This window comes from Schistocerca gregaria, chromosome 5, assembly GCF_023897955.1.
Source record: "Schistocerca gregaria isolate iqSchGreg1 chromosome 5, iqSchGreg1.2, whole genome shotgun sequence".
Classification (NCBI taxonomy): Eukaryota; Metazoa; Arthropoda; class Insecta; order Orthoptera; family Acrididae; genus Schistocerca; species Schistocerca gregaria.
The window spans coordinates 68523860-68595948 of record NC_064924.1 but is presented as its reverse complement, the minus strand read 5'-3'; the positions used below and the strand labels follow the sequence as shown (position 1 = coordinate 68595948).

Sequence of the window (72089 nt, the reverse complement as noted above, 5' to 3'; positions counted from 1 at the left end):
ACGACAGTAGCAACCGAACATTCGAGCAGCTTCATCGGTTTCGAAATACCCGTTCACAGACTCTGCATAATAATAATATCCCCTGTGTCAAATTCGCTAATCTCAATGGGTTTACAGCGCATATCTTCGCAAGAGTGATCACCCGTCCGTGTCTACTCTGCTTACATACACTACTGGCCATTAAAACTGCCACACCACGAAGATGACGTGCTATAGACGCGAAATTTAACCGACAGGAAGAAGATGATGTGATATGCAAATGATTAGCATCTCAGAGCATTCACAGAAGGTTGGCGCCGGTGCGGACACCTACAACGTTCTGACAAGAGGAAAGTTTCCAACCGACACCAACAGCAGTTGACCGGTGTTGCCTGGTGAAACGTTGTTGTGATGCCTCGTGTAAGGAGGAGAAATGCGTACCATCACGTTTACGGATTGTATCCTATAGCGATTGCCGTTTGTCGTATCGCGACATTGCTGCTCGCGTTGGTCGAGAACCAATGGCTGTTAGCAGAATATGGAATCGGTGGGTTCAGGAGGGTAAAACGGAACGCCGTGCTAGAGCCCAACGGCATCGTATCACTAGCAGTCGAGACGACAGCCATCTTATCCGCATGGCTGTAACGTATCGTCCAGCCACGTCTAGATCCCTGAGTCAACAGATGGGGACGTTCGCAAGACAACAACCATATGCACCAACAGTTCGAGGACGTTTGCAGCAGCACGGGCTATCAGCTCGGAGACCATGGCTGCGGTTACCCCTGACGCTGCATCACAGACAGGAGCGCCTGCGATGGTGTACTCAACGACGAACCTGGGTGCACGAATGGCAAAACCTCATTTTTTTCGGATGAATCCAGGTTCTGTTTACACCATCGTGATGGTCGCACATTGGCGATATCGCGGTGAACGCACATTGGAAGCGTGTATTCGTAATCGCCATAATGGCGTATCAGCCGGCGTGATGGTATGGTGTGCCATTGGTTACATGTCTCGGTCACCTCTTGCTCGCATTGACGGCACATTGAACAGTGGACGTTACATTTCAGATGTGTTACGAGCCGTGGCTCCACCCTTCATTCGATCCCTGCGAAACCATACATTTCGGCAGGATAATGCACGACCGCTTGTTGCAGGTCCTGCACGGACCTTTATGGATACAGAAAATGTTCGACTGTTTCCCTGGCCACCACATCCTCCAGATCTCTGAGCAATTGAAAACGTCAGGTCACTGGTGGCCGAGCAACTGGGTCGTCACAATACGTCAGTCACGAGCTCTTGATGAACTGTGGTATCGTGTTGAAGCTGCATGGGCAGCTGTACCTGTACACGCCATCCAAGCTCAGTTTGACTCAATGCCCAGGCGTATCAAGGCCGTTCTTACGGCGAGAGGTGGTTGTTTGGGGACTGATTTCTGAGCATCTATGCACCCAAACTGCGTGAAAATGTAATCACAAGTCAGTTCTAGTATAATATATTTGTCCAATGAATGCCCAGGCGTATCAAGGCCGTTCTTACGGCGAGAGGTGGTTGTTTGGGGACTGATTTCTGAGGATCTATGCACCCAAACTGCGTGAAAATGTAATCACAAGTCAGTTCTAGTATAATATATTTGTCCAATGAATGCCCGTTTATCACCTGGATTTCTTCATGGTGTAGCAATTTTGATGGTCAGTACTTCACTTTCGTTACCGCGTCACTTGCCCGCAACTCCATCAGGCGGCGTCCAACGTTGCAGTGGGCAGTGGTCTTAATATTTTGGCTCATCAGATACGTAAGAGAGAGGTACGTAGTAGTGACTGAATTGCTAGAGACGCCAGTGGCACTGTGAGGAATGTCGGCCTCGTGCGCGCCGAGGACTTGGGAGCGGGCCGGCGGCGACCCTCAGGGCGGTGGGCGGTGTCGCTGTGGCCGGCGGCCGTTGCCATGGCAACCGGGCAGCTGCCTGCGGAGTTGGCTGCGCCCCTCTGTGGCGACCCGCGGGTGGGCACTGACCCTCTCCGCTCCTGCGGTCCCATGGTTCTGGCTACAGTCAAAACCACACACGTGCGGCAGTAATAAGGCGACGAATCGTACTTTCAGAATACGTAATTAACGTTTGGATACTGCTTCATAGTTTCCATGTCTTGAAAGTAATATTATGTTCTTTAGTGTTTCTTTTCCAGGAGCCCCTTTTAGTTAAACGCTCTGAGGCGGAACTGCCCCACAAGATATATTTAAATATCCTCTAAAAAAGATCGACGCACCATGAAGAAATTATTCAACTGGGACAGATATCGGTAGCTGTAAGGACATGTACAGAAAAACACATGATTACAACTTTAGAAAAGTTGGATGACCTATTTAAGAGAAAAGGTTTAAAAAATGTAGCAAATCAATAATGCATTGGTCCACTTCTGGCCCATATGAAAGTAGTTATTCGGCTTGCGTTGATTGATCTAGTAGAGCCGGCCGCTGTGGCCGAGCGGTTCTAGGCGCTTCCGTCCGGAACCTCGTGACTGCTACGGTCGCAGTTTCGAATCCTGCCTCGGGCATGGATGTGTATGATGTCTTTAGGTTAGTTAGGTGTGAGAAGTTCTAAGTTCTAGGGGACTGATGACCTCAGATGTTAAGTTCCATGGTGCTCAGAGCCATTTGAACCCTTTGATTGATTGAGTCGTTGGAGTCCCGCTGAGGGATAGCACGCCAAATTCTGTGAAATTCACGCTTTAGATCGTTAAAAATTCCAGATTCCGGAGATGTTTGGAGGACCCTGTCCATAATGCTCCAAAGGTTCTTAGTTGTGGAGAGATATTGCCGGCTAATGTAGGGTTTGGCATACACAATAACAAGCAGTAGAAACTCTCGCTCAAATGTAAGACTAGGATGGGTTGGCACGAAGGGCAACAAAACGGGGTGTAGAATATCGTCGACGTACCGCTGCGCTGTAAGGGTGCCATAAATAACAACCAAAGGGCTGCTGTTGAGAAAATAAATGGCGCCCCAGACCATCTCTCCTGGCTGTCGGGCTATACGGCAGGCGACAATTAGGTTGGTGTACCACCGCTGTATGGGTGACTCGAGTCACGTCTTTGCTGGGCACCCCGGCATATATCAAAGCAGGACTCGCACTGAAGACAATCATACTTCAGTCAATGGCATTCCAGGCCGAAGACGTGTCTGGAGACGTTTTTACTACACCAATGTACAAAGGGTGGGCAAAAATAAGGGAAAAGAAGAGAAAAAAAAACAAAAAAAAAAACACAGTTCCATGCATAATATGGTGCACGAACCCCTTTGGCATTCAAAACAGCTCCAAATAGTCTAGTAATGATTAACTACAGGTCCTGCATGTATCTTAAACCCTTTTTCCTTCAAAATATTGTACAGGTAACGATGATGGCGATGTGTGGTGATCTTCAAAGTAGGCCACAAAGGCCCAATAATAATGAGATCTAGGGACCCTGATTGCCAGCGAAGGTGCGAAAATTCATCCTCGTACACACAAAAGCAGTACTACGTGATGAAAGCTATGTGAACAGGGACCCTGTTGTCTAGGGACACAGCATCACTTTTGAGGAACTAAAATTACACCGTCGAATGGACCTAATCAGCCAAAATGGTCACATAATCCTTGTCAATAATGCGATCTTGCAGAGTAACCAGGGCATATGGAATACTGCGATATGGCTGCCCAAATAATCATCGACCCCCTGCCGTATTTCGCTATTGGGGCGTAAACTCGGCCAGAAATTGGAAATAGAGTTAAACAAGGCTCATCCGATCAGAGGTAGCCGAGCGGTCTGAAGCGTCTTGTCACGGTCCGGGCGGCTCCCCCTGTCGGAGGTTCGAGTCCTCCCTCGGGCATGGGTGTGTGCTGCCTTAGTGTAAGTTATTTTAAGTTTGGTTAAGTAGTGCGTAGGATTATGGACCGATGACCTAAAGAATTCGCACACATCTCATCCAACCAAATTACCCTACTGGCCATTAAAATTGCTACACCAAAAATAAATGCAGATGATAAACGGGTATTCATTGGACAAATATATTACACTAGAACTGACATGTGATTACACTTTCACGCAATTTTGGTGCATAGATTCTGAAAAATCAGTGCCCAGAACAACCAACTCTGGTCGTAAAATCGCTCTTGATACGCCTAGGCATTCAGTCAAACAGAGCTTGGATGGCGTTTACAGGTACAGCTGTCCATGCAGCTTCAACACGGTACCACAGTTCATCAAGAGGTCGTGACTGGCGTATTGTGACGAGCTAGTTGCTCGGCCACCATTGACCAGATGTTTTTAGTTGGTGAGAGATCTGTAGAATGTGCTGGCAGCAGTCGAACATTTTCTGAATGCAGAAAAGCACGTACATGACAAACATGAATTAGTGCATTATCCTGCAGAAATTTAGGGTTTCGCAGGGATCGAAGGAGGGGTACAACCACGGGTCGTAACACATCCGCAGTGTAACGTCCACTGTTCAAAGTGCCGTCAATGCGAACAAGAGGTGACCGAGACGTGTAACCAGTGGCACCCCATACCATCACGCCGGGTGATACGCCAGTGTGACGATGACGAATACGCGCTTCCAATGTGCGTTCACCGCGATGTCGCCAAACACGGATGCGACCATCATGATGTAAACACAACCTGGATTCATCCGTAAAAATGACGTTTTGTCATTCGTGCACCCAGGCTCGTCGTTGAGTACACTTGCGCAGTCGCTCCTCTCTGTGATGCAGCGTCAAGGGTAGCCGCAGCCATGGTCGCAGAGGTGATAGTCCATGCTGCTGCAAAACGTCGTCGAACTGTTCGTGCACATGGTTGTTGTCTTGCAAACGTCTCTATCTGTCGACTCAGGCATCTAGATGTAGCTGCACGATCCGTTACAGCCATGCGGATGAGATGCCTGTCATCTCGACTCCTAGTGATACGAGGCCGTTGGGATCCCGCACGGCGTTCGGTATTACCCTCCTGAACCCACGGATTCCACATTCTGCTAACAGTTACTGTGTCTCGACCAACGCGAGCAGAAATGTCGTGATACGATAAACTGCAATCGCGGTAGGCTACAATCAGACCTTTATCAAAGTCGGAAACGTGATGGTACGCATTTCTCCTCCTTACACGAGGCATCACAGCATTTCACCAGGCAACGCCGGTCAACTGCTGTTTGTGTATGAGAAATCGGTTGGGAACTTTCCTCATGTCATCACGTTGTAGGTGTCGCCACCGGTGCCAACCTTGTGTGAATGCGATGAAAAGCTAATCATTTGCATATCACTTCATCTTCTTCCTGTCGGTTAAATTTCGCGTCTGCGGTACGTCATCTTCGTGGTGTAGCAATGTTAATGGCCAGTAGTGTACGTTCTTCCACACCTCTACATTAAACATGTATAGCTTCTGGACACTTGTTTCACTGATGGGTGGGTTTGGAATTACAGTTCGACCTGCAGTTCGCTGATTACTGAGCTCCCTTCGTGTTGTTTTGGCGGTGACAGGTTTCGTGAGTACGACGTTCAGTTCTGGAGAGACTGTTGCAGCTTTCGTCCCCCTATTTCTCGTCACGGTCCTCTTCAATCACCGTCTGACGTCACCACTCAACACCCACTTTCGTCGACGATGTGCCTTAGCGGAAGGTGTTTTTCGGCTTTCCCCATATCTGAAATAAATGTTCGGTAGCGTGCCTCTGAAAGCACCAGCTGGGGAACCGAGTGGAACGTCCGAAGTCCGTTGTGGAGAAGCAGTGCAGCCGGGACTGGAAACGTATACTTGCGGAGCTGAGTAGCGATCGGCGGGTGTCGCTACAAGCACGGGAAGAGCGGATCAAGGTGTGTTTGCTGGTACCTGGCAAGACAGTCCCCGGGATGCAGGGGCGTGGCTGTGACTAGTGCTGTGTGTCCTGTACACAGGACTGTCCGAGGAAGCTCTCAGGCACTTGCAGTGCGCAGTTATCAGTTGTTGATACTTGTTATGGATTTCATGCCTTGCCAATGTGGATTGCTTTAACTGTGTAATTGTTGTATTATGAAACTGTGCGGCTCATTGCAGATGGGGCGTGCTATGTGACATGTTCCCAAGCTGTGGTCACGAGAGTGTACGGGAAGAAAGTAACGGATCAGATTGGAAAGATTTTAAGTAAACATGCTATTAGACCTGTTTTAAGACCAACGAAAAAAAATTGTCATGTTCTCCGGTGTGTAAAAGATCAACGCGCCCTTCCATCAGCCAGTGGCGTATATAAAATTCCGTGTACATGTGGTAAAGTTTATATTGGAACAACGAAGAGAAGCGTAAATACACGGTTAAAAGAACACAGAAGTCTTTGCCGATTAGGAAAAACAGACAAATCGGCTGTAGCAGAACACGCTTTGCAGTCAGGAAATCATCAAGTGAAGTTTTCCGAAACAAAAATTTTATCTACGACGACGAACTATTACCCACGGCTTTGTAGAGAAGCAATTGATATATATAAACATAGTGATAATTTTAATCGGAAAGAAGAGGCCATGAAACTTAGTGATATTTGGACAGTAGCACTACAGAATTGCTAGACAGTTTTATCTGTGGCGAGATTACGATCGATAGTTAAGTTTTATCTCTGCCTATTACGTGTAACTCTGGCCACGCCCACTTTCTACCATATATAAGTCGCTCTCAGACCTCCGACCTGTCAGTCGACAAGACTCACCGAAGGAGAAACACCCCTCTGAAGATGTTCAGCGCAGCTCTGGACGAAACGTTAGGAGCTGAAGAGTTTCATGGACCACGACCTTATATCCCGGAAGGTTTACCAGAAGATATGTCATCCGGTCGTGAAAGCCTTCATACTATGAGTGTACGGATTCCAAGCATAAAAGGCACACACGATTACAGCAGTCAAGCAGATCTGCTATTGCCGAACATTGCTGGGCACCCCATGTTATATAATAACATCGAGATACTGGCATGCACGTCCAGCTATTTGGACAGAGTTATTAGGGAGGCAGCTGAGATTAAATTAGCGAGCAACATCGTTATCAGGGATGGAGGTTTCTGTTTAAACTCTGTTTTGAATCCGGCTCTGTCTTTTGAGTGACAATGCTACCTCACCTGCGAATTCATAGTCTCACTATCGACAGCTCTGACTTGGTCATCTTTGGTGGCGCTAGTGTTCAGTGCGTGTGTTATCTTTCCTGCTTCAATCCGAGAACCGAGGTTTTAAATTTGCATGTACGCCGCCTGTCCGTTGCAGTTTGCCTTGAAAATGGCGGGGTGTTCTCCCGCCGAAATATCGGCGGTCGCTGAAAGTGTTACCTGGCCGAATTTCCGGAAGTTATTTGAAAGTTGTATACAAAAGGAGAAACTCAGGTCTCACAGTGTACCCTTTCTAACACTAGTATTTGTCTGTTAAACATTTAATGTACGATGACACTTTTTACTGAGTAGTTTATGACAGCATCTTTCATTTTTAAATGCGCTCAATAATTATATGAAATACTGAAAATCAAAATGTGTTGCCCCTGAAAGCTGTTAGATATGCCAGCTTAAACTATGACCAGACGACCGCTTATCGATTTAGTAATATGAATTGGCTTACAATGATGTTCCGCTACTGTACCAAGTCTACGATTTCAACTGTTTCGTGACAGCCATGCGAACGTTGTCTAGAAACTTTTCAAACAACGCAGAAGCTGTCCAATAACGTTGCTGGAGCAAAACTCCCGGAAGAAAGCATAATTCGGAAATGTGGCTTTACTACAGCCAAGGGTATCCAGAATTAATCCATCTTCCTGCAGTAGAGTGTACGCGTACTTGAAATATCCTGACGGATTAAAACTGTTTGTCCCGAAGAATTTCCTGAATAGTTCGGTCCATAAGAGCTTTACCCACGAATGGCGAAGTTGTGGGGTCAATTTCTGGGACGGCAGATGTGTTTCATCCCCTACATTGTTTCACAACTGTGCACGCTGCAATGTAGGGTGTTACATTCACACTGGAACAATAAAAAAGCTTGCCAGATGAGCTGTCTTTGTCTCTGCATATGCTGGCCTTAGTGGCCGAGCGGTTCTAGGAACTTCAGTCTGGAACCGCGTGACTGCTACGGTCATAGGTTCGAATCCTGTCTCGGGCGTGGATGTGTGTGATGTCCTTAGGTTGGTTAGGTTTAAGTAGTTCTGAGTTCAAGGGGACCGATGACCTCAGATGTTAAGTCCAAAAGTGGTCAGAGCCATTTGAATAATTTTGAATCTCTCTGCATATCTTAACTCCAAGAGCGGTTCTTTAGACATTAGTGGTACAGCTGGAGGAAATAATAAAATCTGCCTACAGAGAAATATAAATGCGCATACAACGATGAAACGTTGTTAGTAAGAGAATAAGGACTTTAGCAAAATACCGAATGTACCTGTTAGCTTCTAATTACTCTGAAATTGGCAATTAAGGGAACTGTTTATGTTTCCCACGTAACTGAAACCAATTAATGTCTCATATACGTCATTTATACATGAAATGAACTGCAAAATGTTCTCCCAATGCTGCAGTCATATGGTTATTGTTGCTCTTATTTTGCAGAAGTGTTTAACTTTAGATTCTCGGTATGCTGGCGGACTATTTATTTTTATTTTTAAGTACTGTATCGTTTGAGAAGCAATCAAATCCAAAGCAGAAATACAGAAACAGATAATGACACACTGATTCCATTGCTTTTAATTGGCCGTCTGCCGTAATCACATTCCGAGTATCCGTGGGCTGAAATTGGAGAACGTTACGCTGACGACTTGCTGTTCCTTTAAGCATGCAGCTTTACTGACTATGCTTGGTAATGAGCAGACATATCGCAGCACTTTAATGACGCACTGTTTGAAAGCAGTTTAATGTAAGTAATGATAAATGACGAAAACCAAGGGAGTCAGCCATTACGAAATCTATCTTAGGACACGCCACGAGGCCATATACGAAATTAAATTGAAAAGCTATTCACGTCCATATGTGCGTAGACAGACAGCTGGAAGAAGGGAAGTGTAATATTTGACGATGGTCTGCACCGTAATGAAATTATGCCGTGCAAAAGGTACCACAGTCCTCTATACTTTTTTTTTTTCAGACGATAAAATATTTCGATCACCCACTTTGGGAATAAAAATATATATTAATATTCCGCAGAAGTACACAATACGTCATAACATTTTTGTCGGCGTTTCTGGGTTGATCAGTCACAGCTTTGAAGTGAAAATATTCTGATGCTGGCTTTGGAGCGTCTGTCGACGAGACTGGAATAATGGAGAGTGAAGAGTGGGTTCCGTGGAAATGCGAGCGAGGCAGTTAACGTAGGCTGAATAAAAAGACTGGACGTCAACATTCTCTACACACTGAACTACGTTATATGTACGATGACAGACTTTAAAGTTTTGACGAAAACAAAGAAAGGAAAAAAACTGTTGGTATGAAACAAACATTTTGTTGTTTCTCAAGACACTCACCTTTAAAATTTATGCACATTTGCTTGCATTCAAACCAATTCTGAAAATATTTTTTTTTCTACAGTGATGTAACTACAAAAACATGGTTATGGGAAGATTCAGCAGTTTCTTGAGGCGATGGAAATGGCTTTCCACACATTTATTTGTTTGGAACGAGGGAGAAAAAGAAGACGTTAGATGATAAATCAGGCGAAATATGCTCAGAATCGAAAATTATTATTATTATTATTATTGACATCTTGGATATTCGGGAATCCAGCCGGATGTTCGCGTCGTTCTCGCACGATATTTCAACAGCGTGCCTCGCTGTCTTCTTCAGGTGCTACCTGAGACTGGTCCTTGGGTCGATCGAGTCCAGTATTTATGCCTGGGAGGAGCTGGGCGTTCCCTAATCGGTCCGCGCCCAGTCGAGTGTTCCATCTGTGGTCCGCGCCCGCCAGACTCGGCTTCAACGGACCCCTCCAGTCGCGGATGTTCCGACTGCCGTCGGCGCCGGTTTTGGCCGTCCTCAACGGTTGTGGTTGTCATTTGAGGTGTGTCAGGCCCGATCTGAGATGTTAGGTACTCTATCTCATGACTGTTACTACGTTTTCCACTTCTGTTGCGTGCTGGGCGCTCCCTAATCGGTCCGCGCCGCGTCGTGTGTTCCATCTGAGGTCCGCGCCCGCCAGACGCGGCTACATTGTCCCTCTCTGGTGGCCGGTGTTCCCTCCGCCGTCCGCGCCCGGCCTGGCCGTCTTCTGAAGTCGAGTTCATGACCTGGGGTGTGTCAGATCTGGTCTCTAATGTCCAACACCTTGTCTCACAGCTGTTCCCTCGGTCTCCACTTATATTTCCTTCTGAATCCTGGAGTGTCCTGCGTTGAGTTTTCACAAGCTCAAGCGCAGGATTCCAGGCAGTGCTGATTTGGTATCCCGAGTCACGGTTGATTAGATTGTCTGTGACCTTAATCTCAATTGCTTCTTTAATGACACTGTCCCAATATCTTGAGGTCTGTGTCACAATCTTGGTGTCATTGTAATCCATTGAATGACCAAGTTCCAGACAATGCTCTGCTATGGCTGATTTAGTTGCCTGTCTGAGTCTGGTATGTCTCTGGTGTTCTTTACACCTGATGTCCACAGTTCTGGTGGTCTGGCCAATGTATGACATCCCACACTGGCATGGTATGTTGTAAATACCTGGCTTGCGTAGCCCCAGGTCATCTTTTACAGTCCCCAGCATAGCCCCAATTTTTGTGGGTGGGCAAAATATGCTCCTGATGTCATATTTCTGGAGAATTCTGCTGATCTTGGTAGAGATAGGTCCGGCATATGGCAAGTATGCCATCTTCTTTGCCTCTTCTGGTTCTTCTTCTGGATCCTTTGGCCGGTTGGCAGGTTGAAGTGCCTTCTGGATATCTCTAGAGGAGTACCCATTCCTGCTGAACACTGATTGTAAGTGTTCTATTTCTGTGGCCAGACTATCAGGATCTGACAGAGTTTGTGCTCTGTGGACCAGTGTTTTGAGCACTCCATTCTTCTGTGCCGGATGGTGGCAACTGCTGGCTTGAAGGTATAAGTCAGTGTGCGTAGGTTTGCGGTACACACTGTGTCCAAATGTGCCATCTCCCTTTCTCTTCACCAGAACATCCAAGAATGGAAGTATTCCATCCTTCTCCATTTCCATTGTGAACTTAATGTTCGGATGGCAAGAGTTCAGATGTAGCAGGAACTCATCTAACTTCCTTCTACCATGGGGCCAGATGACAAAGGTATCATCCACATACCTAAAAAAGCACTTGGGTTGATATCTGGCTGAAGAGAGTGCTTCCTCTTCAAACCTTTCCATAAATAGGTTGGCCACCACTGGTGATAGAGGGCTACCCATCGCCACCCCTTCTGTTTGTTCATAAAATTGACCCCCATATAGGAAGTACGTCGATGTCAGTACATGCCTGAACAGGTCAAGGAGAGCCCCATCGAACTTCTCTCCAATAAGCTCAAGTGACTCCTTCAGTGGTACACGTGTAAAGAGAGACACCACATCGAAACTAACCATGATGTCTGTGTCTGTGATGTGTTGCTGGCCCAGTCGATGTAGGAAATCCTCTGAGTTCCGGATGTGATGTGCACATTTACCCACATGTGGTGTCAACATCTTCTTCAGGTATTTCGCAGTAGGGTAAGTTGCTGCACCAATATTGCTGACAATAGGTCGCAGTGGAACCCCATCCTTGTGAATCTTGGGGAGTCCATAAAGTCTAGGGGGTGTTGGCGCTTTGGGACGCAGCTTCTTGATGACTTGTTCAGGCAGGCCTGTCTCCTTCAACAGAGCCCTGGTCTTTTTGTCCACTTTCTCTGTAGGGTCGCCGGCTATTGACCTGTATGCAGGATCCTCCAGAAGTTGTTGCACCTTTCTGTCATATTCTGTTTTTTGTAGGATGACTGTGGGGTTCCCCTTGTCTGCAGGCAACACCACAATGCTGTCATCCTCCCGGAGTCGCCTCAGTGCCACCCTTTCATCACCTGAGATGTTGGATTTGGGTGGCTTGGTCTTGGTGAGCGCCCTGCAGGTTTCTCTTCGGATCTCTTCGGCCACACTAGAAGGAAGCGTGATGGCCACTTGCTCAACTGCACTGACAAAGGCTGTGACAGGAACGTTTCTAGGGGTCACTGCGAAATTGAGGCCCTTGCTAAGTACTTTCAAGGTGGTCTCATCGAGCTTCTTGTCAGTTAGATTGACCACTGTGCGTGTGTCCACAGTCTGTTGCACCTTGTTGTTGAGGCGCTCAAACTTGGCTAGCTGGCGTGCCATTGACTTCTTGCTGGTGCATTCTGCTAGAGACCAGGAGGCACCATCAACCTTGTCCCAGTCTTGAGTGGTTAAGGAAGCTGCTATAGTTAGGTGAAGATACAGCAGTTCCCTGGATGTCAAATCCAATCGGTGGCGCAGGTCGCGCACTCTCTCTCTAACCAGAGCGAGACTAGCTCGGTGTTTGATCCTGTTTGCCGCTCTCGAGTTAATGTGATGCTTGATCCTGGCGAAAACTGGAACTACTTCACCCTCTCGGCATCTCAGCAGGAAACTGAGAGAACACAGCATCCTCCCTTTCCTTTGTCGAAGCTTGTCCAGCTTCTTGATGTTACGGTACATCTCCTCCCCGTAGAGTCTTCTGATGTAATTCTTCATGCTTTCCCGGCGATCTGTTGACATCTTGGATATTCGGGAATCCAGCCGGATGTTCGCGTCGTTCTCGCACGATATTTCAACAGCGTGCCTCGCTGTCTTCTTCAGGTGCTACCTGAGACTGGTCCTTGGGTCGATCGAGTCCAGTATTTATGCCTGGGAGGAGCTGGGCGTTCCCTAATCGGTCCGCGCCCAGTCGAGTGTTCCATCTGTGGTCCGCGCCCGCCAGACTCGGCTTCAACGGACCCCTCCAGTCGCGGATGTTCCGACTGCCGTCGGCGCCGGTTTTGGCCGTCCTCAACGGTTGTGGTTGTCATTTGAGGTGTGTCAGGCCCGATCTGAGATGTTAGGTACTCTATCTCATGACTGTTACTACGTTTTCCACTTCTGTTGCGTGCTGGGCGCTCCCTAATCGGTCCGCGCCGCGTCGTGTGTTCCATCTGAGGTCCGCGCCCGCCAGACGCGGCTACATTGTCCCTCTCTGGTGGCCGGTGTTCCCTCCGCCGTCCGCGCCCGGCCTGGCCGTCTTCTGAAGTCGAGTTCATGACCTGGGGTGTGTCAGATCTGGTCTCTAATGTCCAACACCTTGTCTCACAGCTGTTCCCTCGGTCTCCACTTATATTTCCTTCTGAATCCTGGAGTGTCCTGCGTTGAGTTTTCACAAGCTCAAGCGCAGGATTCCAGGCAGTGCTGATTTGGTATCCCGAGTCACGGTTGATTAGATTGTCTGTGACCTTAATCTCAATTGCTTCTTTAATGACACTGTCCCAATATCTTGAGGTCTGTGTCACAATCTTGGTGTCATTGTAATCCATTGAATGACCAAGTTCCAGACAATGCTCTGCTATGGCTGATTTAGTTGCCTGTCTGAGTCTGGTATGTCTCTGGTGTTCTTTACACCTGATGTCCACAGTTCTGGTGGTCTGGCCAATGTATGACATCCCACACTGGCATGGTATGTTGTAAATACCTGGCTTGCGTAGCCCCAGGTCATCTTTTACAGTCCCCAGCATAGCCCCAGAGGATTTCCTACATGGACTGGGCCAGCAACACATCACAGACACAGACATCATGGTTAGTTTCGATGTGGTGTCTCTCTTTACACGTGTACCACTGAAGGAGTCACTTGAGCTTATTGGAGAGAAGTTCGATGGGGCTCTCCTTGACCTGTTCAGGCATGTACTGACATCGACGTACTTCCTATATGGGGGTCAATTTTATGAACAAACAGAAGGGGTGGCGATGGGTAGCCCTCTATCACCAGTGGTGGCCAACCTATTTATGGAAAGGTTTGAAGAGGAAGCACTCTCTTCAGCCAGATATCAACCCAAGTGCTTTTTTAGGTATGTGGATGATACCTTTGTCATCTGGCCCCATGGTAGAAGGAAGTTAGATGAGTTCCTGCTACATCTGAACTCTTGCCATCCGAACATTAAGTTCACAATGGAAATGGAGAAGGATGGAATACTTCCATTCTTGGATGTTCTGGTGAAGAGAAAGGGAGATGGCACATTTGGACACAGTGTGTACCGCAAACCTACGCACACTGACTTATACCTTCAAGCCAGCAGTTGCCACCATCCGGCACAGAAGAATGGAGTGCTCAAAACACTGGTCCACAGAGCACAAACTCTGTCAGATCCTGATAGTCTGGCCACAGAAATAGAACACTTACAATCAGTGTTCAGCAGGAATGGGTACTCCTCTAGAGATATCCAGAAGGCACTTCAACCTGCCAACCGGCCAAAGGATCCAGAAGAAGAACCAGAAGAGGCAAAGAAGATGGCATACTTGCCATATGCCGGACCTATCTCTACCAAGATCAGCAGAATTCTCCAGAAATATGACATCAGGAGCATATTTTGCCCACCCACAAAAATTGGGGCTATGCTGGGGACTGTAAAAGATGACCTGGGGCTACGCAAGCCAGGTATTTACAACATACCATGCCAGTGTGGGATGTCATACATTGGCCAGACCACCAGAACTGTGGACATCAGGTGTAAAGAACACCAGAGACATACCAGACTCAGACAGGCAACTAAATCAGCCATAGCAGAGCATTGTCTGGAACTTGGTCATTCAATGGATTACAATGACACCAAGATTGTGACACAGACCTCAAGATATTGGGACAGTGTCATTAAAGAAGCAATTGAGATTAAGGTCACAGACAATCTAATCAACCGTGACTCGGGATACCAAATCAGCACTGCCTGGAATCCTGCGCTTGAGCTTGTGAAAACTCAACGCAGGACACTCCAGGATTCAGAAGGAAATATAAGTGGAGACCGAGGGAACAGCTGTGAGACAAGGTGTTGGACATTAGAGACCAGATCTGACACACCCCAGGTCATGAACTCGACTTCAGAAGACGGCCAGGCCGGGCGCGGACGGCGGAGGGAACACCGGCCACCAGAGAGGGACAATGTAGCCGCGTCTGGCGGGCGCGGACCTCAGATGGAACACACGACGCGGCGCGGACCGATTAGGGAGCGCCCAGCACGCAACAGAAGTGGAAAACGTAGTAACAGTCATGAGATAGAGTACCTAACATCTCAGATCGGGCCTGACACACCTCAAATGACAACCACAACCGTTGAGGACGGCCAAAACCGGCGCCGACGGCAGTCGGAACATCCGCGACTGGAGGGGTCCGTTGAAGCCGAGTCTGGCGGGCGCGGACCACAGATGGAACACTCGACTGGGCGCGGACCGATTAGGGAACGCCCAGCTCCTCCCAGGCATAAATACTGGACTCGATCGACCCAAGGACCAGTCTCAGGTAGCACCTGAAGAAGACAGCGAGGCACGCTGTTGAAATATCGTGCGAGAACGACGCGAACATCCGGCTGGATTCCCGAATATCCAAGATGTCAACAGATCGCCGGGAAAGCATGAAGAATTACATTATTATTATTATTATTATTATTATTATTAAACTGGCCTGTTGCAAGTCGGTATCGCGCACTGAGGGATCCATACAAACTTAATTATGTATACAGACAGTTTATCCATTCCGGGCATCGAAGATATTGACGATTTTTGCATGTTATCGACTTTCATACTGGCAAAATATCGGTCCCGGAGATTCGAAGATTTCCCAGAATTTTTAATTTTAAACTTGAAGTCGGATAACAAATGGCGAAATACATATTTTTTCGTATGATTTAATTCCAAATTAACAATTTCGGATTTCTCTCTTTACTTGCACTGCGAGAAGCTTCTTGCCAAATTTCATGATTCTAGGTCAACGGGAAGCACCCTACAGATTCTGATGAGCGAGGTTTCAAGTGCCAAAATATGTGTCATAAATGGCCATATCTTTTGAATGAACTGTCTTACAAGCTTAAAATTTTTACACCGTCAAGAGACTACAGACGTTAGAACGTAAAATTAATTTGAACTTGATACGCCACCCTGTTCCAGGGGGAAAAGTCTTACCAGACGGACAGACAAATAGACCGATGAAAATGACAAAAAATATTTTGAAGATGTATCTTCCCCCTTCTCCCCCGTTTTTTTTCTTTTTTTGGAAACTCATCAAATGGATTCAATTAGTGGAGATAGCGACATTTTGTCTTTGGAAGTGTAGCTGCCTAAATTATCAACACTTGATTTTAATGTACAGTCACAATATTCTTCCGGTATCGGCCTCCTGTGGCTGCCATCAGAAGTGTAAAATGAAAGCAGCGAAAGGTTGACGTAATTGTTTGTCATATTGACAGTTCAGTATTACAAAGCATTATATTTCACTGTTTACCTTTCGCTGGTTTCTTTTTAAGGTTCTGGAGTCTGATTATGGGTAACGTTTTGTTAGTGAAGCAACTGAGAATGAAGTGTTAACACTGTTCAGTTAGTGATGAGTGCGTTCAAAACAAACACGTATCGAAGTTGTCCCTTCCGTTCCTCAAAACGGCTGTGCAAGTGGTGGTTGCTGTTTGGCAGACCGTAAGAACACACCTCCATTGAGCTGCTTGTCTACTGCTAATGGGTTGTTCGATTTTGAGTGATCCTGCCGTACACCAAATCACTTAGTTCGAGCTTATACAACCACGTCAAACGGTATCGTAGTGTTGCTAAGAGTGTCGTTTCTTTTGTGCCGCTCTACCTAGGGAGAGACAGTTAGAAATATGGGAACTGGGTTTCATCTGACTCTGAAAACAGTGAGGTCTTGTTGTCCAAATATCATCATGGTTATCATAATGATCATCACCATCCTCGCCGTAGTTTGTCGTTGCCGTAGTCTCAACCTTCAGGAATTAGTCACGATGCCTGTTCCGTCTACGTGGATCAACCGTATTCACGCCATCTCTTCTTGGGTCTTCCAAGACTCCTTCAGCGTGTGGTACATATTGCATGGCTTTCAACAATATTTCTCGTCGTCGTTTTACTGCGCTGCAAGGGAAGGAGCGTTCCGCATCTCACTCTGGAGTGAACATATTAACAATTTTGGCAGAGGGACAGTCGAATTCCTCCCTTGACCACTGCCGTTTTGATCTTCTTAGAGAAATTCCGAACCGAGAGTGAGATGTAACGTGCAGAAAGAGAAATGGTCATCGGCTTGTACGCCATGACATCAGAGGTGTGGTAGGAGAAGCTTCCCTGGCAAGTATAGAATGTAAGAACACGTGGCATTGGACAGATTTTTTTTTCCGTTTTCTAATACTGGCTCTTTGTACTGTGCTCTGCCGTGTGATTGGAAGAGGTTTGCAAGAAATGATAGAAAGTGGCAGAGTGCGAAGCGCCTTAGTTTCCAGCACGACGGTAATTTTTCTTCCTTATTTCACTTTTCAGAATTATTCTGCTATTTTCTGAGTCTGGCGGACTGCTTTATGAGATTAAGAGCCATCTCTATTTCTGGTTGCTCTGGCAATGGACAGGAGGTACTTCTGCTAGATAATTAGCAAGTACAGGCTGAACATCTGCCTTAGCACGTAGTCAAGTAGACAATTTTCTGTTCGCCGTGTGGAGTGGCCGCGTGGTTTGAGGCGCCATGTCACCGATTGCGCGGTCCCTGCAGCCGGAGGTTCGAGTCGTCCCTCGTGTGTGTGTGTGTGTGTGTGTGTGTGTGTGTGTGTGTGTGTTCTTAGCATAAGTTAGTTTAAGTATTGTGTAAGTCTAGGGACCGATGACCTCAGCAGTTTGGTCCCTTAGGAATTCACACACATTTGAACATTTGTGTCTTCTGTTTAACCTTCAGTTATGACAGACTAAGCTCTCTTCATAACTGCAAGATAGGACAGTGTGCTGATTATGGTGACAGGAAATGGAAAGGACTTACTAAAATTTTCGTTTGCTGTTTATGTTAGAAGAGCTTCGGCTGTAAGTGTTTATTCAGGAGCTTTACTCAGTATCATATGCTGTGGTGTGCGTACTGTAAGACCTTCGGTACACACACCATCAGATTATTTGACTTGTCGCTCTAACGAAGTAGGCGAGTGTCAGCAATATGTCTCGTGGTCTTATCGTGGCGTGTTTATCTTCTGCCGTTAGGTCAGACGATAGAAATGCCACTTGCACGCTTAGAGTAACAGATTGACGGTTACCAACTTTAAACAGAACTTGATAAATTTTCACACACATTTATTAAAATAATAAAAAGCATAAAAATGACTTAACTTGGTTGTGGATGCTATTTATAATTGACAATCTGAAGTTCCTTAGGCCTCGGTACATTAATCTTATTCTCACGTATCTCTGATACTTGACAAAGTGTGTATTCATTTATCTTCCTGGCTATGTACAGGAATATGACAATCTTATTAGGCGCAGACTGAAACTTGACGACAGACTAATGCAGACTGACTAATCGGAGGTCTGTACACTTGTTACAATACCTCGTGCGTTCAGGTATCACTGCGCGAGTGTGATCCGCGAGGAGAAAAGGTTCTACGTTAGCAGCAATTTCATTGGCTGCGTGACATATTAATACGCGGATCGCCGGAAGCAGAATTTGGTCCGTATCTACGACAGCGCCATCTCGTAGTGCGGAGACGGGCGAGCGCTGCGCCTGCGCTGTTGTGCTTAGCCGGGCGCGCTCTAGTGGCAAAGTTGTATAAGCGCTGACTACGCGGAACTATGTACACAACATATGCTTTACTCTTTCGTTAGAAGTTTTTATTCAGTTTTATGTTGAACGTTGCACATGTTTAAAGGTAGGTTTTACATTTGATCGGGACACACACTATCGTCCTCTTTAACTTAAACTGGGATATGGTTTTTTCGGAAAATTATTTCAGCGTTTGGCAGGGTTACTCGCGTTTCACCCACCGCCAGATGAGTCTGTAAACACTGACCTGATATGCAGGACACACGCCGACCAGCACCAGGTGTCGTGGCCACGATGCTGCAGTACCGTCTCTCGCTATGGTGAAGTACTGCTCAGCTCCGACGTGGTAGGGAAGTCAGGAGGCAAGACTCAGGGTAACTTCTTTCGGTTCAATGATTTCGCCTTTTTCATCAAAGCATGCTCTGTTTCGTTAAAGCCTGTGTTGCACATTCATTGTCATTCAGGGAGGACAATTTGTCTCGTTACTGAGAATTAGAAAATCCACCTTTTCCGTATCCAGACACACGTCAACTAATTCAATTTAATTCATTTTTTATTTTCTAATGAAGCTTATGGTTCATGTTTAATGTGATGAACAGTTGTTGAATCATGTCAATGGCAATTTTTATTTGCTGAGAATAAATTGTATACATTGAACGTAAATTCTTGTTTGAAATAGTAGCACCATTCATCCCTGAAATTTGTACATTATGAATGCAGTTTAAAGGAAATACCAATTTCAAGTCACGTTAGTCAGATGCTTTATCAAGAGATACTAAATTTAAACTCTTGCAAGCCAGATGCATTACTTAGAAGTACCAAATTCTTGTGTGTCAAATGCGTTGTTACAAATAGTTACAAGCAGGAGTAATTTGTGCTAAATGCCTGAGCTTAAGCTGAATGTCACAATGTCAAATTCATTCTCTTAAATGCGGTTTTCAGATCCCTGAGCAGGTTATCAGACTTTCAACTTCAGGGTAGTGGTGTGGCATTTCGCATACGCAAACACAAGTCAGACGACAGTTAATAGAATAATGAACCGGTATTTCGCACTAGAGTGCTCGCCTCTCAAGTGGATGGTGTGGGTTTGATTCCTAGCTGTTAAAATGTTAAAAAACGGTGAATGTTGTACGAACATTTCTGTGAAACATAAAATACATTAACTCACAAAAAATTTGTAGATCTCGAGATGGATAATCGCTGGTCCGAGTTTCATTGAAGTCAATATTTTTCTAATTTCTTCCATTCAGTTCGAATACCTGTGTCATTTAAATATAAATTCATCAAATACATGCTAATCATCACATATATAATCGTCTATTTTACGACAAATGAAAGCACTTTTAGTTTTAATTACGTATCACACAGAAAAATCCAGTTTTTACTGCAAATGTAAATTCTTTCATGCTGATCTTTTACGAAAAATTGCCAATAAAGACCCTTGAAACACAGCTGATTATTTCTTCTCCACGGAAACGATAGTAGAACGTGCACCTTTCTTTTAAAAATTTAAATCGACCAGAAATCGAAAACATGCCACCCATGTGGCAACCAAGCATTCTACCGTGGAGCACCAATGGCTTTCGAAAAATATGCCTCATCTTACGGTATTAAAAGCACTCGTAAAGTTTCAGAGTCGATTTTCTCGAGAAATTTTGAGAGTTGCATCGAACTGTTTTGCGCGCCTCATATTTGGGTTCTGAACTTCACGTAACCCAATTATAAACGCATTTGGATAAGTGCGAGGAGGACTCGCGAACCAACGGTTCCATGCTAAGTTAATTATTTATGTACAGTTCATCCATCCAGGAAATCGAGAATCTCTACGATTTTTCCTTTTCTAGATATCGATACACGCAAGATATACATCTACGCATTCCTGAGGATTAAAGATTGACAACTTTTCGAATTTTGTCCACTGCTTGTAACGTGAAACCTAGTTTCTTGTCAAATATCACGAATTTAGATAAACGGGATGTACCATGAGTGACTTCGCGAGTATCAACATACGTGAAATAAATGACCGTGTGTTCTGGTTACATTGACTAAGATGCTTACACCACCAAGGAATTGTGGACCTTAGTATGTGACGTAAATCTGAACTAGAGATGACTACCCACTTGTGAGCAAAAAGGCTCTTAACAGACGGATGGAAAGACAGACAGTCAGATAAGAAATGAAGAAAAAAAATTGTCATGTGTATACTTAGAAATTAACTATATTAGGATTTTTACCTTTATCTGTACTGTGAAACCTTGCTTCTTGCCTAATTTCATGATTCTAGGTCAACGGGGAATGACCTGCACGTTTTAATGAGTGAGTCTGCGAGCATCAAAATACGTGACATAAGTGGGCGTACCATAGTGTCTTAGAAACTTCAATTTTTTTCACACCATCAAGGGATTGTAGAGCTTAGGTGACAAATCTCAACATCTTACATCTACCCGCTCCTGAGAAGAAAGGGTTTTAACCAGTCGGTCATAGAAACAGACTGACGGACAGCAAAGTGATCCCATAAAGGTTCCGTTTTACGGTTTGAGGTACGGAACATTGAAAATTACGAAAGGACGTCTGTCGTGTGGTTTCTTTGTTAAATACACAACCCTTATATTTCACGAAGAAGAGGTGCAATTACGCATGAAGGACAGGAAAAAAAAAAAAATCAAAATTAGGCGCATGAACTCACCGTTGACGATGACGCAACCAGCAATGCCCCACTACCGTACCTCACTTTTTACCACTTTGAAACCTTATCAAGCACTGACGGAGACGCCAGGGGATAGACAGAGGACACTGACACTCTTGACCTTTGGAGTGGGCCGCTGCAGAATTCATGCTGGCGTGAAGAAGTGGCGGTCAGCCGCGCTGCCGGCGCTGACTCGGCGGAGACAAAGGCAGAGGGCAGCAGCGTCGCCCCAGCCGCCTGCGCCTCCAGACCATTAATCATACGGCGGAGACGACGCGGCGCGCGACCCAATAAAAGTCGCTCCCCCCGCGGCAAAGTGTTTTCGGCCGTGATCGGGCGCCGTGATAAATGACGGCTTGATTTACTCCCTGTATGTGCCGCCAGCGCCGCACTCGGTTCCGCTTTTTGCGGCCTTCACCGTGACGTTTAGGAAAGCCGTAATTTACTGCCTCGCTGCCAATAACCACGTGCGGAAGCGGCGTCTTCCCAGCATCCTACAGCGGCGACTGCGGTATCGGTTTCTCGGTTGACGTCTTGTTTTAAGCAAAACTTTCTCTGCTTCTGTTAATGTTTACTGTTCCTCGTGCTGTCTTTCTTCGACTGTCAACTAACGTTTTGATTCACCAGAAGATTTTGAGGTGTGGTGCTGTAGAGGGACGTTAAAGCTATGTAGACTGATAAGACAAGAAATGAGGTTCTCTACAGACTCGTTGATGAAAGGAATATTTGGAAACTACTGACTAGAAGAGGTAACAGGGCGACAGGACATGGGATACACGATCCAAAATCAGGGAATAATCTCCATGGTATTAGAGGGAGCTGTAAATGGCAAAAACATTGGGGGAAGACAGCTAGTAGGATACAGGGAGATCCAACTAAGCCGTGCACTCCAACCATTTCCAGAACAGTTCAACACAGGACCGGCCACGGCGAGCCGGATGCGTGTTCTGCGTCCGGGCCGAGGCTCGGCTTTTCTCGGCTCTTTTCGGTCCTTCTCGGCAGTACCCGGCGCAGCGAGACATCCTACACTAACGGAAAATAAAATCACATCACGAAGGTGGAGTTGTACGACATAAACGAAAGTTGATAAGTAAGTTTCTACATCTGAAAGATAATTAATGTCTACTCAAATTTTCGTCTAGTAGCACCCCTCTGAGGACAAAGCGACAAAGACGCCATTACCAACAACTCCCTAAGTTTGAATGAGGTCGTGTAACAGGACTACGAGAAGCTGCTTTGTTCCTTCTCCGATGCTGCAGAAAGATTTGGCAGAAATATAGTCACTGCACGTGACTGCTGCCAGTGGTGGTCACGGGGATGTACGGTCGCAAGAAGACCGGGGTACAGAGGTCCATGTGCCACTACTCTGGCAGATGACCATCGCATCGTGTTCGGCATATGGCTTTGGTCCCTCGTACTGCACCTGGAGCACCAATCTGAGCAGCAGTTGGTACCACAGAGACACAAAGAACTATTGCAAATAGATTACTTCAAGGATAACTCCGAGCCAGACGCCCTGTACGGTGAATTCCGATGACACCAAACCACCGCAATTCAGTGGTGTTAAGCGGGCAGGGTGGAGGTCCGTTGTGTCTTCTGATGAAAGTTGTCCTGCTTCGGTGCCAGTGTTGGCGCGCGGTAGTTGAAGGCCTGCAGCCATCCTGTCTGCGTGCTGTACACACTGGACCTACACCTGGAGGTATAGTCTGGGGTGCGATTTCGTACGACAGCAGGAGCACTATCGTGCTTATTCCACGCACCCTGACTGCAAATCTGTGCATCAGTGTGGTCACTCGACCGGTTGTGGTGTCATTTATGAACACCACTCCAGGGAGTGTTTTCCAACAAGATAACGCTCGCCCACATACTGCTGTTGTAACCGACCATGCTCTACAGAGGGTCGATATGTTCCCTTGGTCTGCTCGATCACCAGATCTCTCTTCAGTCGATCACGCATGGGACATCGTCGGAGAACAACTCTAGCGCTGTCCACAAATAGCATTCACCGTCCCTGTATTGATCGACCAAGTGCAACAGGCACGGAAATCCATACCACAAAGTAACATCCGGCACCTGTACAACACAGTGCATTCACATTTTCATTCTTGATTCTGGCGGTTACACCGGTTATTAGTGTATGCGCATTTCATATTTGCAGTTGCTTATCTCGCGCTTATATTAACCTCTGATGTTGAATGTTAATCGCTTAAGAATGATACCTAGACAAATGTATTTCCAAAATTTCATTACTCTACACAAATCATTTATTGTTGTTGAGATTATTTTCTTTCAGTGTATTTGGTTTTGCCGTGCGGTATTTTTCGGTCAGCACGACTCTCTCCAGCTCAGGAGAATCGTTGTGTCAGTGCTGCTTACCCTTCAACATTTGCTCTTATTACAAAAGTTCACAGTTCCAGTGGCTGCATCCACAAAAACAGGCAGTCTAGAGATCTATCGTGACAAGCCTATAAAAATGAATGGGAATGAGAGAAGAGGAGGATGAAAAATCTCAATGCCTATTACGCAGTCATATAATCGATGGGTACAGCAAATTACTATGAAACGACGTTAGAACACCATACTGAAAGAATTTAAAGATTTAGTTGACAAAGAAAGAGCAAAAATTACAACGATCAATGGACGGGAATCATTGTTCTGTACCTCAAGAAGCGCTTTGTGCTAAATTTGCAGGCGTGGACCATATGAAGAAGCTGGTGGTATCAGTATTAAAATTTCTGAAGTTACATTGCTTCATTGTCAATTGCAGCAATTTTTGATGGAACTGAACGAAGTATATGGGCACTTTACATATTACTGCAAAGTACGTTGGTCAGATCAAGGAACTAGCCTGGAAAGATTTTTTGATTTAAAATCTGCTACAGCTGAATTTATGAAGGAGAAAGGAGTCCAGGAATGAATAATAGAACGTACGGAATTGATTGTAGGCGTCGCATTTTAAGTGGACTTCACTGCACGCTATCCACAGTAAGACAGTGCAAGATGAGGAGAAACTAATCTCTGATTTGATTGGGATGCATTTAAAAGGAAAATCGGAATGTAGAAGGGATAAATTCCCAGGAAAATCACAGTCCCGTTCCCTAAGGTCCTCTCTGCCTCGTAATGACTGGGTGTTGTGTGATGTTCTTAGGTTAGTTAGGTTTAAGTAGTTCTAAGTTCTATGGGACTGATGACCACAGATGTTAAGTCCCGTAGTGCTCAGAGCCAATTGAGCCATTTTGAACCCTAAGCTCCATGGTGTTAAAGAAAACGTAGGGTTTGAAGAATTCATTATGGCCTTGTACGAATTACAAGGATAATGTTTCAAACATTTTGAGTGCACTTCCAATCTTACACCTGTCTGCGAGCTGTTTTAGCGGTAGTTGGACATTCCAGTTGAAAGTGCCCCTGTGCTTGCGGAGACTGAACTGACTGATCTCAATGTAATTCCCGTTTCGAAGACAAATTGTTTTGCGTTAAACTGTGCAGAACATCTCAGCTGCTTTCCTCAGGAAGAGTTTAAACTTTTCTAAAATGCGTTTTCAAACGTGATAAAATATTTCGATATCGTGCGTGTGTGAAAGGTCCTTTTTCGATAATTAAGCTAGTTAAGTCACAATTACATGACAACCTGAATGCAAAGCTCCTTGAAATTAGAATGAAATTTTCACTCTACAGCGGAGTGTGAGCTGATATGAAACTTCCTGGCAGCCCCCAGGCTGTGGCTAACCCATGTCTCCGCAATATCCTTTCTTCCAGGAGTGCTAGTTCTGCAAGGTTCGCAGGAAGTTTGGAAGGTAGGAGACGAGGTACTGGCGGAATTAAAACTGCGAGGACGGGGCGTTAGTCGTGCTTGGGTAGCTCATCGGTACAGCACTTGCTCGCGAAAGGCAAAGGTCCCGAGTTCGAGTCTCGGTCCGGCACACAGTTTTAATCTGCCAGGAAGCTCCTTGAAATTGTCTGCATCTGTTCATATGCCGACAGTTAGTACCAGATAAAAATTAAAATTGTCTTTACACCACCAACATAATCAAATAACAGTGAAAATTTGTTTCGTTTGTGATTTATGCTGTTGAAAATTATGAAACATGAAACCAAGTGGTATGCAGTGCGAATGCGTTGCTACCTAAATACGGCGCGTTGAGTTTTCCGCTATTCCATCTCTTCACCCTCCGACAGCGTGGTGTGGCGGTGGGGGAAAGCGTGCAGCCCGGCTGAGCATGGCATGTGAGCGAAGGCATGGATCATGAGCCGAATGCTTGGCCGCCCCTGGTTTAAACGTCAAAGTGGGCGCGTGTAATGAGCGGATGGGCCAAAATCTATTAGGTGCATTACGTATGTAGATTGTGCACAGTTGGGAATGTGGGTCTCACGGGAAGTGTGGGAGGGATAAGTCCCTGCAGTCGCGCTATTCATCTGTGTCCTCGATGGCTCAGATGGATAGAGCGTCTGCCATGTAAGCAGGAGATCCCGGGTTAGAGTCCCGGTCGGGGTACCCTGTTTCAGCCATCCCGATCGAGGTATATCAACAACACCTGTCGGCAGCTGAGGGTTTCAATTAATCATTCATCACAATTCCGTTTCCAGCCAAATGAGTTGTGAAGGAGTCCTTACTAAATGCTGTATAGTCTTTTGTCGTAGCTATATTGTTCACAGAGAGATTAGTATCAATTCTGTTCTTCAGATTGAAATATAATAATTTCTACTGCTAGATCATAGTTCTAAGAGAGACGAATTCAACGTAGTGCCAATCTTAAAAATGCGTTTAGTAGCCTCAGAGTAATTTCAAAATTTACAACTTATGATTTATCGGTTTTGGATATGAAACCAGTAACTGTCTTAGTTGTTAGTTTGTGATTTCATACCCAAATAAGGAAACTCGTTATGTCGGATGAGAAGGAAACATTATATTGTACCACCCTGATAGCAGTATATAAGGGGCATAGAAGATATGTAGTTTCCATTCCCATGTGGAGTGCTGTCTAGCTTAAAATACTGAAGGCCATCCACAAATCAAGAGAAACTACACTGCGCTCACAATTAAAGGACTACTCTTTTTAAACACCATAATTGTCTCCCATTGTAAAAATTAAGTTTGAAACTCGGTCCAAAGTTGTCTATAATGTTCATCCATAATTGTGGAAGAGCGTGGCGCCCGTGACTCGATCTCGGTGATGTTTCTGACATCTACGTGTCGACACATGCGCAAGAAAGGTCAGAGTTCACGAGTTCATGTGAGCTGTAAGGAGCGTTAATGGTGTCAAATTGGCACCAGATTTCACCATAATTCTGTCCAGCCCCACCCCAGAACCTGTCGCACGATGGTAAGGTCGTCACACCCTCTCTTAACCCACATTCCGCCCCTTCCTCTGACGCCTCTGCAATGGAAGAACTGCGACACACAGCGTGCTGAGGAAATCGTTCAACACCTGCCGCTGCTCAAAATCGACGTGACGAGGCCTCAGTGGGCGACATAAAAGTGCTGATTCCCACTCATTTCGAGGTCGCAAACGAGAGTTGGCACAGCGATGAGTAACGGAATGACGTTCTTGATCATGTTCGACACCGCTGCCGCCCTATGTAGTACTATAATGGCACGACGGGCCTGTATCCCTTTGGAGTGTAGTGCGATCCCGCTCCAGTTTAGCGGTCATCCGAAGTAGCAAAAGGGTGTTTATACTCTTTCAGCCCTCGGCATGGTAATGGGTGGGTGGGAGTAGGTACAACTTTAACATGTGCGTCAACTAAATGGCAAAGAACCCTTCAAGAGATTGATGAAATGTATGATGAGATAAAAGAAATTATTCAGATAGTGAAGGGAGACGAAAATTTAATACTCATGGGGGACTGGAATTCGGTAGTAGGAAAAGGGAGACAAGGAAACGAAGTAGGTGAATTTGGATTGGTGGGAAGAAATGAAAGAGGAGGCCGCCTGGTAGAATTTTGCACAGAGCACAACTTAATCATAGCTAAGTTGGTTCAAGAATCGTAAAAGAAGGTTATATACATGGAAGAAGCCTGGAGATACTGACAGGTTTCAGATAGGTTATATAATGGTAAGACAGAGATTTAGGAACCAGGTTTCAAATTGTAAGACATTTCAGGGGCAGATGTGGACACTGACCACAATCTATTGGTTATGACCTGTAGATTAAAACTGAAGAAACTGCAAAAAGGTGGGAATTTAAGGAGATGGGACCTGGATAAACTGAAAGAGCCAGAGGTTGTACAGAGTTTCAGGGAGAGCATAAGGGAACAATTGTTAGGATTGGGGGAAACAAATACAGTAGAAGAAGAATGGGTAGCTTTGAGAGATGAAGTAGTGAAGGCAGCAGAGGATCAAGTAGGTAAAAAAACGAGGGCTAATAGAAATCCTTGGGTAAGAGAAGAGATAACGAATTTAAGTGATGAAAGGAGAAAGTACAAAAATGCAGTAAATGGAGCAGGCAAAAACGAATACAGATGTCTAAAAAATGAGATCGACAGGAAGTGCAAAATGGCTAAGCAGGGAGGGCTAGAGGACAAAAGTGAGGATGTTGAGGCTGATCTCACTAGGGGTAAGATAGATACTGCCTACAGGAAAATTAAAGAGACATTTCGAGAAAAGAGAACCATTTGCATGAATATCAAGAGCTCAGATGGAAACCCAGTTCTAAGCAAAGAGGGGAAAGCAGAAAGGTGGAAGGAGCATATAGAGGACCTATACAAAGGCGATGTTCTAGAGGAAAATACTATCGAAATGGAAGAGGATGTAGATGAAATGGGAGATATGATAGTGCGTAAAGAGTTTGACAGAACACTGAAAGACCTAAGTAGAAACAAGGCCACAGGAGTAGACAACATTCCATTAGAACTACTAACGCCCTTGGGCGAGCCAGCCCTGACAATACTCTACCATCTGGTGAGCAAGATGTATGAGACAGGCGAAATACCCTCACACTTCAAGAAGAATATAATAATTCCAATCCCAAAGAAAGCGGGGGTTGATAGATATGAAAATTACCGAACTATCAGTTTAATAAGCCACACCTGCAAAATACTAACGCGAATTCTTTAAAGACGAATGGAAAAACTGGCAGAAGCCGACCTCGGGGAAGATCAGTTTGGATTCCGTGGTAATGTTGGAACACGTGAGGCAATACTGACCCTCCGACTTCTCTTAGAAGAAAGATTAAGGAAAGGCAAAACTACGTTTCTAGCATTTGTAGACTTAGAGAAAGCTTTTGACAATGTTAACTGGAATACTCTCTTTCAAATACTAAAGGTGGCAGTGGTAAAATACAGGGAGCGAAAGGCTATTTACAATTTGTACAGAAACCAGATGGCAGTTATAAGAGTCGAGGGACATGAAAGGGAAGCAGTGGCAGGGAAGGGAGTGAGACAGGGTTGTAGCCTCTCCCCGATGTTATTCAATATGTATATTGAGCAAGCAGTAAAGGTAACAAAAGGAATATTCGGAGTAGGAATTAAAATCCATGGAGAAGAAATATAAACTTTGAGGTTCGCGGATGACATTGTAATTCAGAGACAGCAAAGGACTTGGAAGAGCAGTTGAACGGAATGGACACTACCTTCAAAGGAGGATATAATATTAACATCAACAAAGGCACGAGGATAATGGAATGTAGTCGAATTAAATCGGATGATGCTGAGGGCATTAGATTAGGAAATGAGACAAAGTAGTAAATGAGTTTTTCTATTTGGGGAGTAAAATAACTAATGATGGTCTAAGTAGAGATGATATAAATGTAGACTGGCAATGGTAAAGAAAGCGTTTCTGAAGAAGAAAAATTTGTTAACATTGAGTATATATTTAAGCGTCAGGAAGTCTTTTCTGAAAGTATTTGTATGGAGTGTAGCCATGTATGGAAGTGCAACGTGGACAATAAATAGTTTACACAAAAAGAGAATAGAAAATTTCGAAATGTGGTGCTACAGAAGAATGCAGGAGATTAGATGGGTAGATCACATTACTAATGAGGAGGTGCAGAATGAGATTTTCACTCTGCAGCGGAGTGTGCGCTGATATGAAACGTCCTGGCAGATTAAAACTGTGTACTGGACCGAGACTCGAACTCGGGACCTTTGCCTTACGCGGGCGAGTGCTCTACCAACTTTTTTAAAATCTCATTTTGTTCTATTTCGTTCGTTGCATCTGCTCAGGGCGGACGTCGTAAGAAATCCGTTCGAGTTCATTGTTGATCGATTAACTCAGTTTTTTATTACAGAGGACAGCTAACCCTCTGACCGAACACGCTGAGCTACCGTGCCGGCTATCCAAGCACGACTCACGCCCCGTCCTCACAGCCTTACTTCTGCCACTACCTCGCCTCCTACCTTCCAAACTTTACAGAAGCTCTCCTGCGAATCCTCATTCTGGAAACATCCCCCAGGCTGTGGCTAAGCCATGTCTCCGCAATATTCTTTCTGTCAGGAGTGCTAGTTCTGCAGGGTTCGCAGGAGAGCTTCTGTAAAGTTTGTAAGGTCGGAGGCGAGGTAGTGGCAGAAGTAATGAGGAGGTATTGAATAGAATTGGGGAGAAGAGAAATTTGTGGCACAACTTAACTAGAAGAAGGGATCAGTTGATAGTACATATTGTGAGGCATCAAGGGATCACCAATTTAGTATTGGAGCGCAGCGCGGAGGGTAAAAATCGTAGAGGGAGACCAAGAGATGAATACACTAAACAGATTCAGAAGGATGTAGGCTGCAGTAGGTACTGGGATATGAAGAAGCTTGCACTGGATAGAGTAGCATAGAGAGCTGCATCAAACTAGCCTCAGGACTGAAGACCACAACAAACAAGGATGTAAGTGTGAAAAGGTTAAGAAAGGTATTAAATTACTCTGAAAGTTTGTTGGAAGTAAGAGATCTCGTCATGAAACACTGGATGAAAAAGTGTGGGTTACTGCGGAGCCGTTTCAATCAAAAGATAGTTTTCACGCATCTCAGTTTTTTGACATCATGTCTCCTGAAGTGTATGTTGTATGATGATATAACTTTTCAGGTACATTCTGTGATATATGTAGATACTGGCTGCAAAGTATGTATCAATTAGAGCTAGTAGTACATAAGTAAAAACTTAAAACATCAAGCCTGGTGTTAAAGTTTTCTCTCTCACCATTTTAAGCAGAAGCTAGTTTTTCAGGCACCTAAATACCTAAGACGCCCTTTCTCCTACACTATGTGTTGTACAATGATACAATTTTGCAGCTGCATTCAGCGATATACGTCGATACTGTCTGCAAACTGTGTTGCAAATATATACGGTAGTAAACAAGTTATAAATCAAGTCATCATTTCTGATGCCAAGGTCTTATTGCATGAACAGCTAAAATGTAGTAGTCGATGAAAAGGTTTTTTGCGACACTCTCTGGCAGTTATCAGCGAGCAAAACTTTCGTAACGGTTGGAAATTACGTGTAAAATTTCTTGGAAGTCGCTAAGTGATCCCTGTTTCAAATACTGTACGAATGTATTTCACTACCTCAAGACAAACTACACAGTTTCCAACTGTAGTAGTTGTCTTACTGTGCTGAACTTTTAACATAAACCCCTTATTGAGTAGATTATGACCGCACTAAACTCTTCATTTTAATCAATAGAAATCATAATTTTGCTGTCCTGGAAGCTGTTATTAAGGCAATCTGCAATGAGCAATACACTGTAGATCCCTTGACTGCAACATCAGTGAGTCATAACTGGAATTAATCTACTCATACAAATAGCTTGGTGGAGCAGTTTGTAGGAATATGAAATGGAATGATTACAGAAGCTCAGTCGTGGGTAATGCAAGGGCCATACTTCGGTTCAATGGTGGCAAAACGGAAAAATGCAGGCAGTCTACAAATCGTGTTCTTTACAGATTACTCGTGCGGCCATCATAGAGCACATTGAAGTGACAGAATTCACGGGATAGCGATAGGTGCATATACAGATGGTGGTGTTATAGCATACACAAAGTATAAAAGGACTATGGATTGGCGGAACTGTCATTTGCAGTCCGACGATTCATGTGAAAAGCTTTCCGACGTGATTATGGCTGCACGACAGCAATTGGCAGACTTTGAAAGGGGAACAGTAATTGGAGCTACACGCATGGGACATTCCATGTCAGAAATCAATTCAATATTCCGCGATTGTGTCAAGAGTGTGTTGAAAATACCAAATTCCACCATGGACAACGCAGTGGCCGAAGACCGTCACTTAACGACCGAGGACCGCGGCATTTGCGATAAGTTATCAGTGCTACGAGCAAGGGATACTGCTTGAAATAGCTGCGGAAATCAATGTGGAATGTGCAAGAACATATCCGTTAGGACAGTACAGTGAAATTTGGCGTTAATGGGCAATGGCAGCAGACGAACGACGCGTGTGCCAGCAGCGACTACCCTGGGCTCGTGACCATATCGGCTGGACGACTGGAACACCGTGGCCAGGTCACGTGAGTCCCAGTTCCAGTTGGTAGGAAATGGTGGTAAGGTTAGAGTGCGGCGCAGACCCCACGAAGCCTTGGGTCCAAGCTCTCGACAAGGCACTGTGCAAGCAGGTGGTGGCTCCATAATGGAAAGGGATGTGCTTACATCCAATGGAATGGGTCCTATAGTCCAACTGAATCTATCATTGACTGGAAATTGTCATTTTCGGCTACTTGGAGACCATTTGCAGCCATTCATGTTATGGATGACAGTGCGCCATGTCATCGGGTCACAGTTGTGCGCGATTGGTCCGAAGAGCATTCTGGACAATTCAGGGACGTAATCGAAAGGCCAGTTCGCGCACAAAAGCCTGCAGGGGCAAGAATTCCGAAATTATGAACCTATACAGAGGCAGCATGACTTAATATCTTTGCAGGGGACTTGCAACGACTTGTTGAATCCTTGTCGCGTAGAATTACTGGACTACCCCATGATTTTTGTCACTTCAGTGTAGAATGAATATGTTATCATTTAATACTCGTTATCTGATGAACATCTCCACAAAGTCTGATAGAGTGGTGCTTCATGGTGATGTATTTTATATTTCCGCCAGATTAGGAGATGATCTTCACTTATCGGTATGACATGATAATCTATGGAGCGAATATCATGGCAGTGTATCATCGCGACGTCAGAGAGAAACTTGCGATTCGGATATCAGTAGCTCGAGGTTGCCTTTTCGCATTCTGCAGGACAAAACTGCGTGAATACGGCTGAGAAGCGTTATTTCGTGCTCACGAGAGATGAGACGTCGGTCCACCATAGTTCTAACTCCCGAAGTTGATGCATCCTGATGTCAGACGTGGAGTACACGTCGCATAGCAATATGCAGCTCAGTCTGAACAGCAGTACTGAGATTCTGCAGATGTTATATGAAGAGGAACACCTAGTGGCTGATCACCGGGATATGTAAAGCGTCACTTTTCTTGCCACAACGTGTGAGTATTTAGCGAGAACCTAAATAATAAGACAGACTTTAATTCAACCTACATGCGTTTCCGTAACGTCAATTAAAGTTTGTGTATTGAATTATATAAATATATGATTTCAACACATAAATTTCAAGTGCATATTTTTCATCGTTACGGGGATATACAGAAATTTTCTTAAAACACAAAATTTGCGTTAGTTAGAAACAATTTATTGTTTGCATGTTATTAGAACGAATGTGGAGTGAATGAAAAGTGCACTTGAAGAATGAATCCTGAATTTTTGAACATTTCAGAATGTCTGAGTGCGTGAAATTACGTTATGCAACTGTGGAATCAGTCACATACGCTGAATCAAACGAAACATACGAAAAACGTCAAAAGTTATATCGAGGGAGCAAAGTCTTTACGCCAGTCTATAAGACGGATAAACGTGTGATCATTTGAAGTTCATTTGTTGTGTTGGAAATAGTATACTGAGAATTAACATAAATCTCATTTAAGGGCTATGACAGGTCGGTTAGGGAGTTTTCTTGGCTATACGAGAATAGGCACAACTCTTACTGGACAGCACTAGAACCACCTAATCAGACACGAGCGCGTTCCCAAGTTGTGCAGGAGAGAGATACGCTTCATGGGCCGTGGTCGTGAGTCGTAACTGAAACACCAGTGCGTAAGGTTGCGTGTGTCGTCGCTACAGTGGTTCTGTTAAAATGTTACTAACATGCATTTTGATGAGCACAATGTGATCCCGCATAGTCAAAAGTTGACACGAATTAAATTTTCGCTCTGCAGTAGAGTGTGCACTGATATGAAACTTCCTGGCAGGGAGTTTCAAAAGTGGACATGTCTGTGATATCCGATTTTAAAAGCTCTTCTGACAAAGTATTTTGAAAAAAAAGAAAAGAAAGAAAACTGTGTTTCTTACTACATGTCTTAACTTCGCCTGACATATTAACGCTTGAGTCGCTTAGATGCTAAGAACAACAGACTGTGTGGTATTTTTGGTGAGAACAGCAGAAAACTCAACATCTAATGAAATGCCCATAGTTTACAAACTGACTGTACCGAGATTTAACAACGGAATGTCGTGATTTCGATGTGACTATTATTGGCGTGAACGTCACATATGAAATTACAACTGAACTTTAAATAGAATTTCTGGAATAGTGCACCAGAGACTTATAGTTGTCATTAGATTACGGAATTGGAAGCAGTTTCGTGATATGGATAGTCTGGGAATAGAAGTCGTTAATTATTTAAAATATTTATGTCAAGTATTAGGAAATATAATCCCAAAAAGTAGAATGAACTTTCTGATATTTGAAAGTAAATATGATTGAATGTAGGGGAAGGTGCAATGTCTTAATTTTTCACATTTTTTCTTGGTTGAGCAGCTTTTTATGTGACCTTAGATCTGGCAGTGGAGAAATGTATGCCGGCCGGCGTGGCCGAGCGGTTGTAGGCGCTTCAGACTGGGACCGCGCGACCGCTACGGTCGCAGGTTCGAATACTGCCTCGGGCATGGGTGTGTGTGATGTCCCAGGTTAGTTAGGTTTCAGTAGTTCTAAGTTATAGGGAACTGATGACCTCAGATGTTATGTTCCATAGCGCTCAGAGCCATTTGAACCATTTTTGGGAAAGTATGGAGCTTATTGAGGTGAGTGCAGCCATTTCACGCAGCATTACAGTCACAATGAAAGTCGATCCACCGCGTACATTAATCGCACTGCTTTTGGGTGCCCACTAAGTTACACGAAGACAGGCTACGCCCTGAAGCTGTTGCAGTTGACGAGAGCCCCTTGTCGGTCACCAATCTTTCAGCGATGGAGCAGAGCTACAGTGATGAAGCTCTTTGCAGACGTTGGACCTCGGTCATTGCGTAATAGGGAGCACCTGCTGAAGGACTGTGGAGAGACAGTGTAAAACAGAAAGGAATGTGTAAGCACATGAAATATGTGGAGCGATCCTTACAGATATTCCATCATGTTTTGGACGTCCTTCCGCGACAGCAATATCTCTTCTTCCTACATTTCAGCTTAGAACCATCTTCAAGGGGTCTGTGACTAAATTAGATACTCACTTTGTAGATTGCTTCACACTTTCGAACTGAAATATTGGAAGAAGAAGTCCCAGACAGATGATGGAATATTCTATCCTTTATGAAAACTTCGAGAAAGACCTACCGTGGTTTAACAGCGCAATTCGGAGAATGCTCAGGAAGCAAAGACAGTTGCACTCACGGTACAAGAACGATCGGGAGAATGAGGACAGGCAAAAGTTAGTACAGATTCGTGCTGCTGTAAAAACAGCGATGCGTGAAGCATTCAACCACTATCACCGTCACATCTTAGCAAAAATTCTTGCTGAAAACCCAAGGAAATTCTGGTCTTACGTAAAATCGGTAATCGGGTCAAAGGCTTCCATCCAGACACTCACTGGTCAGTCTGGCCTGGCAACAGAAGACAGCAAAACGAAGGCTGAAATTTTAAATTTAGCATTTGAGAAATCTTTCACGCAGGAGGATCCTACAAACATACCGCCGTTTAAGTCTCGTGCAGATTCCCGTATGGAGGACATAGTGATAAACATCCCTGGGGTTGTGAAGCAGCTGGATGGGTTGAAAATAAATAAATCGCCAGGTCCTGAGGCGATTCCAATTCGGTTTTACAGAGAGCACTCTACTGCATTGACTCCTTACTTAGCTTCCATTTATCGCGAATCTCTTGCCCAACGTAAAGTGCAGAACGACTCGAAAAAAGCGCAGGTGACGCCTGTATATAAGAAGGGTAGAAGGACGGATCCTCAAAATTACAGATCGATATACTTAACATCGATTTGATGCAGGATTCTCGAACATATTCTCAGTTCGAATATAATGAATTTCCTTGAGACAGAGAAGTTGCAGTCCATGCATCAGCACGGCTTTAGAAAGCGTCGCTCCTGCGAAACGCAACTTGCCCTTTTTTCACATGATATCTTGCGAACCATGGATGAAGGGTATCAGACGGATGCCATATTCCTTGACTTCCGGAAAGCGTTTGACTCGGTGCCCCACTGCAGACTCCCAAGTAGGGTACGAGCACATGGGATTGGTTCCCAAATATGTGAGTGGCTCGAAGAGTTCTTACGTAATAGATCCTAGTACGTTGTCCTCGATGGTGATTGTTCATTGGAGGTGAGGGTATCATCTGGAAAGCCCCAGGGAAGTGTGGTAGGTCCGCTGTTGTTTTCTGTCTACATAAATGATCTTTTGTATAGGATGGATAGCAATGTGCGGATGTTTGCTGATGATGCTGTGGTGTACGGGAAGGTGTCGTCGTTGAGTGACTGTAGGAGGATACAAGATGACATGGACAGTATTTGTGATTGGTGTAAAGAATGTCAGCTAGCTATAGATAAATGTAAATTGATGAAGATGAATAGGAAAAAGAATCCCGTAATGTTTGAATACTCCGTTAATAGTGTAGCACTTGCCACAATCACTTCGATTAAATATTTGGGCGTAACATTGCAGAGCGATATGAAGATGGGCAAGCATGTAATGGCAGTTGTGGGGAAGGCGGGTGGTCGTTTTCGGTTCATTGGTAGAATTTGGGAAGATGTGGTACATCTGTAAAGGAGACCGCTTATAAAACACTAATACGACGTATTCTTGAGTACTGCTCGAGCGTTTGGGATCCCTATCAGGTAGGATTGAGGGAGGACATTGAAGCAATTCACAGGCGGGCTGCTAGATTTGTTACTGGTTTGATCATCACGCGAGTGTTACGGAAATGCTTCAGGAACTCGGGTGGGTGTCTCTAGAAGAAAGGAGGCGTTCTTTTCGTGAATGGCTACTGAGAAAATTTAGAGAACCAGCATTTGAGGCTGAGGCTGACTGCAGTACAATTTTACTGCCGCCAACTTACATTTCGCGGAAAGATCACAAAGATAAGATAAGAGATTAGGACTCGTACAGAGGCATATAGGCAGTCATTTTTCCCTCGTTCAGTGGAACAGGGAGAGAAGATGCTAGTTGTGGTACGAGGCACCCTCCGCCACACACCGTATGGTGGATTGCGGAGTATGTATGTAGATGTAGAAATGCACACCTGTACAATTTGCTATACGTGACGCACCGATAGTCGGCAGTCTGTAGTGACGAGCAACCACGTGTACCTCTTGTGCTGGAAGACGGCAGTCGTTGCGTACGCTGTGGAACGAGGAATAGATTGAGCGGCTGGAGACTCTAGCCTGTAGCCTCGAGACTGGAGGCTGGAGGCGGATGGAACGGCAGCGACCGCTAATTGTCACCGCGAGGCGGCCACGCCCCCACCTCAGCCCCCACCACTGGCTCACCTGACGCTGGAAAAATCAATAGGGGACGCCTGCTGCGTACCGTGCCGCTCCGTCCTGCCCGTCACTGCTGCCGCGTCGTAAAACTCAGAGGCCGCTGTACGAGCAGGGGTCAGCTCGCGTAACGCTAAGAGGCGCTAAGAACTGAGGAGCCCATTGGCGAACATCCGAAAGATTCCAGCCGTGTAGTTAAGGGGACGTATGAGAAAATGCACGAGTACATACTAGTATAAGCTAATGTAACTTTTACTGCTTGGGAGATAACTGAAACAAATTTTGCACACTTTGTCATTACGTTATTGGCTCCAATCTGGGTCAGGACGCTGCCGGGTGCTTTCAGAACAGATACATAGGGAACATTTTCTCAAAGGTTACTGTCGTATCACTTTCAGAATGTGATAGGTCATCTTAGTCATTAGGTAAACAAATATGTGCACCAGTTTTTTTTTTAGACTGACAGAGAATATTCACAACACTTTTTTTAAATTTACTTTTATGATACATAGCATTTACTTTCTCAAAAACATAAGCTAATTCGACAATGAAGCATTTTGAAACATTTTGAACCACAGGAAATTGTGTTTTGTATTTGAAAAGTCTGTAGTACGTTTCACCTTTTTATCCACAGAAAATGTTCCTTATACATTGGAAAATGAAAGTTGTAGAGAGTACAGGAAAAAGATTTTATTAGCATTTGTGTCAGTAACAAGTACCTTAATGTTGGCCAGAACCATAAATTTAGCCTTTTGGTCTTCCTGTAGCTCTTTCTTCCAGTGTGGTCCTTCTTCCAAGCTCTTTTGCCAATATCTGTCATTGACATCTGAGAACTAGGCATACTGACATCATCAATGTCCTTCCACAGGTTTTCAGTCAAGCGACCTGAATTAAATGCTAGTCTTATAACGGTCGTATTCTTCCAGAGTTATCACCATTTAATACCAGACAACCGCCATATAAGGAATTTTTAACCATAGTAGATGAGGAAAATGTTCTCTTCGTGTGTCTCTTCTAAATGGGGATATTAAAGCTTTCGTTCGGGATTTGTGTTCCACCTTGTGTGCATTGCTTTAATAAATCGTAATTAATTGCGTCATAAGTGGATTCACTGCCTTCTGTACTCTTCAGACGTCTTCTGTGATGGAAGAAAATAATAAAATACCACGAGCAAAGTAGTAAAAAAATTCCAACCTTTTTGATAAATTTTACATAGATCCCCCTTCATAGTTGGCGAGACCTCATTTTGCTAATGTTACAGAGTTTAATAATCGATTTTCGGAAAGTGTTCTGATAAACTGAAGGCAGGATTTCTTTCCATTCGCCTGGACACGTGGTACATTACGGTGTCCTTTTGGATATCACCCAAAGCATTTATTTTCCCTCAAGGAAGACAAAACCGACGATTAGAAAACTTATCATCATCATCATCACATCCAGTTTTGGTGTAAACATCCTTGCCTTTTCCAGTTTCAAGAATACTGTAGCTGATCTTTCCATTTACTCTTATGATGACCAACTTTACTTTTCCCTGTATATTTGCGAATTATTCCGAAACACTGAGTATGTTTATACCATTTCTTTCTCTACTCCTGTGCTTTACAAAGTCTGTTTTTGACGCCCAGTTTCTTTCTAATTTCACTATTCTTTGCAATCAACTCGTGGTCTTAGGAGACTCATCTCTGCTGCTTCAATTCCCCTCCACTGACTGGCGGTTAGTGTTCGAGTCTCTGTCTTAGCAATAGATTAGGCACGTTCCGTAGGTTGATATTGTCTTTTGCGAATGTAATGTGTCACTAGACCATACATGCTCCACCTTATTTTAAAGTATCTTCAGTGGTCACTGTAAAAATTGGTTTTCCTTACATTCTGTTGGCTAGGCATAAATCATGTGGAATCATTGTCATTAATCACGGTTTTGTCTTTTGTTTCTTACTTCATTCTTAACGTTCTTGTGTTGGTTAAGTGCCATCTCGCTATATTGTGTAATTTGTTTTGATATTCCGAATGTGATCGTCTTTTGCTTTGTTTTCGTGGTAAAGGGAGCATCTGCTATTGCTCTTTGTGTGTGTTTCTGTTTTTCGACTGGTGTGTGTGTGTGTGTGTATTAAGGGGAGGTAACACGTCCTAATCCTTTGTATGTTCACTATGGTACAGTGCTGGCTGATCTAGGGTTGTTACATTGCCTATTTTATGTGATATTATTTTTATGTCCTCTAGAGGGATTGCTGCTTATCTATGTTTTATTAGTGTAAACAAAGTTTGGTTGCTACAGCTTGTTTGCTCATTTATTATCTATTTCTTTTCTAAGACTGCCTTTTGGGTTCGGAAGCGTTCTTGTACAGGTAGATTCTTTTTGCTACTGAATCTCACTACTTTCACGTCTCTTTCTGTAGTTGTATCGAAATGGCTTTGTGGTCGAAGGGGTTATGCAATTGTTGAATGATTGGTGCCATAGTTTCATGTTCTTTGTATCTTATTTAAAATATTCAGCTGGTCTGTCCTTTATATAGACCATTGTAACATCACAGTTACACATTGTCACATTCAGTAACAAGAAACATCTTCCGAACTACCACCGACAGCAATTCAGCATGATACGTTAACTGATGACACAGCAATGGTCTCCGAAAAAGAATAGTAAGTTAGTTGAGTGCTTAAAAAGAGTCCATCTCTAGCTGGTGACAATCACATGCACAAAAACAAAATGAAAATCAAAGGAATGGTTTTCACAGTAGATGATAGTCATGCTGGACTGTATAATGTTAAATTTGGAAATTGACTTTTCAAGAAGTGGTTGAATTATGCGTTGTAGGAAGTACAAAGCATGAACGAAATAATATATTAAAGACACGGTAACAAGGATTGGACAAGGACAAATGGCTTTTCATAAAAAGAAGCAGCTGCAGACGTAAATAAATATGAAGTTTTAAATCAGAAAAATAATCACGGAAAACCGTGTTTGAATCACAGCTCTCTATGGATGGGAAATATGTTTGGTGGGAAAATCAGAAATGAAGCCTTTGAAATGTGTGTTTATAGAAGACTATTGGAGATCAGGTGAATTGACTGAATGAGAATGAAGGCGTTCTGCAACAAATATACGATGAAAAATACCTAAAAACAACGCAGTGAATCGAAGATATAGAGTGGTTAGGCATTTATTTCAAAACGGGACGATGGTCTACTACGTCAAAAGCATGCCTGGATACACTGTTACTGTAAAACATGTCATGAATCACGTACTGCTCTATAACTAGTTATGGCCATTTGTTCATTAGGAGACTTATGTTTCAAAGTAGCGAAGATAAAAAGTGTTCATACCTCTTAACGTGTGCAATTTAGAGCACATGTTTATTGCGCATTTTGATCTTGTTTTGGTCCACATTACCATTTCCCAAAACATGGAAATCAAAGTTACAGGATTTCTTCATCGCCCGTTCGTCTGTCCGTTTGTTAAGACCTCTTTTTCTCACGAACGGGTAGACGGATCAAGTTGAAATTTATGTCAAATACTGAGGTCTATGTTCCCTTGGCGTTGTACAAGCTTTAAGCTTCTAAGTCAATGCAATCAAAAGCTGTGGCCTTTTATGTGACATATTTTGACACTAGAGAACTCACTCATTAGAAACTATCTACATACGTAACTAAGTTTCCACGGAACTCCCAAAGTGTGAGTTCTACTCACACTTGTCTGGTTTATTTCGAAATGTAGCCATTTGGTTTTACTGTAGAGAGTACCGGTGGGAAACACAATCTGAGAAATTTCGCCTGGATCGGTCGCGAACGTGCACTGAAAATTCTGCATTCTACAAGAGCTGGGAAATGAACATTCTTCCTAAATTAAGCCGAAAGAACGGTTAAGTACGTCACCTGAACTCCATAAAGCGTTCTTACTGTACTATAAACTTACTTTATACTTCGATTATTCGCTTAAGAAACACGTCTTGCAATGGGAGAAAAGAAAGGTACTAACAAATATGTCCGTACCAGAAATCCTTGGGATGGAACTGACTGAATGGATATAACGAAAAGTTAGTTAAATAGCAAAGTTTCACAATAAACTAGGGTGAACGCAATTTTCGCGCTACTGAGAGCGAAAATAGGGTTTTACCGCTTTCGAACTTTTTAAGTGGAATGTGTTTCGGAATATTCACGCTGTTCTATTTGCTCCGCTCGTATATTAAGAAGCAATTTTCTTTATGGAGTGAGGTGAACTTCTATTTAATTTTCATTTAAGGATAAAAAATTCGTTACTAAAAATTCTGCAGCACGTAGAAAGGCTACCAACTGAAAACTCAGTGAGATTATGGTCTTATTTTATGTTCAGCCACCGTACTAAAATTTTGTTGTTTCAATTCTGGAGTATTGGTTCCAGAGGAGACGGGACGTGAATCCGTCCCTGCGGAAAAGGAAGGCAGAGACTGCTGGGAGATGGGAAGCGAACGTCGTGAGAGAATATGTGGCTATGGGCGGGCGCTCCAACTCCCATATTTCCTGACTAACGGTTCCCCCAGGAGCTTCGCCGGTCATAATGTCGCCCCAGCGCGTTTCCAGGCTGGTCCGCTGGAAAGTAACTCGACAAAAGACGTTTCTCTTAGCGTATTTCTTAAAGTATTTGCACACACTGTTCTACTGTCTACTTGAGTAACGGAGGAATTATTGATATTGTTTCTCCACTGCAATTTCTTCAACCCGAGTAAATTACTGGTTGACTGTTTTTATTTATGGTGTCAGTTTGTTTTGCAAACAAAAGAATTTGGTATTAGGTTTGAAGTGCACATTTGTCTCAGCAGTCGGGGACGTATTTAAGAGAAAATTTTGCATATACTACAGATCTTCTTCATAAACATTTAATAGTCCTATCTGTAGTTGCACCAGATATGCAGGCGACATCGCTAAGGCACGCCTGTGCATTGACGAATGTCCGTTCGGTAGTACCGGCAGCCATGTAGCACAAACACCTCATGTCAATCGAGTTTTTCAGTTGTATGTAAATAATGTTCCCCTATGTTTTATGCATTCTTAGTTAATATTTGTGTTGACTTGTAATTTTGTACTGAATATAAACTTTTCTGTATGTTCAAACGTCTCTGAGCACTATGGGACTTAACATCTGAGGCCATCAGTCCCCTAGAACTTAGAACTACTTAAACCTAACTAACCTACGGACATCACACGCATCCATGCCCGAGGCAAGATTCGAACCTGCGACCGTTCCGGACTGAAGCGCCTAGAACCGCTCGCCCACCGCGGCCGGCACTTTTCTGTATGTGTTTTATAAACTGTAAAGTATGGTACATTTTACTGGCGGATGTAAAGCGTCAATATTTAGAATTTTTTCGATAGACTAGAAAAGCTGGAGGGAAGAGTGTTATTGGAAACCGTAACTAAACATCAGTCCATCGTTAACCATCAGATACAAGGGTTTGCTGAAAAGTAATACCTCCGAATTGTTTATGTAAAAGCTCTTCAATCTGTTTAAATAAAACAAATGTTATACACACGTTTTGCATCACTCTGTTCACAGAACTCGAAAAGACAGACGTGGACTCTGGACATTCTATCACAGACACAGTCCCTTTGACTGTTCATAGATGTCACCAAACCCGCCCAAAGATGTAACCAACCATGTTTGAGCAGCGCCTATTTGACGGATGGGGTCCGACAGCCGATCAGTCCCAGTCATTCCACCAGAAAGGAGATACAGGGCTCGTGTTGTCTGTAGTTCAACCATGACTAGAGGGTCAACACCGCGGTTCGATCGCGTCCGCATTCGTACTTCGTGCCAGGAAGGGCTCTCAACAAGGGAAGTGTGCAGGCGTCTCGGGGTGAACCAAAGCGATGTTGTTTAGAGAAAATACAGAGAGACAGGAATGTCGTTGACAAGACTCGCTCAGGCCGCCCAAGGCCTACTACTGTAGTGCATGGCCTCTACCTACGGATTATGGCTCGCTGGAACCCTGACCGCAACGCTAACATGTTGAATAATGGTTTTCGTGCAGCCACAGGACCTTGTGTCACGAATCAGACTGTGCGCAATAGGTTGCATGATGCGCAACTTCACCCCCGACGTCGATGGCGAGAACCTTCTTTGCAACCATGCAGCGCCGTACAGATAGGCCCAACTACATGCCGAATTTACGCTCAGGATTGGCATCACGTTCTCTTCAACGATGAGAGTGGTATGTTCCTTCTACCTTGGGGTGGAATTATGTGGGGCCGACGTATGCCGCTGGTACTCATGGAAGGCGCCGTAACGGCTGTACGATACATGAATCCCATCCTCCGAGCGACAGTGCAACCATATCGGCAGCATACTGGCGTGGTATTCCTCTTCATGGATGACTATTCGGGTCCCCGTCATGCACATCTTGTGAATGACTTCCTTCAGGATAACGACATCGCTCGACTAGAGTGGCCGGTACGTTCTCCAGACATGAAACCTGTTCAACATGCCTGGGATAGATTGAAAAGGGCTGTTTATGGACGACGTGACCCACCAACCACTCTGAGGAGTCTACGCCGAATCGCCGTTGAGGAGTGGGACAATCTGAACCAACAGTGCCTTGATGAACTTGTGGATAGTATGCCACGACGAATACAGGCATGCATCAAAGCAAGAGGACGTGCTACTGAGTATTAGAGGAATCGGGGTGTACAGCAGTCGGGATCACCACCTCTGAAGGTCTCGCTGTATGTTAGTACAACATGCAATGTGTGGTTTTCATGAACAATAAACAGGGCCGAAATGATGTTTATGTTGATCTCTATTCCAATTTTCTGAACAGGTTCTAGAACTCTCGGAACCGAGGTGATGCAAAACATTTTTTGATGTGTTATATTCTCCATCGTTATTCTTCATATCTATATATTAGCAGATCTCTGTCGTGTCTAACATGGCGGTGTGTAACGTAACTGTGTCGGCGCGTGAAAAACAGCGCGCTGTAATCGAGTTTCGAATTAGAAGAGTTCGTCCACACATGGAGCACCCTCTCCTTTAGCATGACGATGCCGGACCACACAAGAGCGCTGAGGCACCTGCAGCAATCCGACACTTTGGGTTCACCGTCATCGATCGTCTTTCACTCAGTCCCGACTTGGCCCCATCCAACTTTCATCTGTTTCCAAAACTTGAGGGAACCTTAGAGGGTTTTGTTGTGTATGAGGCGGAACTATGGACCTCATGGAAAAAGGGTGACCCGGCTGAGTCACGCAATTTGACTCAGTATGGTAATGAGGTGTGGCGATTAATTGCACGCGTTGATCACGTAAACTGAGGTGAGGATCAATGAAATATATTTGACGGGATGTATCTGGAACATCTTAGGTGATTAGAAAGTTAGCAGACAGGAATCCAATTAAATATTTAGCTTTAATTCAGCATCAGCGATGAACATTGATCTTGACTTTGTACAGTAATATTTACAAGTGCAGTTATAGACCAAACTGCGAATATTGCTTTACAATTCTGATTGCTCCACACATATGGATCAATCGTCAATGCATAAACTGTATGTGGTGCCTGGCTAGGTCGTAGCTACTGTCTTAGCTGAAGGCTATGCTAACTAGCGTCTCTCCAAATGAGATCTCAGAAGCTATAACGAGTGAACCATTCCTATTAAAGTCAGCCGTAGAACTGGCCAGTGCGTTAGCTTGCCTCGTAAGACCAGCCGAATGGCGGCGCTCGGTCTGCTAGTGTCTACAGTGGCGACTCGCGATGTGTATTGACGGACCGCGGCCGATTTGAAGCCTACAACCTAACCAGTGTTGTGCCTTGCGGTGACACTACAGATTTCACTTTGATAGTGATGAATCGGTGCAAGCAAAGATGAGCTTATGGCTCTGTCAACAAACTCAAACATTCTACAGTTGTGGTATGTACCAACTGATCACTCGTTTGGTGAAATGTGTTCACCGCCAGGATGACTGCGTTGAGAAACAAATATTAAGTCACGAAATAAAGACATAGAATTTTAACAACGACGGTTTTATTTAAAAAACTATAAGAGTTTCCACATAAAAAATTCGGAGACTTTACTTTACAGCGCGCTCTAGCAGCCAATCATCCGGTGTGGATGGGAGGCTAAAATTTCTTCAGTTCCAAGGAGTTAGAATCTCGGATGGATTTTGGTTCTGCGAACAGATGTGTGGAAAATTAAAATTGTGCTTCATGGCAACTGGTAATTGGAAAAAGAGCCTGAAGCTATGCCTACGTAATACCCGCCGACTCAAAGCTTTGCGTAGTTACTATTTACAGTAGAATCGTATAAATGCGTAGATCAGCTTTTATTGTGTGTTTTTTTGTGGATATATTGACATGATTTAACGTACCTTTTATCCAGACTGTTATTGATCCAAGTCATGTTACCTAGAATAGGATCCTGATCTGAATCCCGATACCTTAGTGTCATAACTATAATGAAACAAACTGTCTAATTTATTCTAACAAAGTATATCAGAAAGTAATAATTGCTTGAGAAATAGTATACCGAATGAGAAAATACTGTGCAATACTGAATAAAATTTAAATACCGTTGAAGAGATTAATTTAAAAGTAACTTGATACTGACATTAGTATCCAACAAATTTAAAATAAATGTTTAAATTTTGTTTAGCATTTCATTGTTTCGGTGCATGACAAGAAAGCAGGGTGTCCAAGAAGGAATGGTCAATATTCAGGTGTATGACAGGAAAGTTCATTAGAAGGAAAAGAAAATCTACTAAACACAGACTCCAATATACATACCCGAAGAGCTGTGAGCAATTCGATACTGTTTAACAATTCTCTTACAATCTTCTTCTTTTCCATATTTTTGGAGGTGGTAATATGGAAAAAGCAAGAGAAAGAGTCCAATAAAAAGTGGGCTATTAAGTGTAAATCATAAGAGATGTTAGCACTTGTTCAATTTCGGTACTGTCAAACACATCTCTGTTCCCGGAAGAATTAGGTACGTCGCTCTTTAGGCACGGATTTTAGAGTTCATGCTTACTACAAAATTTCTTCGTTTTTTGGTCCATGCTTCCTCATCAAAAGTATTTAAAGCAAAGAGCTTGCAGTAGAAGAAATTTGCTTCCCATTATCGAAGGCGAAGAAGCACCCATACCTGTTGTCTGTGTTTTGCTCCAGACCTCTTATTCTCCACTCCCGTCCCTCACTGATAAAAGTCCAGAGGTATTAATTTTGGGGCTCGTGTGAGCCATTTTGTCTTTGCCAAACAACCGGTTCAGCCAGCTCCAAACGTTACGTTAAGAAAATATCTATCTGTGGGCCAACGTGGAACACTCGACATGTTGGTACCCCATGCATTGCCTTATGCCCGATGAGGTGTTTTCCAATAGCTATGGCTTTCTGGAGTCCTATAAATTGGTCTTTTTTTTGTTTCAACTTCTCTCAACCAGCATCGATTATCAGCTGACCAGTAATGCTTTTTGCGGAGATTGATTTTTAATCAATGATTCGTCCGTATACAAACACACCCTGATAGCCGAGCGTGTTAAAACACCGCTTTCGGGACATGGGAGGTGCTCCGGCCTCGGATCAAATAGCCCAGTGGATTAAGGACATGGGTCGGTATGTCGGCCAGCCTGGATCTGGTTTTTAGGCCATTTCCCACATCCCATTGGGTGAATAGTACCGAAGTCCCGCCTCAGTTACACAATTCACAAACATTTCGAAACCTTTCGGTCACTTTTTCATGTCTAACTCTACGCGCAGACGGTTGTGGTACACAAATTTCGTGCCGGGGGGAGAGGGGGGGGGGGGGGGGAACGGGATGGGGACTGGATGTATATAAGGTCACCCCTTGAAGCAACCGTGTGAAATTCGTTAATAAGCATACTAAACCTGCGCCGATGCGGGACAAAGGCACAACACAAAGAAGAGCCATTCGCAAACAAAACTCTTGACTAGAAATGTCGCATCGCATTGTAGTTACGCTCGACAACTTTCGGAGAACAGCGACCGATTTTAAAAAGTCATTGTCATCTAGTTGTGCATGGAGCGGTATGTGCAAAGGATGTGTGCGTTGAAGTACGGTATTCGCAGAACACCCCTTTGTGAAATCCCATTCGCACATTCACGCTACTTCGTAGTTGCATGTGTGTTCTGTGTTGCCGCCTCTGAAATTTGTTTACAGTTATCCCATAAGCCGCTATTCTTTTTTGTTGAATACTTCATTCTTTACACTTTCTGTTTCTTGGAGACTTTTTGTAATATTTGCACACACACATCTTGAGGATTTTGCACGATCTGGATTTCTTTCAGCATATAATCTCATTGCTGCTGTAACAGCTTGCTGACATCATCCATAAACAAAATCTTGTATGACTGCCTGCAAGACTACTTTGTGGCAGCAGGAACAAAGGCGACTTATCTGAAGCCGCTGTCTTTGTCGTGTGAATTTATCTTTCGGCTGAGCCAAAGAGAAATCTCATGAATAAAATTGTAACGCTGTAGGAATGAAAGGGCCGCGTCATCGTGGTATAATGGAACGTTCCTCAAGATTTCATTCGTTAGAGTACGGACGACGTAGCAAGAGGTGTTTCAACACCTAGCTGGCAAGTCATATGTGGACATTTCAAGTTGCCGCACACTTTCTCCTGCTTCTAGGAAGTAAATATTTTAACTGTGCGTGTCAATACGATTATCAGAGCGATTTCGGGTCAGTAATGTTACCGATGTCTCAGCCACCATTCAGGCACTATAAATAAGGATTAAATATTATATATGGATATATAATGGCCGGCCTGAGTGGCCGAGCGGTTCTAGGCGCTACAGTCTGGATCCGCGCGACCACTAGGGATTCGAATCCTGCCTCGGGCATGGATGTGTGTGACGTCCTTAGGTTAGTTAGGTTTAAGTACTTCTAAGTTCTAGGGGACTGATGACCTGAGAAGTTAAGTCCCATAGTGCTCAAAGTAATTTTTTTAAATACAGTCCTGGAAATGGAAAAAAACACATTCACACGGTGTGTCAGACCCACCATACTTACTCCGGACACTGCGAGAGGGCTGTACAAGCAATGATCACACGCACGGCACAGCGGACACACCAGGAACCGCGGTGTTGGCCGTCGAATGGCGCTAGCTGCGCAGCATTTGTGCACCGCCGCCGTCAGTGTCAGCCAGTTTGCCGTGGCATACGGAGCTCCATCGCAGTCTTTAACACTGGTAGCATGCCGCGACAGCGTGGACGTGAACCGTATGTGCAGTTGACGGACTTTGAGCGAGGGCGTATAGTGGGCATGCGGGAGGCCGGGTGGACGTACCGCCGAATTCCTCAACACGTGGGGCGTGAGGTCTCCACAGGACATCGATGTTGTCGCCAGTGGTCGGCGGAAGGTGCACGTGCCCGACGACCTGCGACCGGACCGCAGCGACTCACGGATGCACGCCAAGACCGTAGGATCCTACGCAGTGCCGTAGGGGACCGCACCGCCACTTCCTAGCAAATTAGGGACACTGTTGCTCCTGGGGTATTGGCGAGGACCATTCGCAACCGTCTCCATGAAGCTGGGTTACGGTCCCGCACACCGTTAGGCCGTCTTCCGCTCACGCCCCAACATCGTGCAGCCCGCCTCCAGTGGTGTCGCGACAGGCGTGAATGGAGGGACGAATGGAGACGTGTCGTCTTCAGCGATGAGAGTCGCTTCTGCCTTGGTGCCAATGATGGTCGAATGCGTGTTTGGCACCGTGCAGGTGAGCGCCACAATCAGGACTGCATACGACCGAGGCACACAGGGCCAACACCCGGCATCATGGTGTGGGGAGCGATCTTCTACACTGGCCGTACACCTCTGGTGATCGTCGAGGGGACACTGAATAGTGCGCGGTACTTCCAAACCGTCATCGAACCCATCGTTCTACCATTCCTAGACCGGAAAGGGAACTTGCTGTTCCAACAGGACAATGCACGTCCGCATGTATCCCGTGCCACCCAACGTGCTCTAGAAGGTGTAAGTCAACTAACCTGGCCAGCAAGATCTCCGGATCTGTCCCCCATTGAGCATGTTTGGAACTGGATGAAACGTCGTCTCACGCGGTCTGCATGTCCAGCACGAACGCTGGTCCAACTGAGGCGCCAGGTGGAAATGGCATGTCAAGCCGTTCCACAGGACTACATCCAGCATCTCTACGATAGTCTCCATGGGAGAATAGCAGCCTGCATTGCTGCGAAAGGTGGATATACACTGTACTAGTGCCGACATTGTGCATGCTCTGTTGCCTGTGTCTATGTGCCTGTGGTTCTGTCAGTGTGATCATGTGATGTATCTGACCCCAGGAATGTGTCAATAAAGTTTCCCCTTCCTGGGACAATGAATTCACGGTGTTCTTATTTCAATTTCCAGGAGTGTATAATTAATGTATAATCTCCTGGGCAGCTCACTACCATCTATGCAGCTGACGAAACGGTTCGAAGCTTCGCTTGCTGCTAATTGCTCTCCATAACTTCTAAACTGTACAGAGTCTCTTCCGCAATGGGTGTAGAATTCACAGAGGAAAATACGTCGTGGGGAGTGTGGAAGGTACAGAGAAGAATTGATGGTGGATGTGAGCTCTGAGTGCGACGTAGGCACAACTGGATATAGCAAATGGTAGAATATGAAACAAAAAGGAAGGAAAGGAGACTGGAATTCCCTTCACAACATCTCCGGAGACTGAGCAGCAGCTGATTCTGCGGAAGAAATGGGGGGAAAGAACTGTGTATATGTCAAAGCGAAAATCCAGATTTGTCCTTTTTTGTTTTCGGGGACCACGTTGATTACTGTACTTCACTGCTCGTCCGTTACGATGGATTTCCTGGTGTTAGAACCCCTACTGCTGGAATAGTTCAAGAATCTGAATATTGATTCCTCCAGTTCCACCTAAACGTTTTGTGTAATGAAAATTTTAATTTTAGTATTACTCAACCGATATAGACATCGCAAACCAATAATTTGCCCGCGCTTGGATTCACTTGGCTCCGACATGCATCCACGGCTACAGAGAATTCTGATCCGACGACGACTGACGTTTGTAACATATTGAGAACACTGTATAGGTGCCGTTCGTGTTCTAATACAACGCATCCTGTAGCTGGCCAGCATCTTCACTTATCTTCAGGCATGCATTTCTCTTGGTGTTTGCTCATTTTTGTCCAGTTGCTGTAGCTGCGCAGATAATTTTAAGCCAGGGTAGCAGTACCAATATTTTTTTCATTTAAACCTGGACACGTTTCGGGTTAAACTGACTATCAACAGTTGGAGCAGTCATAGAATGATAATAAGCTAATGGCTACTATTATTTATAGATTATAGCCGAGTTCAAGAACACTACGGTAAGGCTGTAAACTGTGCCAAATTAAAAGTGTTCATATACATAGTACTTGTATACATACTACTTCCTTCTGCACATTTTTACGTAAGCATTTGGAACTCGATTTGTGTTTATGACCGTAGCTATAATGCATAAGCAACTTCATGTACTTCTTTGCATTCTATGACACTATTCGGAGATTATGAAATGATTTTATACCAATAAAGTCCAAGTATTAGAAAATAAAGTACTGGAAGAGGCATCAAGTGTTTGTGAAGACGCTGTTTCTCAAGAATTTGTCGATAGCGTAGGATGGTATTCAGAAACTGTTGGTCATTAACGATATCCACATACACTTGATATTCGCTTATATAGAAAAAGAATGCTGTATCCACACTATCCGTGTAAACAATCAGCGAAATTATTTCTGCTTGTTCATATAGTATTCTCCACTATATGGTATTTCACAGGATATCTGTATGTGTCGTATTTTTGAGTGGATAATTTGTATTGTCTCTCACGGATCGCTCGTGAATTCCACTGTATCTAGAATAGTGGCTGTTGCAACAGGCAATGCCAAGCCGAAGTTCCACTATTTTGTAAACACTGCAGTCCAAACGGAATCTGTTTCTTTAATTTCTGGTTCAGTGACGCCAAGCAGGGAAAAAAAAGCCTTGTGCCGGGAAACGATAGCCGAGCGAAACTAGGAGCAGACGTTCCTTGCCTGCGGACTTCAGCGCCAACGCGCTAGCTGTCCAAGTAATATCTCAGTAAACACAAAAAAGAGAAACTCTCTGAACCATCGACGCAGTGTTTGTTCTGAAATCGATACCGAGAACTCTACTCGGAGAGCAGTTGTGGATGGACTTAGCGGAAACGAGAAAGAACTTAACAAAAAGATGAAATACAATGTGAATGCATAGTGGCTGCATCCTCTCTGGACAGAAAACAAGAATCAACCGTGATTTCGAGTGAGACACGAACAGGAATTATCTGTACTTGTTGGGTGTATGTTTTCTAGTTTCTTCAACAAATAAATTTGGTTCATCTTTCTGCAGGAAGGCGCCGTCAAAAATGAAAATCTCCCACACATGTGATACGCAACATACAGTGGTGGTAGTGGGAACTGTTAAATCAGTTCGATATTTAGCAAGCTGTAAGGAAATGTTATTACATAAAGGGTATTAAGTGATTAAGCTTTCATTCCTTTCGGAACTGTTGCCCGTCATCAAAATCAGTATCAGGTATGACAAACACGGGCAGGAATTTTGTAATCGTCGTCGTATGGAAAAAAAACGGCCTTCCAACGTAATCTTCAGGAATTTCTTGCCATGCCTGTAACACATACCGTGTTAGTTCATCGAGATTACTAGCTTGTTGCTGACAAGAAAGCATTCATCTTCCAACCGCATTCAAGACGTTTTCTGAGGATGACAAATCAGGACAGATCTGTCAGGGATCTGCACATTTTGTACGGCGTTTGCGCTGCGGATTGCAGTGTGGGGTCCCCTTGTACTATCCCTTTGGAATCTGCCATTTGGTGCCGTGTTCATAAAATGAATGACAACAGGGTTTACCAATCTAGCCACATCCTTCAACAATTACCAAATTACTCCCGTTTTCATACCCAATTGCTCCACACAGTACTATTCCAGGAGAAGGAGAGACACGGATTTCAAGGATAGATGCTCATCAAGTCGTTTAAACACACGTCGGCGCCTGTCTGCCCCCCAAAAGCAGAAGCGAAACCCGTTGATAAGAGCCACAGAATGCCACTCAGACGTCACTGTTTACTCTGTCTCTACACCATGCAACCTTCTACACCGATGAAAGAAAAAAACCAGTGCATCGCCAAGGAGGAGTTGTGCGAAGTAAACAAACGTTGTTAGGTGTGTTTCTACATCTGGATGATGATGCTTGTTCAAATTTCACACCAATCGCATAACAGTGATGCTAGCCAGCGCCACTGTGAGGATGCAAATCAGTTTTGCTTTAATTATACGCTGTAACGGTCATCAGCGTTAGTTCCCTTTGAGACTATACGTGGTGAATTGATGTTCATGAGGAATGCGACAAAGACGCCATTATCAATACCTCACTAAATTTGAACGAGGTGGTGCTACTGGGCTACGAGGAGCTGGATGTTCCTTCCGCGATACTGCAGAAAGACTTGGCAGGAATGCAGCCTTCGTACATGGTTGCTGGCAGCAGGGGTTACGAGAATTTACGATGGCAAGAAGACCGTGATCCGGATGACCACGTGGCGCAAGCGAGATGGACGACGGCATATCACCGTGTATGGCTCTGGCTCATTGTAGTACATCTGCAGCACCCATTTGAGCTGTAGCTGATACCACATTTTCACAGCGACTGTTCATTCAAGGACAGCTCCGAGCCTGGCACCCTGTTGCGTGCATTCCACTAACCCCAAACCACCTCCATTTGCGACTTCAGTTGTGTCAGGCGAGAGCTCGTTGGAGGCAAGGAAAAGGACTTGTGTTTCCCGACGAAAGCTGATTGTGTCTAGGTGCCAGTGATGTTGTGTGTTGGTCAGCAGGAGGCAAGTTGAAGAGCTGCAAACAACTTGTCTCCATGCTAGACACGCTGCCCCTATACCTGGTGTTAACGTCTGTGGTGCGATTTAATACGAGGGCAGGAGCGCTCTCAAGGTTGTCCCACGCACCCTGACTGCAAAACTGTACGTCAGTCTGCTAATTAGAATTGTTGTGCGACCATTCATGAACAGCATTCCCGGGGACTGTTTTCAAATTGGCTCACGCTCACCCACGTACCACTGTTGTAACACAACATGGTACGCAGAGTGTCGACATGTTGCTTGGGCTGCTCGATCACCAGGTCTGTTTCAGGTCGAGCACACATGGGACATCATCGGACGACAATTCCAGTGTCATTAACAATCAGCATTAACAGCCCCTGTATTGACCAAAAAAGTACAACATTCATGGAGCTCCATCCCACAAGCCGACATCCTGCACCTGTACAACGCAACACGTGCACGTTTGCCTCACTGCATTGAACATTACGTTACACCTGTTATTAATGCACCAGCATTTCACATTTTCGGTGGCTTATCTCGCGCTTACATTAACCCGTGATCTTGCAGTGTTAAGCACCTAACTATGTTGCCTAGATAAATGTATTCCTGAAATTTCGTTACTCTACATTAATTATTTTTGGGTGTTGTGACTTTTCTGTCAGTGTGCTATGGTGATGTTTCAGTGGTACACGACGCATGGCATCTTGAGATCTCAACTAAGCTTCCAGTAAACCCTTCTGTTAGTGTTGACGATCTGTATGCACTACCTGCCCGGATTTCATCTGTCGTAATCCGTCTATTGGTCAGAAGCAGTGGAAATGATCCTACGATCTACCCGTGATGTAGATTTCTTAGAAAGTCCCTTCCTACTCTTAATACTACAATATTCTCCTGAGTCCATATCGGCAGTACTTGTTCTACAGTCAGTGGACTGCAGACAACAGTCTGCGCGATCGTGTATATGGTGTTCCCACATTCTTCAAGAAAAGATTCAGTGTTTCTCGAACTCCGAAAGATGGCGATAAGCTACATGTGCACGTCGTCTCGGTGTGCTGTTTTACGATCTCACTTGAAGACTGGCCAGTTACGTTAGGCACACCGAATAGCCGACGTGTACTCACATAATGTTTCGTTTGTAGAAATGGTTTCTTTTTCCCTACTGAACATTAGCTGCATAAGGATGAAATTTAATCAGCCCATTCCACAGGCTTGGAAATACTGGAATGTTATCCTGATAGCGTTCGATCAACGTTCTCATGGTGTAATACTTTACATTTCCGCTAGCGTATTTGGTAGAGCATCATATCGGCAGTAGGGGCAGAGCATTTGTGTCCGTTTAAATCGTACTTACCTCGAAATGTGCTTCAGAAAACAAACGACAAAGATATAGACAGTATACGTGCTGATATCTACTTACCAGGGAAAGTACAGAGACAGCATGACGTTCTTACCTGCAATAAAAAAGAACGAAATATTACTGTGAGTGAGGCTGTGTATTTAACTCAAATGAAATATTCTTTTAGAGCTACTGTACTTGCAGTTAACCCATGCTGTCTTCAATGAAGACACGTGCTTAAGTCACGACATAAGCTCTAAGATGTCAAATATGATTTATATAACTCGATTCCTACAATATAATGGTATGTCTGTGAAAATATTACTACAAGTGGGTAACAAATAACGAATCCGACGGCCAGAAATGAGAAAGGTGATTAAACATATGAAACAGAGTACTGTTTATGCATTCACTCACCAAATATTAAAGCCTTAAATAATGAATCATCATCATTTAGTATTTTTTGTGATTTGTTTTAAGCATTTGGCTCTATTGATTATCACCCATTCTAGAAAAAAATTCATTTTTAAGTTCTTCATGATACTACAAACAAATTAATTGACTCTAATGTACCGAAAATAATGCAGTAGCGTTGTGCTGAATAATTCAAATATATATATACCAATGACTTCATTTAACACACATCAAGAGGAATTGATATTTTCACATGTAACCAAATATCATAATCATATCAGAGACACGGGAACATAAGAAACTGTTAATAATAATATTTTTATAGAATTAATACTGCTTCTCTGAAAATGGTATAACATTGTATACTCAGTCAACAAATAGAATAACACAATCAGTTAATGTAGTACTTAAATAAGAGTTTGTTGAGTGTCGTTTAGCATACTTTTCTGGACTAATAATCATTTATGAAGAAGCGATTAGTGTGAATAATGTGTGTCCACTCACATGTCGCAGGTGCCTCTTCAAGGAGTTAGCCGTTCTGTCTGCACCTTCACATTGCGTGTGTGTATGTAAAATTCATAATTAGCAATTTGTTCCAATTCGAGGGGTATAGTAGCGTCACAACACAAGAAGAAGAAGTTATCTTTGTTATGCGTTACTAAAGCTACCAATAGCTCAGAAAGTTGTTCAGTACAGAGTCGCAAAATGTTTCATCATTTACCCCCAACATAAAACGTCTTTCAATTTCAAAGTAAATTTTAAATGTAATCTGAGATTTTCTAGGACATTTCCTGTTCTACAGGAGAATATTTAGTTGAAAATAGCACTGGTATCGTGTATGGAAAAGTAGGAAACTGTGTCTTCTTTGTTGTTAATTTGTATTTTATTTGTGAGATGCGTGGTGATAAGCAGCGTACCTACATGACCATGTGCCGCACAGCACAACAACCCTGGTGGCTGTGGGGTGGGTGGATTGCCGTGGCCTGTTGGGGGGTTGTGAACCACTGAGGGCTACGGCGGGACGAAGCGCCTCCGTTGTTCCTAAGTCCCCGGTTTAATGTAATACAAGATAACCCCGCAAAAAGCTATGTACAATATGTTAAAAGGCCAACGACAATGACACTGTTCACTGCAGTAAACTCTCTGAATTCCTGTCAGTAGCAAGGTTAAAATACTAGGAGCGGGAAGCTTCTACAGAGACCAGACCGCAGTTCTAAGAGTGAAAGGGCATGAAAGGAAAGGAGTAGTTAAGAAGGGAGTGACACAGGATTTTAACGTATGTTATTCGATCTGTACACTGAGCAGGCAGTAAAGGAAACCAAAAAGAAATTTGGAAAGGGAATTAATATACAGGGAGAAGAAGTAAAAACTTTGAGATCGCTGATGATATTATTGCAGAGAAGGGGAAGGACTTGAAAAAGCAGCTGAACAGAATGGATAATGTCGTAAAAAGATACTATGAGACGAATATCAACAACATTAAAACTACAATAGTGGGATGTAATTGAAGAAAGTGAGATGATAATGATAGAATTAGATTAGGAAATAAGACACCAAAAGTAGTCGATGACTTCTGTATGGGTCACAACGTGATTCTTCTTATATGAGTTATGATGCTGTGGGAAAAGGCGCAGATGTTCTGTGTGCGCTGGTGTGCGAAACTTATGGATGAAAATAACTTCCGCGTGATACGTCACTATCGAATGACATCTCAATGAAATGTGGACCACACATAGCAACAACTCTTACAGTGTATTACAACAGGTAGCTAACAGGAACACACAACGACACGGACAGAAACGACAACTACTAAGCTGTAGGCACAGTGATTCATGATGGTTCACTGAAAATTACAAAAAAGAGGTGACGGTTTTTCGGTTCTTAGTGGGATGTGCGAGCACCACGGCGGCTACGCGTAAGGTTGGTAAGCAGTTCTAGTGGCAGGGTGTTCCATTCCTCGACCTACGCAGCTGACAACATCTGGACAGTCGTTCCTGCGCATGGGCGTGCTGCAATTCATCTTCCCAACGCATACATGTGCCCGATGTGATTTAAGTCGGATAAACAGGTAGGCCAGTCTATTCACCTAATATCCTTCCTTTCCAAGAGCTCCTCACGCTGCGAAGCTCGAGGTGGTCACGCATTGTCATCCACAAAAATGAAATCGGGGCCGAATTGACCCCAGAAAAGATCCACATAGTAAAGGAGTATAGTGCCACTACAACATTGACTGGTGGGTGTACCGCATTTACATATTTGGAGGTCAGCATGCTCATGCCGCATCATGCTTCCCGCACCAAATCACCTGGACCACCAAAATGGTCATGTTCGACAATGTGGGCGAATTACGTGTTGCCACCTCTCACCATATGATGGCGAGCCAACATGCACCAACGATCGTGTCAAACAGTCGTTTCTGTGGTCCAGGTGATGTGGTGTGTGAAGGCGTAATGTTGCAAGAACGTACTGACCTCCACCACCTTTGAACAAGGTATACCACTTGTCAACATTATTGTGACAATGTACTCCTTCCACATGCGCGTCTTTTCAGGGGTTCTTTCGTCCCTGATTTCATTTTTATGGATGGTAATGCGCTACCGCATCGAGCAGCTCAAATTGAAGACCTCAAAGAACGAAAGGATATTCAGCCAATGGACTCGCATGTCCGTTCCTCCCGACTGCAATGTCGTCGAGAGCATGTTGGACACGTTGGGGAGCCGTATTTCAGCACATGGTCAACATGCACCAATGACCATCAAGCAGTTTCCAACCGCACTGGTGGAGGCATAGAGTCTTCTACCACAATTTCGCATCAGTCTTGGGCCAGAATACGTGAACATTTTGCTAAAACCTCTATATGTATGTGGGTGACAGATAATGTTTCCGTCATACAGATTGACTGTTTCTCTGCGTTTGGATGGTTTCCTCCTGTTAGTAACGATTAAGCCACTGTGTGGGTCACTGCGTGACGGAGAAAAGTTTCTGTTGCAATCGACTTTTGTTTATTCGAACTCCGATAAATCGAATTTTTCGACATAACGAGGTAGTTGTTCAGTTTCTTGAAAAATCCGTGACGAATCGACAATATGCCATGCTCTTTGGTAAGTCGATTAATTGAGCGATTGTCATGACAGACCGCACGCAGATACTCCAAAATTCGAAGTCAACGGGTATCTAACACTAGGTGATCCTAGTTGTTTCGTCAGTTGTTTTCCAATTTGTTTCGTCATTCAACTCTTCGTGACTCCTGTTTTCTCAACAATGTATAATGTACCACAAAACACAAACAGTTTTAAAAATGATTTTAAATAAGTAGTTAACTCTCGCGCAAAACAGGCATATTATTGAGGCAGTTGAAATGTGAAGTGAAAGAACAAGGATGTAGTGTAAACTTTCGGGATTTTATTACCCACACTGCCAGCGATCATGAAGCGGGAAGATTCGATAACTGATAACGTGTCGTACGGAGGAAGGAAGTAGAGCCGACAGCAATGTTTTTAAGAAGATTTGTTAAGAAATTGCGAGCGCTGACGATGGAATTTGTTCGGTAGGGAAAATGAAGTAGGAAGCCTGATGCCAAATTAGAATCCACGAGAGGTGTTCAATACTGACGAAACGGGCTTTTCTTCGAGTGTCTTCCCGACAACACATTGACTTTTAAGGATGATAAATGTGGTGGGAAGCATAGCAAAGAAAGAACAACGCTTTTGTTTGCAGCCAACATAGTCATGTCTCCTACTTCTCTGGCCGAGCGGTTCTAGGCGCTACAGTCTGGAACCACGCGACCGCTACAGTCGCCGGTTCGAATCCTGCCTCGGGCATGGATGTTTGTGATGTCCTTAGGTTAGTTAGGTTTAAGTAGTTCTAAGTTCTAGGGGACTGATGACCTGAAAAGTTAAGTTCCATAGTGCTCACAGCCATTTCAACCATTTCATTTCTCCTACTTCTAAAGAAAAAGCGGGTAATCCTAGACGTTTGAAGGCTATCGACCTATCGGCCCTGACTACCTCTGAATTTTGGCTGTTCCGAGTGACAACAACGAAGAAAGGAGGAGGAAAAGGAGCCGATATCGTCTGTAAGTTCAAAAGAGGGAACGTCGTCGAAAATATTGTGAATGTTCGTTGTGTAAATCGATGTAGACGATGCTGTAGGTTCAGCTTTGGGCACAATAGAAAAAGTGTTACTGAAGCAGAATAAGTTCATTGATTTGTTTGTACAATATACCTGATGTTTTATTTACTTTCGGAAATTTGTAGTTGCCGTTGTTTTCAAAAATTAAAGAACTTAAAACTGATAAAACTTGAAAAAAATAACTTTTTTAATTTGTAATAGTCGCTTTATGTTGAAATACGAACATTACTCAAACTGCAGTAATATTTTTTAACTTTATTTTTGAACGGAATATGTTTACGTCGACTCTTTCTTAATTCTCACTCGGTTAGTCAAATTTAATATAAATCGTACTAATCGAACTTTTTGTAAGGCCCCCGAACTTTGCCTTATCGAGAGTCGGCGGTAATACTGATTAATTTGGAATGTACTTAATTAAGTTATATAAAATTTAGTAGTTCTGTGGCCTTGTGCTGAAAAATTATATTGAATTTACTCTCTTCGTTTCAACTTCTTTGAGCATGTCTGAAAGAACAGACACCACATATTCGCCTTGACCCACTCTGTGCAGAAGCACTCTTCGTCCGAACTCTTGCGGGAATTAGCATGACGCTGCGAGCAATGAGTGCAATGGACAGCGGACACGGCTTATGTAGTGTGCGACATATTGGAAATTTGGGTTGTATGTGAAGTGCACTTGCACAGCTGAAGTGGTTAAGGCGACCACTCACACAAAGCGGGGAATCTGGTTTCGACTCCAAGTCTGGCCAACTTACACTTATCGCCACTTAATTTATTGCAATAGCCTATTGTAGCTAATATCGAAATTCAGTTTTGACGTGATAAACGTTTCACTAAAGGTTAAACTAACATTGTGATTTAGGCCTCTCAACTGACGTATAACTGTGTATCAAGATGTATGACTTGTGCTTACATCATGAACATTAAAACGTTTTTCTAAAATAAGTAAATAAATAAAAAAGAATCCTCTTTTATAAGTCGCTCTCGTATGCATTCGACACATAGGTGAAACACACCTCCTCTTTGCCCACACCATGTCTACTTTCTCTCTCTCTCTCTCTCTCTCTCTCTCTCTCTCTCTCTCTCTCTCTCTCTCTCTCTCTCTCTCTCTGCAACTCATCCTCTCACCTCTCTCTATCTCTTCCTTCCTACTTTCCCTGTTTCTACATCTCCTCCTCCCTCTCCTTTTGGCCATTTCCTCCACCCCTTCTCTCTGACCATATCTTCCCCCAGCCTTCCACTGATCATATTCTCCTCCTCTTCCTTTTCCACCCACCCACCGCCTCTCTACACATTATACCTGCTTCTTCCATCTGTCTCTCCTCTTCTCCCTCTCTATGACCAAATCTACCTCTGGCCATCTCAGCCTGCCCCCAACTACACCCATCGCCACATGTAGCCCCTTCAATATAGTTTGATAAAGAGGTTGTACAACACCCACAACACACCTACCTTGCAGGGCACACTAGACATCAGGGGCATGAACAGCATTTATCTACAAAGTACAGGCGGCATACAAAGCAAGTAGATAAAGCAGGCCGATCCTGCTACATGACAACATACTTGTCATGCAGAGCAACATACACATCAGGTACCTAGCGTCTAGGCTGTCCTGCAAAGCATATTGATTCAGGAGGCCAATACTGTTCCCATACAACATTCCTGTCGTGCAGGGCAGTCTGTAACCAGGAGCTGGAGAAAACGTTTATACCCGTATCTCTGCTAAGATGTTATAAACACCACAGTGATGGTACATGTGAATCATGCTGTTTATATGACAAATTTGGTTGGAAACGATCCAGGGATTTGAGTGTAATTCCCAGAGATACATACACATATACACTCTATATAGGGTGAGTCACCTAACGTTACCGCTGGATATATTTCGTAATCCACATGAAATACTGACTAACCGATTCCACAGACCGACCGTGAGGAGAGGGGCTAGTGTAATTGTTTAATACAAACCATACAAAAATGCACGGAAGTATGTTTTTTAACACAAACCTACGTTTTTTTAAATGGAATCCCGTTAGTTTTGTTAGCACATCTGAACATATAAACAAATACGTAATCAGTGCCGTTTGTTGCATTGTAAAATGTTAATTACATCCGGAGATATTGTAACCTAAAGTTGACGCTTTAAACTTTCCGACGTTCAGTTGCGTGTTGTAACAAACACTGGCCACGGTCGGCGAGCAGCATCTGCAGGGACATGTTTACGATGACGACCGTGTTTACGAGTGTGGCTGTAGTGCATTGTTGTGGTTTGGTCTAGCTGTCGCAGTGTCCGCATGTAGCGCTTGCTGCTACTGTTATTCTGCATTCGTCTCCACACGCAGACCAACTGTAGTACACCGTGTTACCAGACGTCTGTGATAGTGTAGTGTTGTAGGAACAGTGGCCATGGTGTATTCGAACTCTGAAAAGGCGGAGATGACACTCGTCTATGGCGAGTGTCGACGAAATGCATCTGAAGCCTGCAGGGTGTATGCACAACGGTACCCGGACAGAGAGCATCCAACGTGCCGCACATTGCAAAACATCTACCGCCAACTGTATGCAACAGGTATGGTCGTAGCACGCAAACGGATCCGTAACAGGCCCGTCACAGGAGAAGAAGCGGGTGCAGTTGGCGTGTTAGCTGCTGTTGCCATGAACCCACACATGAGTACATGGGACATTGCGAGAGCCGGTGGACTGAGTCAAAGTAGTGTAATGCACATACTGCATCGTCACCGCTTTCACCCGTTTCATGTGTCGCTACATCAGGAATACATGGTGATGACTTTAATCACCGAGTGCAATTCTGTCAATGGGCATTAACAGAGAATGCGTTGCAGTTCTACCTGTTTACCGATGAAGCGGGTTTCACAAAGCACGGGGCAGTGAATCTGCGGAACATGCATTACTGGTCCGTGGACAATTCTCGCTGGCTCAGACAGAGCGACAGCGACCATGGACTGTAAATGTATGGTGCGGAATCATTGGCGACCACCTCATTGGTCCTCACTTCATTGCAGGGGCCCAAACAGCTGCAACATACATCGCGTTTCTACAGAATGATCTGCCAACGTTGCTCGAAAATGTCCCACTGGAAGCGCGTCGACGTATGTGGTATCAGCATGATGGTGCACCTGCACATTTCGCAATTAACACTAGGCTGACCCTTGACAGGATGTTCAACGGGTGTTTCACAGGACGTGGTGGACGCATAAATTGGCCAGCCCGCTCTCCTGATCTTACACCTCTGGTCTTCTTTCTGTGGGGTACGTTAAAGGAGAATGTGTACCGTGATGTGCCTACAACCCCAGCGGCGACATTACACCAGATGCACTGCGGCGTGTACGACATTCATTACACCAGAGATTGCAATTGTGTGCAGCAAATGATGGCCACCACATTGAACACCTACTGGCCTGATATGTCGGGACACACTCTATTCCACTCCGTAATTGAAAACGGAAACCACGTGTGTACGTGTACCTCACCCCTCATGGTAATGTACATGTGCGTCAGTGAAAAAGACCAATAAAAAGGTGTTAGCATGTGGACGTAATGTGCTGTTCCAGTCTCTTCTGTACCTAAGGTCCATCACCGTTCCCTTTGGATCCCTATGTAATTCGGTGCTCTCCGTTGCACACGATCGAGCAGCGGAGGAGTGGTACTCAAGCGTCAAATTTAGGTTACAATATCTCCGGATGTAATTAACATTTTACAATGCAACAAACGGCACTGATTACGTATTTGTTTATATGTTCAGATGTGCTAACAAAACTAACGGGGTTCCATTTAAAAAAAACGTAGGTTTGTGTTAAAAAAACATACTTCCGTGCTTTTTTTATGGTTTGTATTAACCAATTACAATAGCCCCTCTCCTCACGTTCGGTCTGTGGAATCGATTCGTCAGTATTTGATATGGTTTACGAAATATACCCAGCGGTAATGTTAGGTGACTCACCTTATATATACCACAACATTATAGTGTGTAGAATGTTCCAATACAGCCTTCAGAGGAAACAAACTGTAAAAAGCTTTACATCCAACATTACAATATTAACTGACCTACTACATGTGTAGATTTTATAGAGAATCACAAGCCACCGTTCAGGTAGCTTCTTTCATTGTCAATATGTATGCAGCTGACATGCAGATCTGATTTGGCTTCAAAACGTGTGAGAGTAAACGCCCCCTATATGTAAGACTTGTAATGCTGTGGCCTCACTTGCAAAGTTCTGCTCAGCACGAGAGCGGCGTGGCAGCGGAGGAGGCGCCGACGTCGACTGCACCGGAGCGTTCGCTCGCGCTGAGTCGGCAGTTCCGCCAGATTGCGCAACTCACTGATTGTGTTAGCAAAGCGCCTAAACGCGTTCGTCCTGCTGGCAGAAGTTGAGCCACACACACACGGCTCGCATTCCGTGTAGAAGTTGGCTTTGGCTTTCGAAGCACTCGCCAGTTCAGGGAGCAGTTATGCGACCGACAATTCGTAGCAACTGGGGCGGCAGAATCTGGAAAAGAAAAATCTTAGCAGTGAAAGAATTCACCATTTCTACCATTTCACAAGTTGTTGTTAGGTGCTGCCAATCTAATGTTCGAATAAAAGGAAGTAGATAATCCGCATACAAGAAAAAGTTTCAACAAACAGACGGCACCGCGGCAGAATGACGCGATAGTCACAGTCCATACATAATGTAGAAAATAAACTGCTAACCATTGGTTGTATCTCACTGCCAGTGTTAGATGAACCACTGGTAGAGATCCTAGTTGGTTAGCTCATATCGTGATGCACTTAACAATGCAATAACGTCTTCAGTCTCTATTGCTTGTTCTTTCTATTATCTCCACGTACATTCTGGAAGACTGAAGTTCACGTTTTTCACTAATTTACTTTTACACTAATAGTCATTAAAATTGCTACACCAAGAAGAAATGCAGATGATAAACGGGTATTCAATGGACAAATATATTACACTAGAACTGACATGTGATTACATTTTCACGCAATTTGGATCCATAGATCCTGAGAAATCAGTACACAGAACGACCACCTCTGGCCGTAATAACGGCCTTGATACACCTGGTTATTAACTCAGAGCTTGGATAGCGTGTACAGGTACAGCTGCCCATGCAGCTTCAACACGATAGCACAGTTCATCAAGAGTAGTGACTGGCGTATTGTGACGAGCCAGTTGCTCGGCCACCATTGACCAGACGTTTTCCAGTTGCTGAGAGATCTGGAGAATGTGCTGGCCATGGCAGCAGTCGAACATTTTCTGGATACAGAAACGCCCGCACAGGACTTGCAACATGCGGTCGTGCATTATCCTGATGAAATGTAGGGTTTCGCAGGGATCGAATGAAGGGTAGAGCCACGGGTCGTAACACATCTGAAATGTAACGTCCACTGTTCAATGTGCCGTCAATGCGAGCAAGAGGTGACCGAGACATGTAACCAATGGCACACCATACCATCACGCCGGCTGATACGCCATTATGGCGATTACGAATACACGCTTCCAATGTGCGTTCACCGCGATATCGCCAAACACGGATGCGAGCATCATGATGCTTAAACAGAACCTGGATTTATCCGAAAAAATGACGTCTTGCCATTGGTGCACACAGGTTCGTCGTTGAGTACACCACCTCAGGCGCTTCTGTCTGTGATGCAGCGTCTAAGGTAACCGCAGCCATGGTCTCCGAGCTGATAGTCCATGGTGCTCCAAACGTCGTCGAACTGTTCGTGTAGAAGGTTGTCTTGCAAATGTCCCCATCTTTTGACTCAGGGATCGAGACTTGGCTGCACGATCCGTTACAGCCATGCGGATAAGATGCCTGTCATCTTGACTGCTCGTGATACGAGGCCGTTGGAATCCAGCACAGCGTTCCGTATTACCCTCCTGAACCCACCGATTCCATATTCTGCTAACTGTCATTGGATCTCGAATACCGCGAGCAGCAATGTCGGGATACGATAAAACGCAATCGCGATAGGCTACAATCCGACCTTTATCCAAGTCGGAAACGTGATGGTACGCATTTCTTCTCCTTACACGAGGCATCACAACAACGTTTCACCAGGCAACGCCGGTCAACTGCTGTTTGTTTATGAGAAATCGGTTGGAAACTTTCCTCATGTCAGCACATTGTAGGTGTCATCACCAGCGCCAACTTTGTGTGAATGCTCTCAAAAGCTGCTCATTTACGTATCACAGCATCTGCTTTCTGTCGGTTAAATTTAGCGTTTGTAGCACGTCATCTTCATGGTGTAGCAATTTTAATGGCCAGTAGTGTACTATAGTTTTGTACTCGTGATTAAGTAAACTGAGATAACTGTCTATTTCACGAGAAAGACCATCACTGTTGACCCTGAATGGAAACATTTATAAAGTAGGCTTCCGTGGCCGTTGTCACAGTCAATAAAATTCTTCTGGGTTTGTGGCCGCATTGTCATCTGTAAAATTCCGACGTTTCGGCGACTACAGGATCAGTGCTGAACACAACCTGCAAGCTGAACTACAGAACCTCAGGTCCATTTTGGAGCAAATGGCTACGACATGGCGATGATATACAAAACCATGGAGGAGCGCAACAGGAAAATTCAGTACTAAGCATAGAACACCGTCTTGCTACCATATGTGCAAGGGATTACTCAACGCCTGGGCAAAATCAAGCCGATTTTTGGTAGCAACAGCAAAGCAAAAGACATTCTAGGCTTGAAGAAAGATACAATCGATAAGTTTCATGCCGCCGAGGTTTATGAAATGTGGCGAGAATGTGGTCTGGTGTATGTAAGTGAGACTGGGCGTCCAATAAGAACAAGGTTAACTGACCATTAGAGATATATCCGCCTCAAACAATACAACAAATCAGCGGAGGTAGAACATCAGGAACAGTGCAGGATGAAGACCGAGTTTCGAGAGGACCGCGTACTGGCGTAACAGCCGTTTAGTTTGAGGAGGAAGATTAGAGAGGCTATAGAAATAGCTAAGCGACCCGGCATTATGAATAGAGAAGACGGGTACCAACTTCCAGCGTCTTGGCCGCCAGCTGTGACTGCTCTGCGGACGGACAGCTCTCGCAGAGCAACAGGCGCGCGGTAGGCCACAGCGGTGGAGGGTACACAGAGCGCTGACGCGGCCTAGCCGATACTAGGCAGCTAGTAAACAACGCTAAGCTGTAGTTCCCGCTAAGTTTCCTATTCGCCGATTTCCACCAATGACAAGCAGTAAAGGAAACGCCTATTTCCGCCAATGCAATAAAATGAACTCTTAATACCTGTGGTGGGCGTACTGTAAGACATTCCCAACACACGCCATCAGATTATTTGATTTGTCGCTCTAACGAAGTAGGCGAGTGTCAGAAATATGTCTCGTAGTCTTATCTTGGCGTGTTTGTCTTCTGCCTTTAGGTCAGACGATAGAGTAGCAGATTGACGGTGACCAGCTTGAAACACAACTTTATTAATTGTCACACACATTTATTAAAATAATGACAAGCATAAAAATTACTTAACTTGGTTCTGGATGCTATTTACAATTGACAATCTGAAGTTCCTTTCGTGTTGGTACGTTATTCTTATTCTCACATATCTCTGATACTTGACAAAGTGTCTATACATTTCTCTTCATGGCTATGTACCGGAATACGATAATCTTATTAGGCGCAGACTGAAACTTGACTATAGACTGGTACAAACAAATGGGAACTAATGCAGACTGACTAATCAGAGGTCTATACACTCATTATAATACCTCTCGCGTTCAGGTATCACTGCGTGTGTGTGATCCGCGAGGAGAAAAGGTTCTACATTAGCAGCAATCTCATTGGCTGCGTTACATATAAATACGTGGATCGGCAGAAGCAGAATTTGGTCCGTCTCTTTGGCAGCACCATCTCGTAGTGCGGAGACGGACGAGCGCTGCGCCTGCACTGTTGTGCTTAGCGGGGCGCGCTCTAGTGGGAAAGTTGTGTACGTGCTGACTACGCTGAACTATGTACACAACAGTACCCCTCATCCCCATCCTCACATCCAATGACAGCACTCCTCCACAGCACGAAGGTCACTCGAAAAGAAATGCACACAATTTTTTTTTTAAATCCATCTATTATTCTACATGTTTGAAAGCTTTACAGTGTGTATATACATCCTTTAGGAACAATATTTTCATTTATACACATTATTTCCGTCCCTCTCAACTGCCTTACGCCATCTAGGAACCAGCGCCTGTATATCCGTGTGGTAAAATTCTGGACCAACAAGTTGGAGCCACTGTTTGGCAGAGTGCTCAAGAGAGTCATCATCTTCAAACCTTGTTCCACGAAGAATCTTTCAGTTTACCAAAGAGATGATAGTCACATAGAGCCAGGTCAGGACTGTAAGGGAGGTGTTACAGTGTTGTCCATCCGAGTTTTGTGATCGCTTTCATGGGTTTTTGACTGACATGTTTCCGTGCGTTGTTGTGCAACAGCAAAACATCCTTCTTTTGCCGATGTGGTCGAGCACGACTCAGTCGAGCTTGAAGTTTCTTCAGTGTCATCACATATGCATCAGAATTATGGTGGTTCCACTTGGCATGATGTCCACAAGCAAGAGTCCTTGGGAATCAAAAAACACCGTAGCCATAACTTTTCCAGGATAAGGTGTGGTTTTGAATTCCTTTTTCTGGGGTGAATTTGCATGATGCCACTCCATTGGTTGCGTCTTCGTCTCTTGTGAAAAATGGAGCCATGTTTCATCACCTATAGAATTCTTCCAAGAAATTCATCTCCACCATTCTCGTACTGTTCCAAAAGTTCGCTGCATACCGTTTTTCTTGTTTCTTTGTGAGCCACTGTCAACATCTGGGAACCCACCTGGCACAAACCTTGTTTGACGCCAACACTTTCAGTATTCTGCAAACACATCCTTCCCCTATCCCAACGTAGCGTGACAATTCGTTCACTGTAATGCGACTGTCAGCAGTCACCAATTCGTTAACTCTCTGCGCATTGTCTGGTGTGTGTGCAGTGCGAGGCCTGCTGCTGCGAGGACAATCCTCAATATTGCCATGTCCTCTTTCATCACATAACCTTCTTGCCCACCGACTAACTGTACTGTGATTGACAGCACCATCTCCACACACATTTTTCAGCCTCTTGTGGATGTTTCCCACTGTTTCGTTTTCACAGCACAGGAATTCTATGACAGCAGGTTGCTTCTGACGAACGTCAAGTAAGCAGCCATCTTGAAGATATGCTGTGACGGCGCCACTCACGGGAACAGGCTGAACTAAGTTTGAAAACAAGCGGTAAGAATGTATCTACACACTGTAAAACTTTCACACATGCAGAATGAAAACTGTTTTTTTACAAAAATAGTGTGCATTTCTCTTGGAGTGACCCTCGTATATAAGTATCCAAACTAGTGCTCATTCAGCAGTTAGCAATAAACCCCGAGGAAGGCGTCTTGCAACAGTCGCTGAAACGTCGGAATTTTACAGATAACAATGCGACCCCAAACCCAGAAGAGTTTTATTGACTGCAACATTTATAATGCTTATATTGCTAAATTTGCCCACCACATCACGAAAAATGCTTCTCGACAACCCGACTCCTCACCCTTTCCAACGCTTCTATCGCACACCAACCAGGATTCTAAAAAAATACCATCTCACGCTATTTGTCCCTCCTCCGTAATATTTCTTTCATCTCATATTGCTTTTGTCTCATATGCGTTGATTATATTCAATAAAACTATTTTTAGTTGGTACACTCTGTGAACAAATGTACGAAATACCCGTAATTAAGTGTCGAGATTGCGATGAGGCACCTGAGTGCTAAAGCACGTTATGAAAATGAATGCCAGTTCCTCGACGTGTGAAAGCAATTGTGGTGACTTTTTCTTTCCATTCAAGCGAGAAGTATGCAGTGGTAGCAGCTTCGTCAATATCATAAGTGCTTTTTTACCCGTCATACCTTGATTGTTATTCTCGATATAATCAACGAAAATACTTTGTAAAATTAACAGCGGTCCCGTTTCTTTCAGTGCAAGGTGCGAAACTGCATCATATGAAATTCAAGAACAAGAAAAAACACGCGAACTGTAGTCCAGGAGCCGTCAGTCAAAAATAAATGTTGTTATGTTAACGACTATGATTATTTTCATGTTAACAAATAGCGCCAAGCACATTTTAGTAACTTAGTTACTCCTCAAAATATAGAGGTCTGTTTTTCTTCTTGTTTCTTTTTTTCCAAATGAAACTATGGTGCTAATTATCTCCAGAAAAATAATTTTCGATTTATTACTGCAACCGTGAAACTGATAAGAAATTATAGACAAAAATCATTAATATATATAAAATTCTGAACTATAATACGAGTTTAAGCATACAGCGTAGGCTGACAAATTCATTATACGTGATGACTTTTACTGCATAATGTAACGCATTAAGTAGTGGTCAGTTGTCTTCAAATAAAGTTGGGTCCGTGATATTTGTATCATATTTGACAACTAATTGTATTCTGTTGTCCCTTCAGTGGAACAATGACGAACTGCCTGGAAATGCATGCCACTCTCAGCGGAAACACTTCGTCAGATAGGGGACTCTTCAACAATTGTGAATTGCTCTTCACAGGATGCAAATGAAGAACCCTGCAGCAAATACATCCATAGAACAGGCTTGTTGAAAGTTTTCTCGAAATTAATTAACAGTACATTGTTTGCAAAATACGCAGGTCATTTGCTGGTTTCCCTGTTTATGGCGGTTATAGCGAGAACCGCTTCTTATGCTGCTCCGTTACTGACATTTATACTACAGATCCGTTAGGCAGCAAAGTTAATTGGATATTCGTCGCAAACGACTCGTGATTCGGATTCCACGTAAAACTGTGGGTCCCCTTTCCTTGGTTGGACACTGGGATAGGTGAGGCAGACGTAAATCGCTGAAGTGTCGTCAATTGAAAGACTTGCACTACGCTACTGAGCTACGCGAAATTATCAGTATTATTAAGGGTGGAACATTCTAGACAGTGACAAACATTTCTGCAATCAATGTTAAAAAATATATCGGCTCAACCACTTGTTTATAGTGTAAAACACTAAGATTGACGCGTTTTGGAAGTCAAGCTTCCATCATCAGAATAATAAAAAGTAACAGAACCTGTTGAAACTCGCTAAAATGGAACATGCACCAGACACAATAAAATTGATAATAAAATTAAAACATCGTGGCTACTTCCCTTGTTGCAGCCATGTGCATCTCCACATAGTCGTCAAAATATAAAAATCTCTAAAATGGTGTCGCCTATGGTGTTCAACATCTAACCACATGGCTCTCTCCTCTATCGTCGTAAACCGCCCGTGCGTCTTCGTTGATACCACATAGGCAAACACGACACTGAAACGTGATTGAGCTCACTCGGAAGTAAACAAGGAAGTCACAGAGATGTCTATACAAACAGACAACGTATACATACGTTCCAATGACGTCATGAAATGATGGTATCCCGCCAATTGCTAAAAATGTAGTTACAAAAAGAAACCAGTGAAATGTTTGAAAAAGTTGTTTGTATCACCAGTTAGGTGTTCATTCAGTGTGTTCTGATTACCCACGCTATGTATCGTAATTTCCAGCTGTTCTAGTAGATCCAGCTTTTTGCCTTTGTCCTGTCAATGTAAAATAACGAGATCCTGATCTATTCCCAACATAGGATGTCACGTTTCCCAAATATGCGTGGCTACATCTGACTTTTCGAAATTATTAAGCCGGAAAGCATCGCTATGTTCTTTGTAACGTACTTTAAATGACCTACCAGTTTGGCCTACATAGCTTGCCTTGCACAAGTTACACTGAATTTTATAGACCCCAGCTCTCATATTTATCGCTTTCCTGCTGTAAATTATTTTTTAGTTTAAATCGCAGCGTATTATTGGTCTGAAAAGCGGTATCAACTTTAAAATGTTTCAAAATGTTGGCCACTTTTTGCGAAGTATCACCGAAGTATGGTATTGTGACTCTCGTAATATTATTTGCGGTGTTCTTCCTTGCATTCGCGCGCTGTTCCTGTCGTATTAATTTATTGACGACGTTTTGGTGATACCCGTTAGCTCTGGCTAGTTGTTTCACGACGTTCAGCTCAGTCATTCTGTCTTCTTCATTCATAGGGACTCTAAAGGCTCCATCTATCAAAGATCTAAAAGCAGAAAGTGTCTGACTATTAGGATGGCAGGAATTATTTTGTATCAACACATCAGTTGTGGTAGGTTTTCTAAATATTTTAAAAACGTGCCTACCATTTTGTTTCCTAATACTTAGGTCGAGAAACAACCACGACCTCTCATCCAGTATGGATAAAATCAAAATTTCTGCACTCAGTTCTGCTACATTTATATGTACTGGATGGTTATTATTAAACTGGCGGTGTACCAAGTGCTGCCTCGCGCGCTATATACGTTTCAGGATACTGAAACATCGCAGGTGTATTCATTAATCGGTGCGCTCGCAAAGTGTACTGAAACAAGTAAGAGTTATACTTTCTGCCAGCGGGTGACAATATGGTACTGTAAGCAGTAAGAAAGTGGTGTGGATGCAGTTTTGTCTCTGCAATTGGCAACACGCTCTATTCGTAACACTGCATGGCAGACAGTTGCTTGCAGTATAACCGGTGCAACGAGAGCGATATGTCGTCGTATGTTATCGTCCAGACCAGGAGGAGTCCAAATGGTTCAAATCGCTCTGAGCACTATCACTATGGAACTCAACGTCTGGGGTCATCAGTCCCCTAGAACTTAGAACTACTTAAACCTAACTAACCTAAAGACATCACACATATACATGCCCGAGGCAGGATTCGAACCTGCGACCGTAGGAGTCGCGCGGTTCCGGACTGAAGCGTCTAGAACCGCTCGTCCACCGCGGCGGGCAGGAAGAGTCCAGATACAACCTGATAGACATGATCATTCGGATACCTCAAAATCAGAAATGACATGGATTTAAGTCGATGTGTCTGGAAGGCCATATATCTTGAAAGTGGCTAGAGATGATGGTGTCATTACCGAAGGTTTCTGGAAGCAAATCTTTCACCTGGCTATCGACTTGTGGTGTCGCCCCTTCTTGAATGAAAATAACGGTGTGGACACACTTGTGTTCTTGCAAAGTTGGAGCCATGTGTTTCACAAGGAGGTCCTTACAATGTGCTAGGTGTCACTGTACTCCTAAAAGGTCTGTCAGATGTCAACTCCTCGAAGAAAACAGACCGAGAACGAAGGAGCACGTGAAACCACACCAC

At 44.1% G+C, this 72089-nt stretch overlaps 1 non-coding gene across 1 annotated transcript; it reads left to right on the top strand.

Annotated features, from left to right (window-relative positions):
* Window positions 1–25769: 25769 nt before the first annotated feature.
* Trnat-ugu (transfer RNA threonine (anticodon UGU)) lies at window positions 25770–25843 on the top strand. Its single transcript has one exon. It is a non-coding gene; the product is annotated as a tRNA-Thr (tRNA).
* Window positions 25844–72089: the final 46246 nt, after the last annotated feature.